The 72,089-nt window shown below is 32.5% G+C and overlaps 1 protein-coding gene across 1 annotated transcript; it reads left to right on the top strand.

Moving 5' to 3' along the window:
* Nucleotides 1–26,310: 26,310 nt before the first annotated feature.
* Nucleotides 26,311–71,766, top strand: zfh1 (Zn finger homeodomain 1). The gene is made up of 9 exons (XM_014349246.2): nucleotides 26,311–27,865; nucleotides 51,515–51,876; nucleotides 57,532–57,672; nucleotides 59,115–59,568; nucleotides 59,908–60,383; nucleotides 60,795–61,217; nucleotides 63,060–63,401; nucleotides 65,232–65,397; nucleotides 68,599–71,766. Exons 1-9 carry the CDS (start codon nucleotides 27,832–27,834, stop codon nucleotides 68,790–68,792), a joined length of 2,592 nt encoding a protein of 863 aa, XP_014204732.2. The 5' UTR covers nucleotides 26,311–27,831; the 3' UTR covers nucleotides 68,793–71,766.
* The last annotated feature ends 323 nt before the right edge of the window (nucleotides 71,767–72,089 follow it).

Raw genomic sequence — 72,089 nt, 5'->3', positions numbered from 1 at the left:
CTGTGCTCTGAATATGGCATTTATGTTTTGGGACACGTTAACGTGAGATTGCAGTATCAATTGTAATTTTGAACTATTGGTTGTTTTTTTTCGTTATATTTGAGTTTTACAAGATCGCTTAACTGCTAAAGAAATCATGTAAAATAAAATCGTTCTGTACCTTTACTCTGACGTGGTGTTAAGGGCAATATTAATTTTTATATTCAGTGTGATGGCCCTGAAAAGGCCGTATAGACACGTTGAAATAATGACAATAGTTATCAATAAGGAATATGTGCACTTCATATTGTCCAATTCATGACAATAATACGCAGTTAGTATGTAGAAGAGCTCTATTTCATTTATTAATAAGGTTTTCAGTGAAATAATATTTAATTTTCATAAAAGCTCATCACTAAAAAAATTTTTTTTTAAAGTAAGAACCACGTAAAAATAGTCCCAACTAGAAAAATCGTATAACAGTACTAGCATCCCCCAGAATATCGCTTTTATAAATACTATATTAATTACTACAATGAGAAAAGTGGTTGGAATAAATATTATAACTATACTAAAAATTATTATATTTTTTAGGGAAACTGAGATATAGTCACCTGATGACACAAATAATTACGTTTATAGTAATTTTTATCATATTTTCAATAATTATTATTTTGTAGCAACCGTACAAAAATTATTACACAGCACAATAAGTATTACTATGTCTAACATAGTATTAATCATGATAGCACAATTTTTCCTGTATAACATCGTAAATTTTATTGTGATCATTTTAAAATGTCCCACATTCAAAAGTGAAATTTACTATGTGACGTAGTAAAAATTTTTACCGCCTTCTAACCTCAAAATAGCATCTTCGCCGCTTGATTTTGGGTTCTCAGGCGGAAAAATAGTATACGAAACTCGTTCGAAAAGGCTTCTTTACGAACCTCGTTACGGCCCTCGCCTTCGGCTCGTGCCGTAAACCTCTCGGTTCGTAAATCGAAGCCTTTGCAAACTCGTACGTAATATACTCTAATTCCACTGCATTGCTATTGGCGGCATACATCAAATTCTGGACGCTCTCACAGCACTGAGGGTCGCAACTGTACTTATAAACTGTGCTGAGGTTCAATTCCTGGTCAGAGCAGAGTTCTTTTAGAGTAACAATATTTTTTAATCTCATCTATATCTTTAATCTTTAGGAAAAAAATATGTATATCTTAATCTTCTGTTACTTAAATATATTTCCTGCGCATAAATAATATGAATATATATTTTTCTTCTCTTTCTTAAATAAAAAAACTATTTCTCAAGTAAGTGAAAATTATTATATTGAATAGCAAACTTTAAAATAATTTGGTATATCATATAGTAATTTTTATAATATGGCCAGTATGTCTCAGCGTTCCTAAAAAATATAGTAATTTTTATTATTGTTATAATACTTTTTCTAACATAACTTTTCTCAGTGTAACTGAATGTGTGGCGATATCAGTTGCTCAGTACAGTACTTAAAAAATAAATATTGATTTACTGGTCATTTTATGAATTTAAAAATTTATGTACAAACACTTTTTTTAAGATGTGTTTTATAGAATGATTATTTTGTCATTATAATCAAGGGATAAGTACATGGATCTCGCAGGTGGATTGCCGGAGTAATGTATGTAGTACACATATAATTACTAAAAAATAGCGTTGATTCTCTCGTGTATAATTAATGTTCATGTATAAAGATTCAAATGAGTTTACATACTTGCATAAGTGTACTAATGATTTATCTTGCACTTTGCGTACTGTAGATAAGTTATTACGCAAGTCTAAAGGTGGTATCTTAAACAGTATGGCATACATTGTGCATCGGATCATTTACCAAGCCTCATACATATATATTGATGCTCTATGAGATAGAATATTTTAAATATTTAAAAGAATGTATACCCTAACTTACTTTGATTTATTATTTAAGGAGGTTTTGGACGTATCATTCATAGAGGCGAGAAATGGGGAGTCCCCCTGCCCGCTTAGATGTGCCCCCTTTCCCACGCACCTCCTCTTGCACTCAGCAAACTTGAATCTGTACGACTGTAACTGCTTATATTTTTGAAAAATGTCTGGCAAGGCTTGATTTTTTTTGTCAAGCATCTTCCTTTTGTATCAAGTTATCTATGAAAACGTCTTTTTTTAATCTAACACATTTATAATGTACCATAATTTTTAATTAAAAAGCAATCTACCCTTGTTGTTATCTCGTAAGAGACCATGTTAAACTGTCAATATTTAATAATTTTTTTTTTTTTGGAAAATTTCCCTGGTAAAAAATTTGAAAAATTCATGTGCAGTGTTAATATGCTCAAATATAACATACATTTTTTTTGGTAAGATTCTACATTGGAACTTTTCTCCCAAACCTCCTTAATGATACGGTTTTTCATTCATCACTCATCCGTTAGAACTGGTTCACACTCAAGAAGCAAAGAAAAATACGAAAAAAGATAAAATTTGAAAGAGAAAAAACAAAATAATTCGATTACCGAGCAAGTCCATGACGAAAAATCATCGTTATCAGTCAGCAATAACGTCATTTAAATTGTGCCAAGGTGCCACTACTACATCTCTTTATCTCTTTTTCTTTCTCGAACGAGTTACTCACGTCGGCAAAGTTGAGATTTTAACTCTTCGTGTATTATTCGGGAAACAGCACTACTAAATGTAAGTAATTTTTCAATACTTACAAGTGTAGTGAAAATTACTATATTTTGGTGACTGTTAATGAATACTTTTTAATAAGTTATAAAATTTACTAAGCTTGATATTCTTTGATGTTACAAACTCATATACTAATAAAACGTATAATTCATAAACTCTAAATGTAAAAAGCTCAAGGCCTTAAACGAGCCACTGTATAGGCTACTCAAACTTTTTGTTTTAGATATAATCAAGAGAAGCTCGAAGATTTTTAAAAAATCTCTATTGGGTCTTCTAAAAAATAGTTCGTGGAAGAATTTTGGTTCAACAAAGCTTTATAAAATTTGAAAAGACAACTGACAATAAAATCAAATTAAATACTTTTATTATTATTCTGTGCTACTATTCTTTTTATTTTGCCTTTTTAAATATGAAGTGGATAATATGAAATTATCAATGAATTTTAAATAAAATGATTTGTGTCGATATTTGCTTTCTTTTGTATGTAATGTTTCAAATACTTAACATAAAAAATATAAGAAATTTAACGATTTCAACTGCATACATTATTTGATAATGTGTTTAATAAATAATATTAAAGTTAGTAATGATTTGATGGAGCAAGAAAAATGAAGCTACTTTGCAGAATTATTCGTAAAATAAAAATTTCATTGGTATAATTATTTTTTGCTTATCTTTTGATCTTTAACCTTCTGATAACGAAAAAAAAAAAAAAAAAAAAAAATTCTGCAAAACTAGACAGTAGAGATACAAAGTTTGAAATACTTATATATTATCACGGAAACAATAGTAGTAAGGAAAAAATATTTTTTACCAAACAAAATATCATAAATTAATGTGAAAAGAATGATTTATTAACTTTGATTATTAAAAAATTTAAATAAAATAGCTATTAAGAAGCTGTTGCATTTTTCTCACCATTGCCACACCACATACTTTTTTAAAACAATTTATTGGAGACCGTTTTCTTAAAGTTTGTTTACACTCATTAACATGCCGATATATTTTCAGGTAACTTTTCAAATTTTTTTTTTGGCTTATGAAAGATTTGTTATTGCATTATTCAGATTTTGTGACGTTAGCACTGCCAGATTTTGCATACGATTTTCGCGTGAAATCTCAGAATGCGGAATTTTGAAACTGTCATTCTATTTCCATGTTCTACAGGATGCTAGTTCTCTATTTCTGATTACCGTGGATAAGTTTAAAACTATTAATCGGAAGTAAACGAATATCAGGAAAACCATTAATGAATAAAAAAAAATTAAAAAATTTAAAAAAGGAAACATGAGTATACATATATGCAGTAAAAATAAACATAGGACTGTTTTTCAGAGAAAAATATTTTTCACCTCTGTCTATTGCAACTATTTTCAAAATGAAAGTTTCCTAATATAATGAATGGTATTTTTTTTTTTTTTTTTTTTTTTGTTAAAGTTGCAACAGATGTTAGATTATAAAACTAGTTTCTTGCGGATGAAATACAAAAAAGTTCTAAATTGGCGTCATGGACTCGTGTCTTAATTCAAAAGTCAGTTTCCCAGAAATAAAAACTCAGGCTCATAATAATTTAAAATCCAGTGTATCTTTGCAAGGTATTTTATTATTGATTTGGACAGTAAAGGGTAAAACGTAGTGGGTAACTTGATGTGAGTGTCAGCATGATGTTTACTTTTTTTGTAGCGAATCAAAATTTCAATTCTTAAACGATTTTCTCACAGCCTTTAATGGTTATATTTTGTTCGAAGCCTATATCGGTGGTAAAAAGTTATCAAAGTGACCAGTGGAGACAACACCACTGCAAGATGCTGCTACTGAGAAAATTTGGTATCGCACCAAACCGGGGCAGAAGAGACTACATTCGTAGTGGTACTTATATTACTATTTAAAAATTCTTTTTAAAACAGTTTCAGTAGGACTCCAAAAATTCTAATTAACTTCGTTCATAAGCAAAAAAAAAAATGTCTGCATAGAAAATTAGAATCCATGTATATTGTTAGCCTTAAAATATTGCAATCTTCGATAAATAACCTATCCATAAAATAGGTCAACTGTATTTTTTAAGTAAATAAGGATCAAATAAGCTATGAAAGCTGGCTTAAAAAGGTGTAACTACACTGAGCGCCAAGTTTGTTAAGAACAAAAAAAATTTTTTTTAATCCAAAGAAAAAATTTATCCAACAAATATTTATTTAAAAGAAAAAAAAAGTAATTTATGCTTATCGAAAAATTTTTTTTTTCGTTCAAAAAAACTGTTTCGTCAAAATACGTCTTGATTCAATAAAAAAAATTATTTAATTTTGATAAAGTCAATTTGTAAGTCTAACCTAATATTTTTTAAGAAATATAACGTTCAATGGAAAAAAAATAGTTTTGAAACAATCAAAAAAATTTTCATTCAGCTGAAATATTTCAATTGTACTCAATTAAAAAAATATTTTTTGTTCGCACACAATATATTTCAACTCAACCAACAAAACTGTCTTATTTTAATTCAATTGATATTTTAGTACCATGAAATGTTTTTAAAGAGATATCACATGAACTATTAAAAACAATTTTTAAATTCGATAAAAAGGTTTGTGATTTTGCAAAAAATTTTGATTAAAATATATGCAAGAATGTTTCTTATTGAAACAAAACACAATTTAATTTTACAGAACAAATTTTATTTCTTTTACAAAACTTCAATTAATGAAAGAGTTACTTAATTTTTAAGAAATGTAATTATTACTGACGGATAATTTTTTTTAATTGAATAGTCTTGGTTTGTTAAAATTGTTTGGATTATTTTAAAAGGAAATATTTCTTATTTTAAGAAATTACACTTTCATTTAATGTAATTAATCAATTTACGTAAAGAGAAAGTATTAGTATAATTAAGTATTCAGGGAAATATTACTGTAATCAAAAGATATATTTTTTGAATACAATTTGTTCCTTGGGTGTCAATAAAATAGAACTATTTAACGAAACAACTTTTTTTTTCTTAAAAAAGTAATTTTCATTTATTGACACAAATAGTTTTATTTTTTGAAGTTTTTGTCTTGAAACAATCAAACAATCTTACAAAAATATTACTTTGATGGCAAAAAATATTTTTTATTAGGTTCTTTCACTTGCGAAAAAAATTGATTTGAATCAACAAAACAAAAAATGTTTATTAAAAAAAATACGTTTTGATTTAGAAACAATCAGTAAAAGTAGTCAAATGAAATAATCAATTAGTTTCAAAGAAATACTACGTTAATAAAAAAAAATTTTTTTAAATTTATTTAACAGGTTGTTTTTGCAACAAAATGGTACTTTTTATTAAACCACATGAAAATTTCTTATTTCAACAAATCATATTACTTATTCTATAGTACAAAACTTTATTAAAACAAATACTGGTTTATGGTGAAAAAGTTTTGAACCACTGACCTAAAGAAATATTCTTTATATAAAACTCATATTTAAGTCTAATACATTTATAATTTTATTGAAGTTAATGTCATTGAAAAATCAGATGATTTCAAAGAAATATTATGTTACTCGAAAAATGTGTTTTTTTTTTGCAAAAACAATTTATTTAATTTATTTTTAAAAAAGATTTATTGTTTAACCAAATTTTTTGTAGTTTAATGAAATGAATTATAATACTTTAAGAAACCTGATGAATTTATATTATGAAATTGTTAAAAGAAATGTTACATGGACCTAAGAAAATTGTTTTTCGATTTAATTAACTTTACTTTAATTAAGTTTTGATAACTATTTAGTAGACCTTTACAATCCATTGAATTTTTCGGAAGAAAATATTTTATTTTTAAAACAAAGTATTTTTTTTTTTATACAAATAAGAAGTTTCTTAAGATCAATTGAATAAAAATAGTTTAGACACAGAAAGAACTTTTTAGGTAAATATGAAAGAATTTTTCTTAGTTTACGTAAAACTTCTTTGAAAACATTTTATCGTTTAAGTGAACTTTTTTTTTTTGTATCAGAGTTTTTTTTTTTTTTTTTTCATTCATGCATGTTTCTAGGTAGGGTTCCGTAGTATGTTATATTATTTGTCTTAAGTGTTCTTTTTATAGTAATAGATTAATGACATGATAGATGTCTACATACGTTAATCAATTAAATACAATTATGTATTTTATGTTCAACAAGTAATAATTTTGTTGTAACCATACGCCATTTTATACGAGTGACAAATTACTTCTTTAGTTGAAAAAATATTCTGAACATGAAATAAGCGTTTTCTTAACATACCAATAAAGTTATTTACTTGATTAATATGAAGATAATTTTTGTTCTTGAAAATATATCATCTTTAAAATAAATAAGACTTTTATGTTTCTAAGATGTTGTAATTTTGCTTGTAAATAATATTTCATTAAATCAAAATTTTATTACTTCAAACACATATATGTCTTAGTCAACAACAATTTATTGGTCATTCAAAGTAATAGATTTTTCTGTTCAAAGAAATTTCATGTAACAGTCAGTAGTGTTTTGATTACTTTAAAGATTTTTTCAATCTTACTAAAGTAATGTTTAGTTCAAATGAAAAAAAAGTTTTTCTTAGATAAACAAAATATTCAATACAATAAGGGTAAAGAAGGATTTTCTGTATGTACATGAATTTTTTTCAATTCAATGAAACTGGTTGCTCAGTGTAGTGTTTTATTAAAAACTTAAATCTTTTATTAGTTTGCTTGTAATTATTCTGTGATGAAAGACAATAGATGCGTAAATGTTGATATTAAGGATATAAATTATGATTGGCATAAAAAAGCATTTCTGGGTATAAATAACCGTCAGGAACTAATGAGATCAAGCATATTTACATTGACCAATAGAAAACAAAGATACTTCACCAAAGTTCTGTAATAAGGAATATAATGAAAACATCCGAGATTGACTTCGCATAAACAAGATACAGACAAAATAAGATATGCTTGAAGTTCTCATACATCCATCTCCATCTTGATAGTAAGTAAAGCAGTAGAAGTGAGATCCTAAATTAAAAACTAACATTATTTTGCGCTCGTGGACATGTCAGTGTGTATATGTCCAGAAGAATTGCAAAAAAAATCTTCTACTGAACTGCGATCCAGGTGTATTAATTTTTCCAAGGTAAGAAGCTGTTAGTCTAGACATTCGTATCAATACCTACACATACGTGCGTGCAAATTCATACGCACATATACATCAGTACGTATACATACCGAAATAGTCTGTACACCCACGAACGTTCTCCCATCATGTTAAAATTATAAGTATACATGCGTGAGTGTGTGCGTATGTACGCACGCGTGAGTAAACTGCATCAATGTATACATATAATATACCATATGAGGTTGAGATTGATTAGTGTTTATTGACTTTTAATACTTCAGTACTATATAGTCATTATAATACATATGGTAAGACTTATGAGGTAAGTATCACAAAGGTTGACATGTCAGTCATGTTACTTTGAGTTAGACATTGTAACAATTTTGGTTCAATATATATATATATATATATATATATATATATATATATATATATATATACATTCAAATACTTAGTTTTTCTTTGGCTCAATAACGCATAGGAATGTACATAGACACATTAGACTTAGACTTGTTATGAGAGGATATTAAACCATATGAGATAAAGAAAAAAAAAAAAACAACAACAAACCAGGGGGGATAAATGGGTCATGGGACCCACGGTAAGAACGAAGTTCTTTGAACATGACGAGTATAAAAACACAATTTCTCAGGTAACAAGGGGGTCGCCAGACCCATTGAAAGAACGAAGCTCTATAAACGTTAATACTGCATTCATGTAGTTCACTAAACAAAAACTTGAAAAACGAATAAAAAAAAAAAATAAAAAAAATAGTTCAGTACTCACGATGGTTGAACTTCGTGAGAACGTCGTGCATAAATACAGTACTCACGAAGTTCAACCATCGTGAGTACTGAACTATTTTTTTTATTTTTTTTTTTTATTCGTTTTTCAAGTTTTTGTTTAGTGAACTACATGAATGCAGTATTAACGTTTATAGAGCTTCGTTCTTTCAATGGGTCTGGCGACCCCCTTGTTACCTGAGAAATTGTGTTTTTATACTCGTCATGTTCAAAGAACTTCGTTCTTACCGTGGGTCCCATGACCCATTTATCCCCCCTGGTTTGTTGTTGTTTTTTTTTTAATTTTTTTATTATTTTTTTTTTTTTTAATTTCTTGTTTTATTTATTTTTTTTTTCATTTCTTGTTTTATTTTTTTTCATGTTTCATTTTATTACATTTTTTTTCATTTTTTTGTATTTCCTTTATTTAATTTCTTTCTTATTTTCATATTTAATCTTTTTTTTTTCATTCCCTTTTTTTTCATACATCATTCTTTTTTTTTCATATTTAATTTCATTACTTTTTTTTCATTCTTTTGTATTTCCTTTATTTCTTTTTTTTATATTTTTCTATTTATATTCATTCTTTTGTTTTTTCTTTTTTTTGATTTTTTTTTTCATATTTCATTTCATTATTTTTTAATATATTATTTTATTTGTTCAAATTTCATTTAATTTCATTATTTCTTTTTTTCATATTTCATTTTTTCATATTTCGTTTCTTTTTTTTTCATATTTAATTTTATTACCTTTTTTTATTTATAACAGTAATTATTAGCATTACTGTAATGCAAAAAAAACCTCAGGTTTAATGAAAATACAAATATTTAATGCGTAATAACGCGCCTTATTATATTTAATCTACATAACCATATTTATGCTAATTAAATTTTTTTTTTTTTTTTTTTTTTTTTTTTTTTTTTTTTTTAGAATTGTAAAAGAAAAAAAAATTCAAAGTGAAAGAAAAATTACTGTGGGGAAATAAAATTAAAATTTGTTAAAAAATTAATTGCTTGGGAGTGTGAGGTGGAATGGTGGGTAAAGGTATGCAGAAGAGTAACACGGCACGGTTGACAAATGTACATATATAGTTAGGAGAGGGGAAGTGTGTAGAGAACACTTGGTGAGGGGGGACGGGGTGAGGGGAAAAACTTGAGAGGAAGAGATTTCTGATTCAAAAAAAAAAAAATCTGTCGGTTTTAAAATTCCAGCCCCCCGAGTAACGCGACATAAAGAACTTCGTTCTAAAAAACGTATAGTTAGGAATCACGCCGTGGCGGCGCCGTATGGGCGGTAACGAAGTGAAGAGTAAGGATGGAAGAGAGCGAGCGAGGGAAGGGAAGGAAGAAAAGACAATGAGGAGAGAAGAGTGGAAGAGTGGAGGGAGGGAATGAGTTGTATAAAAGGTACACACACCTATCTTACGATCCGTTCTCCTTTCTTTTTAACCTTTCACGCAGCCCTCCACTTTTTCCGTGCTCCTCCCCTCCACAAATCTTATCATCCCCCACTTTGGTCCGCAGAGTTACACATAGTGGACTACAATCCATACACTTGTGACTCCCGACTCACCAATCCAGACGTCTACTCGTGCACATAAAGTTACATACAGGGAAAGAAGATAACGAACATCGAACTATCTATCTGTAGACTCGAATTGACTTTACTCAAATGTATTACGATACATTCGTGATATCTGACGAAACAGATATTATCTTTTGGAGTTAATTTCCTCAGTGTCATTACATAAGGATATAAATCATTAATACAATTTTACTGACAAACAAAAGTTTTTTCCAGTAAACGAAAAAATAAAATTTCACAATCCCACCACTTTTGGATAAAAGTTATTAAAATATTTAACAAAAGGTATGTCGACAATGTATAAGTGAAATTTCAAAAAGGATTTTTTTTTAACTTTCTCACCTTGACTCCTCTGAGATAGGGGCTGATATACTGAAAAGCTTAGCTCAAAGTGTGCGAGTAAATTTAAGAGCCTACCATAAAAAAAAAAATCATTAAGATTTCCATGCACATATACTTAATTTCACAGATTTGCATCTTTACGTTCGTTGTAATGTAATATATTATTGTACTAATTGTAACATCTCCATGACTTTTCTTGTGATCTTCATGTCATTCTTTAAGAAATCTCAGTCACTGTATTTCTTACTTTTAACATATATTTTTATATATCTGACATCATTTAAATGTTCATTCATACCTATTGTATTTGTCTGACTAACTTAATAATCTTATTTTGTTTCATTCCTATTTTATCATATTTGCTTTGGTATCAATGCTGATGAATTTCCGTCTTTGTGTGTCTATTTATCCTAATCTACATAACTTTTTTATCATCCTTTATTTGCAAAACTGTTTTATCATTTGTACCTTTTCCCTTACTTTAATTGGTTTGATTATTTTATTTCTACGTCAGTTGAACAATTTACTCTTTGAATTGGAACCACCAAATTTTTTTTCTTGACCTTTTTAAGCGTTTTACTTTATTCATTTTATTTTATCAATGTACCTTTGTACGTAAATATAATAAAAATTTATATGTTTGATTACAAAAAAACTGTAAAGTCTCAGGTATTTTCTCTTCACATTGTAAACAACAATAGAATCTCCTGATTTATACAAAACTGTGTATCAAATTCTCGTAAGAAAGCTATCATTTATTATTAAAAAAGGCATTATTCTTAAAAGAAAAAATAGACCAAGAATGATTGTTAATATTATAATTATTATAATTGTAATAATTATTACTATCATTTTTATTATTAATATTGGTAGCATGACCGTCCATGTAATACTTATTATTCTTATTATAATTATGATTAGTGCGAATATTCCTATTATTGTAAATATTATCATTTTTTTCTCAACCATCATCGTGAATGACTATTATGACTAATATTGTTGTTATTATACATGTATTTACGCTTTTTTATAGCAAAAACAATTTAGTGTATTTTTACCACACTGACGTGTAAAATATGTTTCATTAAACAAACATATATGGCTTGTATCAAAAAGCAACAGATCACCTTGTTGTTTTTCTTGATTTTTTGTTTTGTTCAAAGAATTCGTTCAAAATATTGTTAGATGGCTTCACACGTAATGTAGCACGGTATATCTATACATTGTGGAACGAGGTCACGTAAGGAGACGTAAGGTGGCGTAAGTCTTCTTGTTCTAGTAAGCACATATGAACCGTAAAATCTTCTCACTTATGTAAAATTATTTATTCTAGGTTCTACGATTAGAGTGATTGTTGCTTGATTGTATTTATTTTTTATTTATAGGAAAAATGTCAAAGTTGAGGGTCTGAAAAGCAATTTATCTTTATCTTATCGATAAAGTCGGAGTATACTATTATTCTGAGGTCATCTTTAATGCAACAGAGAAGATACTAACAAGCAACGTCGAGGAATTTATTTAAATAATCACATGTAATATCGTATGTGAAGTAAAGACGTTAAAATATTAAGACTATAGAACTTTATGTGGAACGTATGAAGCATTCGTTCAGTACAAAATATGAGGAATTCTCCTTTCATTTTTCACTTTTCAGGGTACCCAAAAGTGCCAAATTTAAATTTTAAGCTACACCTCTTTAATAATTTTTTTTTATGAGTGGTAACCTAAATAGTGGAAAAAATTTCAAGAACACACAATTCAGGTCCTTGCACGTTTTTTTTTTAGTATTAGATATGAAATATCAATTTTCGTTAAAACAATGGACGTATTTTTATCTTTCAGACTAATAAACGAAGTATAGGTCTAAGAAGTATATTTGGTTCACCCCAGACCCTATTTACGCACTCTACTATAGGGAAATATTATGAGATACTCGAGAAATACTGAAAATCTGGAAAAAAATAGGAAAATAAATGTTTCCTAATTTTATTTTGCAAAAATATGGTAACAAACGGGAAATTAGCAAAATGTAAACTGCACCATTGAAAAGAGCGATCTCGAAAATGGTGAGAAAGATATTTTGTCTATTTTTTTTATTAAGGACATTTTCACGTTTATTAGTCCGAAAGATAAAAATACGTCCATTGTTTTAACGAAAATTGATATTATTTTACATTTAACGCTAAAAAAAATGTGCAAAGACTTGAATTACGTGGTCTTGAAATTTTTTCCACTATTTGGGTTACCACGAAAAAAAAAAAAATTATTAAAGAGGTGTAGCTTAAAATTTAAATTTGGCACTTTTGGGTACCTTGAAAAGTGAAAAATGAAAGGAGAATTCTTCATATACACCATATAATGTTTAAACCATGGGGTAGTGGTGACTAGAAGAATATAACAAAAAAAGGATTTAAATTACATTTAAAACATGGCTTAATTTGTTTTCAGATTGTAAATTTTTAATGTAAATTAAAGTTTTAGTAATTAATTCATTTAAAAAGTACCACTTTGAAAGATAAAAGTTTGTTTCACGACTATTTTGACCCAGTTTTCAGGCTTGGTTATATTAACTTAACAACAATTTACGCTATCAAAATTATTTGGATTTTTTAGTTCATTACAATAATAATAATAACATGGCAAACAATGACCTGAAAAGCAACGCATAAATAATTTTATATTATTAAATAATTTTAACCTTACTGTTAGTTTTTATTAATAACAAAATCCATTACCCTGAGAAGTATTATATTACTATCCTTATGAGTGGAATTTTGGTGCAATAAAAACTACTGTAAGTAATTTACACGTGTCATCTTGAAACTAATACCTACGACACCCCTTGGGTTAAAAATCATTATGTCTCCAAGAAACGATTAACAGCGTCCAACGAGGGCTGACCAGGTCACGTAGTACCTACACATGCTGCCACATGGATGCGGTCCGGCACGTTTTCAGGTTGCATATATATATATATGGACTGCAAGAGAGTAAGTAGGAACTCTAGGCTCTAATAGCGGAATGTTTAAGTAAATGTATACCCAGACGTAATTTATGCCAATATTAAGTGGCCGCACAAAATCTTGGCTCGGTCTATCTCCTCCTCTTTAGCGAGACGCTATGCCTCGATGCATCTCTCACGTACCTAGGTATGTCTATGTGTTGGAATCTCCAAAAAATTAAGAATCTGTGATCACAAAAACATAGAAGTTTTTTGAGCTATTCGTCTTTTTTAAGACTAAATGATTTTTTGCTCCTATTGAATATCCCGAAAAGTTGTAAAATAGTACAACTTGCAGCTTGAAAAATTGAACAAAATTTGTTAAAAAAAAAAAAAAAACTTAAAATCATGTGTATTAAGTGGACAATTACAATTACAGAAATTACAGAAATACAGGAATATTACGTGAGTACGTAAGTCTGCAAGATGGGAGGGGAAAAAGTGTTTCCTGAAATTTAGACTTTCTTCTGTATTCATGGTTTTCCGTAGAACTCGAGATATATTGGGTGCATTCATACACGTGTGTTTTCCATGTGCTGTATCATTTTACTTTTCTACATTTTGCTGGCCAGTGTCAGTTGCTATGAAAACCTTTCAGCGACACCTTCGAATTTTATCATGCGATTTTTTTCATTACTCATATAAGAGATTTTTGCCAATGCTTCGGATAATTTTCTTTGGAATTCTGACATAGTCTGGCAGTTATAATTATTACATGATCCTAATAGCTTACAGCATAAGTATCCCAGGTAATGGTAGTTTTCGTACCTATTAGCGGATATCGCCAGGGCAAAAGCACACCAGGCCCGAGGGGACTCTTTGCGCGTTTGTCCGGGTTGGATACGCACCAAGGCCACCAAGTGCGAATTATATTTTTCTTACTGAGGGTGCAGTAAATGTCCAAATGTTAAGAAAAAACACCGTAGGAAACAAGCTCTTTTTTATGACAACGCATGGCATAAATAGTATGCAGGAAGAATTTGGATTAACAGTATTTTAAGGGGAGGGGGTCCAAAAACTCAAGACAGCATTTGAATTTCGAGCGGTTATACGATTTGTATGTACTAGAATACGCGTTTGTCAGACATATTTTTTCAATTTTTTCAAAGAATTTGAAACGTTATTATACTATTAACAACGAACTTGTTTGAACACTGTTACAAAATGTGTAATGCAACAGTGTAATGCTACGTAATTAATAATAATATAAGCCTTAAGGTATGTACCAAACCTAGTGAGAGAATTAATAGATGCCATTATAGGTATACAATTTTTTCAAAGGAGAAACGTCAATAATCGAATAGGTGTATTTACACGCTATCGTTTGACTCCGTAAAAAATTCACACGTTAATATCATACGACTGTTCAAAATTACGAAAAATGATGCACATAGCTCCTCAAAAGATGATGCTACGTTTCCTCAATCTTCGGCAATAATGGCAATGACGGCAATACTTAGGGAATTCTCGCCGAGAATCCCGGAATCAAGCGAAATCCTTTTAAGGAGGTTCGTGAGTATCATTCAAAGGGACGAGGAAGGGGGAGTCCCGTCTGCCCACGCAGCTTGGCCCTCTTTACCGCGCACCTCCTCTTGCACCACACAAACTTAATATTTTCCTTGCGTTTAACGTTTCCATTGTTTAAAATGCACTATAACATGCCTCTGAATTTTGCTCACCGAATAATTAAATAATAATTAACTCGTAGGTAGATTTTTTTCAATACCATTGCATTTTTCAAAAAGTTTTCTCCGACAAAGAGGTTGTTATTTTCCACAAGAGCCTATGTTAATCACATGATTTCCGTTTGTTTAATTCTTTTAAAAATGACCTATAACAAATATTTCAAAAATTCATATAGGTTCTACGTACTCTAGATATCAAGAAAACTTTATATTATTGTGGTCTTTGCATTTTATTATTACTCCCGAACTTCCGCTATTTCTACAAGTTCAGACCAATCATTTTTCGTATATTTGTGCGTCTACTACTTATGTTCTTACTTTGGTGTAAAGGGTATTCGATATTGTGGTTACAGTCACAAAAATACATTATACTTAATAGATTTTTGGATCTTCGGCCGTTTTAAAATGCAGTTATAAAAATGTATTGTCTACATGTTACCATTCTTAAAAACAAGCCTTCTCCTTTTTTTACCAAAATTAGGAATTTTGAATATTATGTTTAATGACATTCGAAAAAAGTTATTTCGTTCTATTGATATTCTGCTTTTAAGCCACCTTTAATGAAAGTCGACATTATTTTACATTTCTAGGATTCGAATTTATTTAAAAAACTATTCAAAAATTGTATAATCGCTCTAAAGTCAAATGATATTTCAAGTTTTTGGACCCCCCCCATATCTACGGGGGATTTTGTTACAATCATCGTATGCCCTTAATCCAACAACGCGTATCTCACCAGGAAAGTAAAAAAACCGTTTTTGCAAAGATTCACTGCATCATATTCTCATTTCTTTTTTCACTGGTATTACTGCTATTCTCGTATGCTTCAAGGATAAAATCAATGTTAGTGCAAGTAGATGATGTAAACCGAAGTGGTAGCTAAAAATCTTAAAAAGATAGCTTGAATGTATGAACGAAGTTGCCCTGGTGGGGTCTATGGATCTATAGGTAAAGATTCGTGACGTGACTGTTACCATTCGAACTCTAGCCATGCGTATCTCATAAATACACCTCTGTATTTTTCGAAGTTTAAAAATAAAATGAGAAAGAAATCCCTACGAGCACAGCAAGTAAAAAAATAAATATGTAGTGACTATGATACGGCAAACTTGTCAGCACGTAAGGTACTATACCGTCTACTCAACAAGTTAGCTGGCGCGTGCCGGTGTTGCATTATTGTTGCGCTTAAGCGGCTCCAGCGCTTGTATTGGCTTAGCACACCTTTGCGCCATTGTCTAACTGCACCAGAGCCCGTACAATGCTTACACTCCTCCTCTTTCTACCCCCTCTCTTTTTCTGTTCCATTCTCTCCGTCTATTAGCATGCTCTCACGGCTCTCACGGCTGCAAAAAATCTTTACCTATAGGTACCCACCGCCTGTGGCATTCATTCAGCACAGTGCAGTATAGGTATATTTTTCGAGGAAGCCGTGCAGCTGCCGTGAGCGGGCGATTGCTGGACTAAAAATAACGTCAGGACGCCCGATGCTGCCTCCAACAACGAGCTATGAAGCGATACTTGCCACCCCCTGAAATCCCTCTGATTTTTTTTCCGTCTGCACCAGTGCTCTCATAGGTATACACTTACGCGTTCGTACGCTCCATGCAAACGTGCGTTCGTAATCAGCATCTCTTTTGTTCCTTTTGGCTGTTCGATAAACCTCTGTTCCGATGCGTGGCTTATAATGTATCGGTTTTTTTTTTTTTTTTTTTTTTTTTTTTTTTTTTTTTTTTTTTTTTTTTTTTTTCCAGTGCACGCGATCGATTAGAAAGAATACAGATGTTTTTGTTGATACAAGTTTTTCTTCACTAACGATTTTTGCTGGGAAAAAAATCATGACAATAATCTCTGGCTAAGAATCCAATTTTCTTGGGCACACATTTTTGCAACTTTTTCAGTGGTCAAAAAATAGTCTCATTAGAAAATTTTTACTTTACTTTTAATTTTTTTCATAGATTATTTCATATAAAATTTGAGGGTCATCTTACTTCTTATTTCATTAATATCATCGACAAGTAATTTGAAACTTCATCTAAGCAGTAAGCATGTCTTCTGTGTCCTGATTCACCTTGCTGAAGTAAGGAGGTAACGTAATTATGTTAATGTTTTTTTGAATCAACGAAAAAACTTCTAAAATATTGTTGACAAAGGAAAAATAAGAACACAACTCTTCAATAAATAAAGCTAAACTTCCTTCTCGCGAAAAACACACACTTCTTAGACGAATAAATTTGATCTTTATAAAAGGAGATACCATGACGTACTATAGTACTTATACTTTATGTAACATACAAAGATGTTGATGAAACTTATGATAATAATCAAATATTTTTTATGTTGAAAATAACTTTTACATAGAGAACAAACTCCTAATAAGAATTATTTTTTATAGAAGGAAAGTCCTTTCAATTTTAACGTTTACAGTTAACGCATCTTAATGTTAAAGTTTTGACGATGTTGGTTTAAAGGCTTGTACTAAAAAAAAGCTTTAAGTATTTTTCCCATGAAGACTTGTATCAGTTACTAAGGTAAATGTCCCTATTCGTGGAATATGTCCCTATTGATGGAATATGAAAATTCATGTGTTTGTTATACAACTTACTTAATAAAAAAAATGTGGTAGTTGTATATTTTATCTATCTTTATGAATTCACAAGAAAAATTCTATTTTACATACAATAAGTGACCAACTTTAAAGATAATTCCAATAATAGGGAAAAAGTAGTACATAACCTATCTTTTGAACTCTACGTATTATGGAATTTATGTACTTCTAGTAAACAAATAAACGATATAATTATTTTTATTGCATAAAATAGTGTTATGCAAGTGAAAAAACTTTAATTGTCTTAGAATATTATACTAAATTAACGTTTTTTTAAAAAGTTTCATAAATAGGGACATAATATGAAACAATAGTTCATAATTATGTACATTTTGGTGTTGTAATCTTTTTATAAAATTAAGTATTTTAACAATTGAGAACCGTATTTAAAAATTAGAACAATAATGGTAAATTTATAGCGCACCAGCTAATACCAGAATTTCTACTGTTAAAGCTCACAGTTAAGAAAAAAAATCAAAGAGGCAAGTATGATGAAGTTTATTGTCATAATAGGAACATTTATCTTATCTGGACACATGCTTCAAAAGGAAATTTGTTTACCAATTAAGTGTGGAAATACCTGAGTAAAAAAAACATTGTTTGGGAAAAATTGTGGTTACAAAAAACTTTTGAATAAAATTAAAATTTTAATTAGAAAATGAAACCTTGAGACTTAGAAGCAATGCCATACATTATTATCGCATTACTTGTAACTATGATATATTATATTGTAATATTCTAATCTATCATTACACCATAATTTTGTTGAAACAAAATTTTAGAAAGTTTTATATGTAATAAATAATGAAATTAGCCGGTCAAGACAAAATTTTTGTACAACTTTTTTTTTATTAGCTGAACTACGCATTAAAAATATTCATGCAAAAACAATGAAATCTAAAATTTTATTTTTGAAAACTGTATCGTTTAGAAAAATTCCTAAATCTTCTTTGAATGTATTGATGAATAGGTCAATTTTTTATTGTACAATGATGTGCAATTTTCAAGATGCCAAGACGTGTGTTTTATCTCTTCGTTGATTCTTACCCAAGCGGAAGTAATTTAGTCGATAAATTAATAATAACTTTTTCTTTAAATGAGAAGCAAATAAAAAAAGTAATAACAGTTTTTAATGTCTAAATTTAAGACACATAATGAGACTTAATATTATTCACAATCGTCTATTATAAGTTACTACTAAAAATTTTTAATTCTTATTATTAATTATTATTTTTCTTTGTTCACAAGATCAAACAGTACAATAACCGTTTCCATAAAGACTATTATTTTTTAATAATTTCTTACATGTAATATAAAATATGAAACAGCAAAATTGATTTATTATTAATAATTATTAATATCTATTAGTTTTTAACAGATCTCAAAAGTCAAGTATTAGATAGTGATAATTAACCATAAAAGTTTTTTTAGTCACTCCTTTTTTTGATGTTTCTATAGTGACATTTATGACAAAAAAAAATAACTATAAAAAATAATAACCAAAGATAACACTCATTAAATTTTATTATAGTTTTAAGTCTGGATTTTATACAATATTAGTATTGGTATTACTTTTTTTCGTTACTTAACTACAAAAAAAATTTTTGCTTGGGTAAGACCAAACTTTCAGGTATACTACCACTGTTTTCATTGTTTTCTAATTTTTTATGTTTAGAGTTGTTGTAAACATTAATAATTACTTTGTGTTATACGATTGCATGTATTTGTTAAAAAACTTTACATGATTAATTAATAATAATGTTGAACAACAATAAAAAAGTCGAAGGATCTGAGACTTTATACTTTAAAATTTTACACAGATACTCGTTGGGTAATATCAGCAATGTTTAATGACAAAAATTTTATTGACCTCTAAAAATTTCCTATTCTCAATATTCATTGTAACTTCTTGAATTTGTATCTTTATGTATGAATTAAGTTCAAATTCGGTTGATAGGTTTCTTTCTACATGACAACGTGACAGTTTTAAATTTAGCCAATTACGTCGAAAAGAAAAAATTAAACTGCACAATGAAAAACAGTATTCTGCATGTTACTTTTAAAATTTACATTGTAAGTCCATGTTTAGTCGAGACCAAATGTAGATCTTAAGAAAATACAACTATTAACCACTAAAAACGACCCAAAAAAAGTTTTTTTTCAATCTTTTAAAGTGAAAAAGGTTAATCAAGTCAGATTTTGGTTATCGCTTAAATAGTTAAATCTTACACACTTGGCCTCAAAAATAAAAAGTTATAGCTCTCTAAAAAATACAACTGTTCATTATATTTACTTTGCTATGAATCATTTTGGTGTTTCATAAATAGAAGAAAAACTTGAAAAGTATTTTTTAATTACTATTTTTACTGTAACTTTAACACATTACATTTTACACGTAATCGACAAAATTTTTAGATCCAACCAAAATAAAAATTTTTTGTACAAGCAACTTTTTTGCGCAAGAAGTGACTAAGTATTAGGCAAAAATTATCAAAAATAATAATTTAAGAAGTTTTTATAGTTTATAATAATAATTGTGACATCATTGTAATCACTGAATGTTACACTTAGGTATGTATGAAAGTGCGAATACATGTAACTAACAATTCGAAAAAGTTGGCATCCGATTCAGCTCAAAAATAGTTGGTAGCTTCATTTTTATTTCATAACACTGTAATTCTAAAGCCAGACGGGTTCATCCAATAAAAAATCATTTCAGCTTAAAAACTGCAAGATTCTGAAAATGGAAAATCTTTGTTTTTCATGTCTTTCTTCAAACCGACCCTAGAAAAATCAAGGAATTTCTTCGGTACAAACGAAAACTGTAAAGTTTCATGGTTTTTGGCGTAGAAGAAAAAAAACGCATCAGTGCGAATTCACTGAAACTGTATATTATTTAATTACTTATTATTTGACAATAACACACGATACGTCGAGAAGCATCCTCATTTCAGTACGGAACAGTTTTGTTAAAAAAATTTTATTAAAACGTATCTAATACGAGTGAAAGTATATGTTCATCATTTAATATTTATTACTATAAAGAAAATAGTTCTCTGATTCAACGGGACCTCGACTGGAGTTCTTCTGTGAAATCGTTCCTGCAATGGATACGATTATGCTGGAGCTCGTTACCTTTTTGGAAGCGCACAATTATAATGTGACCAAGAACGCACCAGCCCATAACATCTCTCGTGACGAGGATTGTACGTAGGTGTGTATGCAACACTTGGACTCTACAGCTAGTTTTTTTCATCGTTGCTTATGCTCATGCGAGCAGTCACAGAGCGGCTTTGTCTGGGCGATCTTCACGAGCCCTTTTTTCAAGTCGAAATAAGGTATGAAGACTCGAGTTTCTCGACATCTGTCAAAGGTGCAGGAACCATAAAGTGATAAAATGAGCTCATTTTCCTTCCTGGATTCATATTTTTTCTTCATCCCTCGCATCTTGAGCACATTCGTAACAAAAGCTTGCACCGGGTCTTAAGAAACGTTCTATACGTGCATACGTGACACTGTGATGAAATAGTACTCGTAAAGGTTATCTGATTCATACTATCTATTAAAGAAATATAAGTGGCGAAGTACAAATTATTGAATGCATAATAAAATAATATTGTTTCAATGGTAGAAAAACCCGTACTCTTATTACACGTTGTACAAGAGTAAAATCCAAGGCAGGCCGCATTACCCAAAATGAAGCTGCGTGGGTGTCAAGCTGATTAACGTACATTGAAACGAGTGAGTCCATTGAAAAAGAAAAGTTGAACTGACGGAATTACGTACATCGATGAGAGTTTCGAGAAGCGATAAGAAATTTTTCTCATTATCGTCGGGGGTTGGGGCGGGCTATTGAGATATTTTCAGAGCCCACATCCCTTATCGCTCGAAAGTCAAAGCGTAAGCTCGACCGAGCTGTTTGCCGATAAAAAGAATGACTAATGGTCACGTAAAAAAAAAAAAAAAAAAAAATCTCACTCTAAAAAAGAAAACTAATGCGCACGAACATCTTATTCACAGCTCTGTTTTTCTACGGTAAACACGAGTATGGCGTACCTCTTGTTGGTTAGAGATTGGTTTGTACTCGTACATTTACCTTCACGCTGGCAAGCCGATGTCTGTGAAATCGGAGCAGATAAGAGATGACTCGACCTTTGCTCGACACGTGCATTCATATATATGTTTTTCCAGTGTCGTGCATCGCTTTTGCAATACGTTACTTTGAATTTATATCTATTGCGGTTAATACTAGTTCATAGGATAACGTTTCCAATAGCTCGTCAGTTACTTTTTATGATTGGTGCTTTTTAATCAACTAAGAGAGTTATGAATAAACAATGGCATAATAACTAGATATTGAGTTTTTGAAAATTTATAAAGTACGAGTCGTGGTTGTTCGTCTGCTTTAGCTTATATCGTTTTTTAAGAAATGGATGTGTATTACTTTTTTTGAAAGTTGAAGCACCCACGATTTTATCTGTCGTTAATACGCACTAGGTACAATTTTTTTTCTCAAGTAAACTATTTTTCTGGATCCCGTTAGGAAGAAAATCTAATGAAACTGCATTGTGAATAACAAGCGGTTGATGCTTATGCACTAGTGGAATAATTATACAAAGTGTTTATCGGAGACACGAGAGCTCCTTTGCATATATCAGTGGACACTTCCGACGACGTGTGTCACTTGCTGATAATTCTTTTGTTGATTTTTTTTTTTTATATTTATTATTTTTAATGTAAAATATGGTAGATTTATATAGTTTAGAGCCTCGAATCCCTCTTAGGTTGCTCAATTAAAAAGTTAATTCAATTGATTACTTTAGTAAACATTTTAACCATTGAAATTAAACACTTGAAAATCAGAAAAGATTTTTATTACAAAATTGATGGAAAGTATTAGAAAATTTTAACAAATTAAGAAAAAATTAAAACAAAAAAAATTTTCATTCACAATATATTTGATAAATTTTTCTTATGCTGTATCATACATTATTAATGCGTTGTTCTTGTAAGTAGCTGTCATTAAAGTTTTGCAGTTATTAAAAAACAAATGTTTCCAAATCATTTGCTTTGAAGAAGCAATGCTGAAAAATACGAATGGTATTTAAAAATAGCACATAGTTCAAGGTAGCATTTGTTGATGCTGTTACGATTTGATTGCTAGACCCAGCTTTGCCGTTCTCAAATGGTCAAAAAGTTATCTTCTATCGCACAGATTTACTCAAATTGACTCAAATCATTAGAAGATTTATAATATATTAGGAAAAGTGAGCCAGTCAGTGAAAATAATGCAAGTCCAAAGGGTATTTAGCAGAACCTTTTAGGAGTGCCTGCCTTACCAATAACCTTCCTTACGTGAATCATCGTTAAAATATGCGTTTATAACTACTTTTAATGAGAAATAATCATAATAATAGAGACAAAACTGATGCTTTTAAATCAAGTCAAAATTAATTGTGATTAATTGAAAATTGGAAAAACAAAATTACACCACCGCAAAAATAAATTCAATTTATTTTATACTCTCTACGATTATACACGAGTCTGAAAAAGTTAACATTCAAAGTATCTAACGGCTTAACTAATTGTATTTTTTAAGCATACAATAAAACCAATTGTAATCAGATATTCCAATGAGTTTTAATGAAGATCTAATGTTTTTAGTTCACTTAAGCCGTATTACTTTACCTTGTTCTTTTTATCACGCAACCCAATAAACCAAATGATTTTATGTCTAAACCTTAGTAATTCTTCGACTATCAAATGTGTAGTATATTTTTTGGCTAGGTACATTATATTTTCTTGTATATAACTGAGAACTCTCAAGTAAGAGTTTGACAGCCATATTACATATTGAAAATGCCAAAGTCCTACCAATAAATTTTGATTGCCATCGATTTATTCGTTCTGTGATTGGTCGAGGCCAGCCTTGGGCGCGCAAATTTGCGAATAAGATTAAATAACCAGTAGCTTAAATTTTTGTATTAAGTCTAATTAAAACCATATATTTTGTAGTAGCAAATTATTCTATTCTTCAAACAAAATCAGGAAATTAAACATTTGTTATTAACTGTGATGGGGTTGGCGTCTGAAGCGTGCAGGTGCAAAGCTCCCACGTATGAATAAAATACGAGTTCATTAACTATTCGCACAGAATAGAAGGCATTCGGCAAACTCATACAAGCACTGCGAGTTTTCTCTGCTGATTCGTTTTATTTTTCGCTACCTTTTTTTCCTCTGCTTTTTTATTTTTGCACATACGTAAACGCAATCTTGACTGTTTTATACTTGTATACTTTTGCGCACATAACGTTGTAGAAAGGGTAGGGGAGAAGAACGAGCAATCATATCTCTTTTTCTCTGATTGCATTTATCACCTCTTCCCCTGGCTTTCGCGTTTTGTTTGCCTTTAGTTACGATATTTCGAGTAATACTGTGACTATATTTTGTTTGATCTCAATTTTGAATATTCTATTCGCTTTCACTTTTTGTCTGTGCTTCTTACTGTACATGCCATACAGATACTTCTTGATGGGCTTAAATTTACTTTTAAACTGTGTAAAAGTGATCTTATTAAAGCTGAAAAAAAAAATATCACTTATAGTTAGAATATTTTCCAATCATTGAAAAAACAAAAAAAAGTAGTGTTTTGAATCAGAAAAAAAATCATACATTTTTCAAAATTAAAATTTTTCACACTCTAGGAGTTAAACAGACTTCTTGTCGCAGAATTTAACTCCTGGGCAGTTGGGACTAGGCTTGGATACCCATGTGAAATGTATGAAAGTTTAATTACTGAGAAATGAAAAAGCACAGACAATGGATAGGTAATTTTAGATGCCAACTTCCCGTATGTATAGGACAAATCAAGTACACTGTATTCTACAAAATATGTACGTTTGTATTTCCATCTTAGTAGATAATAATATTAACAATATTAACAATCAGTAGTAGTCATAACTTAAACTACCGACGTATATTTTAGTTTTCTTTGAAAAATACCTACGATTTGAGATGATATAAATAAATTTACTTGTCACTTTGAATGAAATGTCATATTTTTGTTGTTGGTATTACTCTCTTCCTGTCCATTGATCCCAAATTTGCTTGCGTCCCAAAATAAGGTTCTTTACCATATATGCTCTACGTGCACATCTTCACACTCTTTCTTTTTTCCGTTCTTTCTATTAGGCTTCTATTTAACTTCTACTTCGGTTAAGACCGGATCCACTTACATGTGGTCATGGCTGATCTACGCTCACAGATCCAAACCTTTCATTCTATGTATTTGAACCCCGTGAGCATAATGAGTGAGAATGGATCAATTAAATCGCTCCTAAACAATTATTATTAATAAATTATGATAAGAAATAAAAAAAATGAAGTTTTGGTTCAAAAAAATGTTGTAACTCTCTGTGGCACCACACGCTTCCATTGGTGCTTTATAAAGAAATTTGAATACATTCGTCTGCAAGAAGTGTGCTCAAAAAATGTATCCAAGCTTCTAATCAAGAATAATACCTTATGATGCCTATGCTGTTACGATTATAAATACTTGTACTGGTTATTAAGAAATCTCAGAGGCTGTAGCGAAGTAAAAGAACAACGTCATCTTTAAGTTTCCATAGCTCATGGTCTGGTCGGCTCTCGACAACAGTGAGTCCAGTTAACTATGCGTGTACGTATACGTTTTCACGTGCAGGCAAGCGGATGTTGAAAAGAAAGCACGAGCAGCTCCGTTTTGCCCTCACCTTCCTTTCCATCTTGTTTTTACACGCGAACAAAGTATATATACTTACTTTAAGGTTGGCAGACTTTTAAACTCAGTCTCTCTTTCTCGTATGACTCGTGACCCAACACTCATAAACACATAAAATGCAGGACGCCGCTTGAGCTTGGTTTTGTTTCTCGTGATGGGATGTGGTGCATAAAGTCAAGAGAAGCACGACAAAAAAGCAAAAAGTGTACCCACATTTACACACGGGGTCCAAAGGGAGTGGTAAGAGAAGGAAAGAGCGCGTAGAGAGCGCCACGTCAATTCTCTCACCCGAGAGCACGGAATATATAGATGTACGTGCAGATATGTATATACGTGCGCAGGAGATGAAGAGAAAGAGAAGAGTAGCATGGGAGCGATGGGCGGGGGCGACGTGCGGGAGGATGGAGGGGGAGATAGCACACCTATACCTATACACCTTGGACACACGAGCGCACGCATGGATCTGCTCAGGGGGGCGGTGGCTGACACCGCTCTCCGCCATGAGAGCGCCTAGCTGCAAGGCTCCCTCGTTGTTCTGACCCCTCGCCGCCCTACAGTGTATACGGTGCGGGTGCGCGGTCGTGGAGCGCGCAGCCCGAGAAAAAAAGAGAGAGAGAGCAGCCCACAGCCTCCTCACGGTGACGAGTGACGAGGCAGTCAGTTGCTCGTGCCGCCACGACTGTGTGTGGACAGACCGGAGATCAACTGAGAGAGAGAGAGAGAGAGAGAGTCTGTCAGCGTGCTGGACGTAGCATAACTACTTAGCACGGAATAATCGGTACAGTTAGCGCCTTTGTTCCACTGCAGTGACATGTATTGACCAGTGCCATGGCCTAGCTCTCTCACCTTCCGATCGTCGAACGATCTTTCTCTTCCTCTCCTTTATCTCTCGTATTCCTCTCCACATCGTCTGTCCCTCCTAGCTCCATCGGGCAAAGGTGTGCGCGCCTTGTACACGTCGCGAATGTGCATAACTACCCAGTTGGGCTGCTCTGAGTCGTGATTTTTTTCTCCTTTGGGCCTTCCAACCCAAGTTTCTTGTGCAGTGCAGTTGAAAAGGATCTCAGAGCCAGCGAGTAACGATCGAGACCAGTTCTCCAGCCTAATGTCCACCTTGGCTCCAGAGAGGCAGCCAGTGTGGTACGAGCCAGCAAGCATCACCAGTGAAAGAGAACGAGAGTAGAGAGCGCGTGTGTTTGTGTGTTTGCGTCCGCAGAGATGAAGGATACCTACACATATGCAGAAACGGAGCTTGCATGGACCAAATGATCTCACCCATATGTGAAGCGTGGGTGCGGGTCGTGAGTTTCGAGCTTAGCGTATCCCAAAGAGATCAGCAGCTGCAGTTAGTGATACGGGCGTCGAGCGGAAGGAATATGTAAAAGTGGCTTTGTGCTGCAACTGTCCTTTGTTTTTGCTTATTTATACGAGTTATACGCACGCGCGCAGTTTCTCTGGACATTCTGGAGGCACGTATCTATTGTAGTAGTTAGCAGGCGGTCCCAAGATTGAATTCGGTCCGATCGGGTGGTGATTGGCACGCAAGCTGTTCAACAAAGGCAAATAAGAAAAATTCAAGGCGGTCGGCCGAATGCTGCTTGTGAGTCGGGGAAGCACCTGTGCGCTACCTGCCACCAATCACAGCAAGCTATATAGGCGCAGTGGAGAGAGGGAGGAGGAAGAGGAGGAGGAGCCGAGCCTCCGAGTTGGATGTCGCTGGAGGACGCTGGTCAGCTGCGGGGCACTGCTGGACAACCGGTGGCCATGAGAGCAGTAGCCGCAGCCGTCGCCGTTACTAGAGCTGACGCTGCAGCAGCCGAGCAACAGGGAGGTGCCCTGGAGACGACGACGACAACAACGACGAACCTGCTGTTCTCCTGAAAGCGCGCCACACCTGTGCCCTCCTCTTCCTCTTTCCCTCCCCCAACTCCCACTTTGTGCTCCCCTCTCTCTCTCTTCCTCCTTACCCCACTCCGTTTTTCTTTTGCAGTGGGCCTTACACTTTCCCCCTCTCCCCGTCTTGTCTGTTGATGTTTTATCTCGATCTGCACCTGTTCGTACCTCACAAAAAAGAGAGGGAGCCGTCCCCTTTATCTCTTCCTAGCACTGCACACTACTATCCGTTTCCTCTTGATTGCCTTTTCCGTTGGGATGTATGGCTGAAAAGTAAAGCAACTCGCCCCAGGAGGCAACAACGCTAAGATATACACCACCCACGCTCACTGCACAACACTTGCTGGCACTGTTGCCAGCAACGATAGTGAGGCGCACACGTGAATATGAGCATGACGCTCGTACGAAACTCATTTAAAGGTGAGTTTGAATCCAGTTAACACTTCTTTTTTGTACTTTCTATAATTATTACTGAAAAGTATCTATTTATAATGTGTTCTTTTGACTTTTAATTAATGTTGCACTAGTAACCTATACAAAAGTACCAGTAGGGTCGCTTGCAATCGACATACTTCAAAATATTAACATTATTTTGGTCTAACAATGTCTTTTTCGATAAACTGTTTAACAATCTTCTCCAAGAAATTTTAAGCGAACCTACTATACATTGCATATGACCTTCTTTTCATATTCTAATTTTATAATCATTTTTGTTTAATTAGATCATTGAGCATTATTCGAACGTACGTTTGAAGAATGTTTATGTTTCAAACTAAACTACTATACTTACAATTATTTATAAGATACGCTAGCAACTGCACGGACAGCTTAGAGTAGATAAATATTGAAAAGTTTTATCCATCCTACATTGGTATGATATAATGTAGCGTTGAGAAGAAATTTTTCGAAGGTCATTTTCTGTTTTTTTAAGAGGGTTATGTTACTGTGATTGTTAAAAAATAAATTTTTTTGTGAATTATACCTTAAAGCTTTTTTCGTGGTAAAAGAGAAAAATTTTACTGTGTCTTTTCTTGTTTATGTCGAACAATTGATAAATTTTGAACTTCAATCGGCTTAAATTTACATAATAAACTTACGTTGCCATTGTAAGATTTACTGTTAAAGAGTGATGACTATTATCTCTTAAAGATAACTTACTTTATTTAAAGTAGTTTGAATCAACGCTTATATTATTATTGTTAGGATAGTTAAAACTACCAATTTATCATTATATTTACACTCACAGTAAACTTACACTGAGAAAAGTGATGTTAGAAAAAGCATTATAACTATCATAAAAATTACAATGTTCTTAGGAAAGTTGAGGCATACTCACTTGATGACGCAAATTATTACACAGCATGATAAAAAGTTACATTGTCTAATATAGTAAAAACCGTTATAGTGTAATTTTTACTATACAACACGGTAAATTTTATTGTAATTATTTTAAAATGTCCCACATTCTGAAGTACAATTTATTATGTGATATAGTAAAATTTCTAGTTCTACTGCATTGCTATTCAATATAGTAAAAACGACTACGTTCAAAAGTAATTTTAAACGACATTTTTATCGATTGAGTGAGAAGGTAGAACACGTGTAGGTGTATATGCCTATTGAGCTTCAAATTTGAGGTTATACTAATGTCATCACTGTGGTAAACATATTTTTTAATTTATAAGGGTTAAAAATTAATACGTTCACATGTTTTTGAATCGACTAATTATCTATGTTCAACACCGCGGTCGACAAGACACCTTTTGATTTTTAACTTTATTGTGTGTATCACAAATAGTACACGTTCCGACAAAAAGCATGTCGTGGTTTAGTCAGTTTTTGGACAGACATTCGATTTCCTATCAGACCGGATTTTTTAAGATAAAAAAATTCTAAAAATGCATCTATATATATCCGTACTCTTAAGAGAAAAAAATCTGTATTTTATATAAAATCTATATTGAACCTTCTGTGAGTACATATTCCCTGCGCATGAGTAGTATGACTATATATTTTTCTCTTTTTGAAATATAAAAACTATTTCTGAAAGTAGTAAAAATTACCATGTTAAATAGCAAATTTTCATATAATCTGGTGCAGCATAGTAATTTTTCTAATATGGCGAGTATTTCATAGCTTTCCTACAAAATACAGTAATTTTTAGGATGGTTATAAAATTTTCCTAACAACCCTTAATACAAGTAAGAAGTCACTTGAAACTAAAGATCAAAGTGATCGTTTTCAGTAATATTTGAAAATAGAAATAAAGTTTTAAGATATTATTATTTATGTCAATGACAGATATACATTAATGTTACTAGACAAATATAACTGAGAATTTGTTTATACTACTGCATTTGACAGAAATTTTTTCGTCTACAATATTTACTTTAATTTACTAGTGCAGAATTATAAGATGGTTTTGTAACCTGACAATTATATTCTAGTCAGCTATTCTTCATAACTCTGCATGAAAAAATTATTTTTCAATAATGAAGTTTGTTCTAGAATAATAATTTGACATTGAGAAGAAGAAAAACTGGAGCATTACTATACTCTGATATAGCCAAGCTTTGATTTTCTGTTTTTGCTTTTACCATGTAACTTAATATAGCTACCAAATACTACCCACTTAATCATCAAGTATAAAATGTATCTTTGTGTACCCCCAAAACTACTTTATCTAACCCGATAATTTAAGAGAGTTCTATCGGTTACAGAATTAACAATGAGAATTGGATGAAAATTTGTTTATAAATGAATAAAGTCATATTCAGCCAATTTTTACATGTAGGCTTATGGGCTGTCACCCTTTTGAGCGCTTCTGTTGCATTTACCTTGCTTATTAACAATGAACTTTTTATGAAAATTTTATCAATGATAAAAAAAGATCTCAAAAACTATTTAATTCCACTTTTATAAATTTATAAACTCATGAATATCAATTTAAAAAGAGGTTTGAAAGCTCAGTTGTCAATGCTGGTATTATTGCGGGCCTATATGTATTATTGTGCACGTATTATTGTGGTCAATTTCAATGTTAAATCAATCGGGTATCCGCAACAATACCATCATAGTGAAAGAAGTTATGTGTGCACCAGTTATTGTGGACGTAATTTTTTGCCTATACAAATGTAAAGTTTTTATGACTATTTAGGAATTGAAGTTCAATGAATTAGTTACTCTATAACTTGATTTAATAATTTTAAGTGCTTTTAGCATAACCCTAAATTTTTTGTAGTGAGTGGATTAAATGGTAAAAGTGAATTTGATCCCAAGTCTAACATCATAGTTTAATGATAAAGATTGAGAATAACGTTTCTTTAAGTTTTCCGTTGAATTGAGAATCGTTGATCATTTTCCTTACACTTCTTGCTGTGACTGTACCTATATTTCATTTTTTAAGTTAACAAAAGTTCAAGAGATTCAGTAACTTGGGAAACCTATCATTATAAATAAATATTCTAAAAAGTTGAAAAATCAACTTACAAGTATTTTGCATTAGTTCTAAATCAAGTTTTCAAGCCGGACAATTAATTGACTTTACTTTTTTTCATCCCCACTAACTATTTACAGATGAAACAGAGTAAAAAGAGACTGGATAATTTCTGTTTATGTGCAACACACTTTTTTACATGTGTTTTTACATGAACTGTAAGTGGTGATTGCAAATGAAAATATCGAGTTCATTTAGAGTGAATGAACATATGTCGTAATGGCACCATGTTATCAATTACCGAGTTACCCAGTTACAGTTTATCTACTTTTGTTATTATTTTTAGAGTTTTTAGGTTATAATTGACGTATAATGAGATTTTTTAAAGCAGTTTTTTAAAGATAAATCTAAAACTTAGTTTTTCAAACGCTTTCTCCATCCACTTGTTGCATTGACTAATTTACAGTTTCTAGTTACAAAAAATAATAATTGACTGTCAAACAAATTATTCATTAATTGCATTGTCCTTACACAAAATTACGTATGAGCAAACAACACCTTAAATTAGTTAACTAAAGTAAACTTCAGTATCATGATTTTGTGCCTTGTTAAGCACGTGAAAGTTCTAGATAAGTTCATTTATTCTCGTTTACCCTCATAATATGAAAGAAGTGCGGAGCCTTTATTTTGTGAGCTCAAAAGATGTGAGTAGAGAATGCGTTGACCTCTGTGGAAGTGGAGGAGGAACGGAAGAAAGAGGAGGTGAGACATCTACGTAGACGACATACTGCGTACTTGCGTGTCTCGTGACTGTAAGTGCGAGAATGTGTGAGCGCGTGGTGTGCAACCGTGTGCAGCAACAACGGAAAGGCACACGCCGACAAGGTTATTTAAATCCTAGCCGTGTACGTGTACAAAAAGCGAGACAAGATAGTGTATGTGTGCACGCGCGTTATGTGGTTATATCTCTGTCGGTGAGCATAATATAGATAGCCAAAGCTTTTGCAGGGTGAACTTTGCAACTAGCAAATTGACTTACCCGTTCGCATCCTCTTGGCAAATGAAAGTGGGTACGCGTGGGCTTTCCCTGTATTTCTGTAACATATTTATTGCACACTTGTACATTTATACTAACATACATTTGCATGCACAGGCTTTCACGACATGGCTATAATCGATCATATTTATCTGATAATCTGGCAGGCGAGCAACCACTACTTTCAGAGATGGCAACAGCATGGCGTTATTAGTACGTTTCTCGTCTGATGTGCTGGATACATCGACGCCATGTAGATTGTACACGTATATAGAACAGGGTAAGCAAGATGATAGATTCGAGCGATGATGAGCACACCTGTGTACATGCACATGCATTACTGCTATGCATCTACAAAATATGACCGCTAATCGGTGCCCCCGTGGTCAAGTTTTTTTTTCACTCAAGCTTATCTGTTAGAGTCGCTGAATTCGTGACTTCATTAATCTTGTGCGGCTGTGTGGTTGTCGCACGGTATTTAAAGATTTTGGCACATGCAACGGGAAATCGTGGGCCTGTACTTAATCATTCTGGAGTAATATTACACCACTATCTCGTTTTATTTATTGAACGTTAATTACTGTTTGATGTTTTTACTGTTTTACTTTATGGGTACAAAGGTGTGCTGACTGTAAGCTGATTTTCAATTGATACATTCTTACAGCTGTGCTCTAGAAAAAAAAAAAAAAAGAATCAAAGACAAGTAGGTAAAGCAAAAAAAGAAAGGAACAGAATGGAGAATAGTTATAAGCAAAGAGTTCAGTGTTGGGTAGCGTTAGAAAAGTAAAGAAACGGGTACGTTTAATTACTTGATAAATGCTGTGCCAAACGTGTTAAAAGGTGTAATTGAGGTATACTGACATGAAGACGTTAAATTTATCGATTCTCGGATACGTTTAAGTGTACATGACCTATAGTACAGTAATTAATCCAAATCTAATTTTATTTGTTTGTAGTTGTAACAATAGTAACCTTGTGTTAAAAGGTTAGTAAAAAATTTTTTTGGATGATCTTAGTAAAATATCATCAATGGTAGTCATCTTTTATTGATGGTTTTTAAAATTTATTTTTCTCCTAAATTTAAGATCTTCTGATATTTAGCTAATGTCTCACATTAAACGCCGTTAAAAATTGTTTGAAAACACACGAAATCTTTAATTTCAATTGGAAAACAGCATCATTGTTAATAGATGAAAGCTTAATAGGGATTAATACATACATAAAATGTATTAAGTCTAAATTTTTGTAAAATTTAGCTTATACTGGACCGATTTTTATTGTCATATAAACTCAATTAAATCTTAAATATGCAAAGTTTTTAAAAACAAAATAACTAGTCAATTTATAACAAGTAGCTAAAATTTATATACAAAATAAGTCAAATACGGTTTTCCATGAATTACTATAAAATATAATAACCTTAACATCACGAAGCATTTTATACAATTTTTTCAAAATCTTTTATGCGCTAAGATAAGAGTTATAGCAAGTTGAAAGATATTTGTAACTGTAGTTGTGTCTTTTACTTTTGAGTAAGTATTGAATTACTCCAGAGAACCACTTTACCATAAACATACGATACACCTCGTATAACATCAAAGTCCAGTTTATACCCCCTATAAAGCCTATGCCTGACATTTGATACACAAAATTGTAATATCATGTTTATTACCTGTAAGCTCCATGGCTGAAAGACTATATTTCTATTTCCGTCAAAACTTTTTTAAGTATAGTTTTTGGGCTCTCTTGGATTGAGCACGTATTTTAAAAATATACTAAGTGATTATGAATTTTTTTGGAAAACGTCGTAAGCATCAGAAGTTCTCTTTAGGGGAAAGGAATCTCTGAATTAGTTATATTGGACAGATTAGCTAAGCAGTTTTTAAAGATTTTTAGGATCAGGTTAGGTGTGCAATGAAAGAGTTCTTATGAGCCTTAAGCCACCAGGGTTTGCTTGTGACAATCAAGGTACCTGAAATTGTCCTTCAGTATAGACTGAATGTCATCTACCAACAAATTGGACACCTGAAGATAAAACGATGAAAATTATATGAGGTATAAAATGAGATGTAAGATCAGAACCATGATTGTGGAGAGTACCCAAAAAAGACAAGGTGGTATATGCGAAAAAAAAGAGATAAGATAAGTTGATATAGTTATACAGTAATAATAATTGATGAGCGGAAATAACATACATCCTTGTTAATTCTAGTAAAATACTCCTTTTTTTAGAATTAATAACAGTCAATTATATGTTTACGAGCATTTTTGATAACTTACTCACCGCATTCGTACGTAATCAGAAATAACATGAGAAATAAAAATCAGTAAGTTTATAACCAGTTCTAACTGACAGAATTAGGTATACAACAGAATATGTTGAAATGTTAGTTTATATACGCTCTTTAAAGTAAATATAAATTAAAACATAGAGTTTTACATCAAGTCTAAATATATAGAGTAAAGTAAAATGCTATGTTATTCAACAAAGGTGAGTTCTTTGGGAGAGAATTTCCTAGAAAAAGTTTTACCTCGTCGGAGAGTATGTTTTCACTATGAAAGAGTCGCATTTATATACCTTTCTGCAACATCCCGCTCGTTGATTACCGTCAACACACATATACATATGAGAAGGTACAGGTATACACATAATCAGCCCCAACTCGATGACGACTGTTTTCTGCGATGGTGAAATATAATACCCACAAGGCTCGCAGTATTATGTTTGCCATATGTGCAGTGCGTTAAAAACCGATACTCTTATACCTGAGTGTATTTTCTGTGGAGCCGAGAGCCGCCTGGCGTCGCATTCGTCGTGCCCCAACGACTGTGAATTGTACAGACTTTGTTGCAGAATGTTGCAGGCGTTGCATAGTATAACATATGCGTGTTCGCCGTATTCACCGACCACCAACGCTGCCATGTGTTTGAAACTGAAACCCAAACTTGTATTTTTTAGGCCCATCAAATCAAAATACTGCTAAGCTGAGAACTTACTTTACGTGATTGGATCTACATTATAAAAAAATGTATATTTTATACATCACTATATGACCTCTCTTTCTCTCTCTCACTCTCTACTAACCACTGGACCCCGTCAAGTCTTTCTGTGGCTTTTGTAGGCTCAAATATGCAAAAATCTGAAGATTGTCAATTGTAATAATTTTAGTTTACAGCGCTTCTGTGCTTGCGCAAATTTTTCTTTTTTTAGGGTTATGTTTTTGTAATTTATATTCATATCAAGTTTTAGTCTTATTTGAAAAAAAAAGTAAATACTGATTTTTTTTGTTACTACCGCCGTAAAAATACATTACACTCTTTCTAATCACGATTTATGTTTAGCTGAGCTATTGGTTTCCCTTTCTTTCATCATCGTTAAAAAATCATGGTGATTGATGCATTCCAGTGGCTCTCAACCAAAATGTTTATGTACAACTTGTGGTAGGTGAAATCTTTTCGTTTATTTACTTAATGTATATCCGTTCGTTGCTTATACAAATGACTAGAAACCACTTGAAAGGTGGGGTATATATATAGAGAAAGAGCGGAAATATTGTGAAGGATAAATACAGCACAAAAACCATAAAAAACGGCTATTTACCGATTGATACGGTGTAACTGTGTGCCGTCATATAATTGGTATATATGCACGGTACATGTTTGCATGTGTACGGATGTTTGATCCAACCTGATTCAATGAAATTTACGCTGAGTCAGCAATCCGTCTTTATCGTGGTATCACCATGTCGTCATTACAAACACCTACAGCAAGAGCATGACTGTTGTACAGGTACGGTGTTCTATGGCCATCGCAATGATGTACCCGGAGATGCTCTGTAAGGATAATGTTGCAAGGGGTATCCTCCGTCTACCATTTTGTATGTAGACGTGTACGCCTACAAACGTAACTGGAATCCTAGAATGTTATTTTTTATTCTCACTTGATTCTACTCAATCCATATTTATATGGCAGTGGACCGTCATTTTATAGGATCGTTGTCAATAATACTTCCTAACAATCCCATTTGTGACTGCAATTGTTATTTTGTTTTATGGAGTATGCACGTGAAATGCTTATGGTAAGGTTGCTCTCGTACTTCTCGAGTCAACTCGCTAATAGTCCGCTTACTTCCATTTGCTGTACATCTTTTTGTCATCAAACATAATTTACGAGAGACAGTGGTCAGTGTCAATGAGCTTATTTAAAGCTAAGGACTGATATAATAGTTGGTACCAGTTGAGATATAGTATTTACCCATGTAGTGAAATGTGAAGTACGCTGAAAAGCATGATGGTTAGCTGTATGTTTAGTTTGTATTGAAAACATTCTTTGGCACAATGAAGTTAAGAGGAAACGTCAAAAACAGGTAAGTATACGTGGCACATGTTTCTTGAACTACTTGAGATAGTCAAGGCAAGCTGGTAGTAATTTTATTGCAAAAGTATTAATGTTTGTGTATTGGTCATACGAAAACTTTCAAAAATTGCTGCAGAGTGTAATACAAATTTTTCAGAATAACAGTAAGTTTTTTTATAATGACAAAGGAGTCAAAATTGTTGTATAGATTTTATCGAAAAATTCTTCTAGCTTTTCATGTTGTGCATGTCAAAAACACTGATTTTTCATCTATAGAATACTTGTCAAAACTGTACGGAATTGAAAAGAAATTTTTTTTTAATTCACTATTTGTGAAACAGAAATCATAAGCTTTACATAAAAATTATTAATAAACTTTGAATTGACATGAGAGATTTTTTTGACCAAAAAAAGTAAAGCACACGTGCAGGTATACTTTTTAAGATGCATATATTTTCGAAGATCCCTAAAGATCCGTCCAGATGCAGTGCATCTCGTGCACATGGACAACACGTTTTCTCATCCTTTCTTATACCTATATTCCCAGGCTCGACCTCTTGTTCTCTTTCACTTAAGCTCGGTTTTCATCTCTCATCTGCTTCTAGATGACTATGTGGCATATGCGTTGGTCATGACGCTGCTCAGCCGCCCACTCTTAAGTTGCAAAGACAAAAGGAACTGTACTAGAGAGATGGCGAAACAATATTGTTGGTCACTGAAAAATGTTGTGCTTTCGTGACAGTTGACTTTGCTCTCTCACTGTTGTTGTGATTAATTTAAGACATTTTCTTTTCAAACATACTAAATTAAAAAAAATTTCTTACAGAAATATCGCTCTTTCATGGAATCAAAGTCCATAATCTTGAAATCTCGAGTGTGTGAAAGACCATATGAATAATTTCTTAAAACTTTTTCTTTTATGACACAAGATAAAAAAAACTATGAAGATCAACCCTTAGTTTATGAAACTCAATTTGACATTAATTAAAGAGTAAGACTGAAAAGAGGAAGAAAAAAAGAGTAGATAATTAAGAGAAAAATAAGGTTCCCTTTAAGCAAAACCAAAGTTTTAGAGTGAGCAACATGGTACATTGTCCATTAGTCGAGTGGATAATGTTCGGACATGCCAGCCTCCACTGACGCTACTGAGAGAGAGAGAGAGAGAGAGAGTCAACTACCGGCGCGTGAGCGCAACGACCTCTCCTTGGAGATTTATTCCCTCTTTTTCTCTCCCACTCTGTTCCTCCACCATAGTTCTCTCTGTTTCTCTTCTCTCGCTTTTTCGCTCAGTTACTGTCCCCTACATTATATCCGCCTTGCGAAAGAGAATACACTCAAAGTTAGCTCATACACAACGCATGTATCTACGTAAATAATATGTTCGCACACTTGCTACGCGAGGACGATCCACCATCTTGGACAATAAACTTTTTATATTCATTCTCCATTGGAATATCTAGCCACATGCAACTCTGGGCAAATGCATAAACGCGCCTCAGACAGATCATGCCTGCCTGCCTGCCCGACACGGCTTAAGGCCAGAGATTTTAAAATTGATCACTAGACGCTGGTTAGCTTTATGATCCCGAGTCACTTTGTTCTCATCAAGGTTAATTGCTTTCTTATATGTCCGAGATGCTGCTTCTTTATTCACTTTCATGGGCGATTCTTTTCCTTCCTTTGTTTTCTTCCTCTAATCCTTGCCCCTTTGCTCTTGTGTTGGCTCGTTCTTTGTCCCTGTACGATTGGTAAATTTTAAAATTGGGATTTATATATGCAATGCTCATTAGGGATCTTTGAATAATATTTATAAAAAACATGTCAAGAAGAATACAATAAAGGACGTACCCCTGATTTAAGTCACAGCATAGTATTATCTTATACTATTAATTGTTTAAATTTTTCTTATCAATTAAAAAAATACGACTCAAATGAGTAAACGAGACTTGCACTAACAGAAGAAAGGGGATACAATTAAAATGTTTCTTTATATTAGTCAATAGTTCACATGACAACGGTCGCTCTAATGCACCAAAACAGAAAATAGCCAAAGTTTCTGAAATTCATCAACTGTTGTAAAAATAATACGTCAAATCCTCGTGGATTAGTTTGTGTAGTTTCATGAATTTAAAAAATTTTTTTTAGTTTCAAAAATGAGTTGAAAATTGATATTGTCCAGATAATGTTGTTAATGACAAATGAAAATTTATCATTTTGAGAGTAGTTTTTTAAAGTTTTTATTTTAGTTACAAATATTCCATTTGATCGAAATTAGTGGGAACTTATTCTGATTAAATATCGATCTAAACTTAGTTTTCTTAGAAATACTACGGAAAATTTTGTAACTTGCAGCATGCAATATTTTTACTTCTCCAAAAAATTTGTAGAGCGTACATTACTTGTCTATTAATACTATTAAAATTTAATTGAAACTTGATACTTGACACTTTTAAAATATCTAATGATAACAAAAACAAAAGAAGGTGATCATCAGTAGAGTCTCATATTTTAGAAAAATATTTATATCAGCCTAGGACAATTTCGTTCCAACTGTAATGCTAGTAAATGTAAACTTCAAAGTACATTTTATTTTCTCTTTTTTCGTTTAATTCTAATTCCCTTCGATACCATTAATTTGTGGAGTTGTACGCAGTGCTCATAGGTGCATATTCCCTTCCTTTGTGGATAGTTGTGAAGCTGCTGGCACTTTACCTATTCTGCATCTTCCCTCAATCATCTTTGGTATACGAGAATATCTTTGTTACGCGAATAAGCCGAATGAATTGAAGAAAGAGTAAATAATGGGTCAGCGACGGCATCGGTTGAGTTGTAGCAGTAATACAATAGTCGCAGACGTAACACACGTATGTATTCTCGTTGCCCGCGCGATTGTCACGTAGATTCTTGAACTCTGCCTTAAGGAAACTTGCAGCAACAACAGCTTACAAACATTTGGTTGAAAGAAAAAGAGGGAGGGAGGTTCATGTCGTATGCAGTGTAGTTTACGCGGGAAGCTGAGCGCACGCATCTCTGGAAACTAAGCAAGCTCCAGATCCAGCCTCGTGCCGAGCCGGCCAATTGCATTTATTATTCGCAATTCTCTTTCTCTCTCCGCACTTCCATGCACATTCCACCAGCACTGACGTCATTCTCGCTCGCTCGTCTGTTTAGTTGCACGCTTGGAACCGTCCAACCACGCGTACCCCTTGACAGCAACAGAGTGCACGCCCCATTAGATGCTCATTTATCAGAAAGTTGTCCGCCAGATTCACGCCAAGAGATGCTGAAGCTTTCTTGCGATACTCCTCAGCTATATTCAAGCCGGATACGCACGTGGACGCTTGTGCAGGGATTATCGTGTCAATTTCTCGCCACAATTTGTTGGTGGCACAAGTTGTTGTACATGAAAGAACATAATGTATGATGCGCATGTTTATTTTACGTTTTGAGGCGTGCAGCTCATGCAACGTTAACATGATTTCGTCAGTAGTCGCAACAGCCCCAAGATGGCTTTTTCCGGGAAAATCAGATTTTTGGTTTGAGATTACTTATATTGGGAACATTGTCTCTGGAGCAGAACGGATCAGTTACTTCGCAAGAGATGGTTTCTTATTGCATCATTTGAAAAAATATTTTTTACATCTAAAGACTCTCTCTCTCTCTCTCTCTCATATACATATACCCTTATGCTTTTCCTCTGATGCTTGTATATCCACGTGATAAAGTTCATCAACTTTACCATACATAATATTAACCTTGTGTCTGTTACAAGGAGTACTGGAAAACCCTACGTATGAATTTTTTTTAGATTTGTCATGTAAGAGTAAATAAACTCTCACACTGGTAAGAAAGAAGTATTAAAACTTTAAGTTTTCTAGCTCAAAATGTTTATGATACAATAATACAATTACGTAGTAAACATTTGCAATTCAAGAACCTTGTGCGTATTTTTAAATGTATGTAAAAGAAAAAAATAACTGTATACTGTTCAGTTAAGTAAAGAAAATTTTTTGTTTAAAACTTTTTTTTTACTTTCATTTGGTTATTCATTTATTTATTTATTAATTTATACTAATCTTTAGACTCTCACAACTTTTTATATGTAAAACTCAAAGTAGTACTAACACGAAGAGAAACACAGTACAGTAGATAGTTCCCCAATTGATGGCGGACGCCATATTGGATTTACGATGTAGTCACTTAGTCAAATTATACTCGTCAAATTATTTTGATTTTTACTTGTGTAAAACGGGTTGATAATATTTATTTTGTCTTTTATTGCCGTATTTTGTTAAATTTAGTTTGACGTCAGGCATGAGTTTAATGGTTATTGCATTGTCATGCTCACATTGGTAAATTTGTAAAGTAAAACGGTTAACCATTTAGTCAGCTAGAGTATATAGTATATTTTTATTCATTCGAAACCCGTACCATAGGGGTTATAACGTAATAAGTAATAGAATATTTGTGTCTACCACTAAACAGGATTTAAAATGATGTCACGCAGCTTATTAAACGCTCATCGTCATGTTGATTGGATATCTATGTAAGAGAGCCGTTATTAAAAAGACATGAGTTAAAATTTCGAGCTGACTCTGACATTAAATTTGTTGTAAATTAAGAAAACTATTGTTGTATTCTTACTAAAACTATAGCAGAGTAATAGATTTTAATATGATCTCATGATTCAAAGTATTTAAAAATTAGATAGCTAGATTTGTCTAAAACAGATGAATTTTTTTTCTCACCAATTAATGTATTGAAAAATCGAATGAAGATACCGACATCTAAAGTCTAAAAATGCGCAGCTCAAAGAAAGCCATGCAAATTATTGATACTTCGTTTTACTTGGTAGATCCTCAAAAATCCAAGTGTAATGAAAGCTAATAAGAGTAAAAAATTATACTTTCGCATCTTTAAAGGCTATCTACATTAACAATAGATTCGTATACACTAAGCCAAGGCTTTAATAATTAAATTTCAAGTAAATGTTTTCAAGTTTGTGTTTGTCTTAAGTTTACTTTTCCTAATTCGTCAAAAATTTGACATGGATTTCTACTGATTCTACTATTTAAAGATTTTGTGCGAGGTGTAATCTCTGCCTTGTACATTATATCAGTTCTTACGCAAAGTGACCACCATTTGTATAAGGTTTGGTTCCTTTTAATACCATAAAACAATGATGCAGTACATAAATAGAAGAAATGGTTTTTGATAAATCAATAAAATGTTACTTATGTAGGTAAGTAAAATCAGGCATGTGCAGGAAATACAAATAGTTATTTAAATTAAAAAAGACCAATCGTATAAGTATATGAGACCAAACATACTGTCCATAACAAAAGCTGTATTATCAAGAATAAGAGGGTGACCAGGAAATTACGGAAATTGCTTCTATTTATTGCATGCATAAGGATAAAAATTATTCCATGTTCAAAATAAGCAAAGTAGTGTTAAGATAAGTAACACAACTCATTTGTTTGAAATAAGGTAAATTAGAAACTTAATTATTTTCGTTTTAATCGTATGAGTTATGTACCAATTACAATCACTACTTATTCACATTTATTTTTGATGAAGCTAGATGATAACATTATCTACCAACAATACCCAAGACGTAATACATTGTGACTATATATTCTTATTGGTTTTGCGGGCTGTGTTGTTGTGTATCAAGGGGTACTCAACTTACCTTAGTAAGATGCTATCTAACTACCACATTTTTCCATGATTGTACCCTGCAAGTAAGACCTTGGTTAGTGACTTGAATGGCTTATTAATGACATTACTCAGTCATTTTTTTTCATGAACAAGCAAAGGAAACGAGATTCACCTCAACCTCAGAATTTATAAGTTAGGAAGTTGAACTCGGAATAATCTTTGTTATAACAACTTTTTTATTTACGAATTAAGCCACTGTGCACTTCATACGAATAGTTTCTATAAGGTTAACGGCTTGGGAACAATGAGTAATACGATTTTGCAAGACCATGCCATTAAACTGTTGAGAATTCCTTTCCCTATCTTGGATGCTGGAATACAAGTCAAGTAGAAAGTGCCTTGCATAACTAGTAAATATGATAGAAAGGGATGGAGAGACGTAGATTAAAGCTGTGAAAAAGGGATACGTTTGCATGCCAAGCTCAATGACTTTGTCCACCGCATTGTTTGCTTCTGATGTCGCTGCTGCTCGCGTACGACTTGGTGATCCGTATATTAATGGCGCTAACCATTTTTACTCGCCTTAAACTTTAGTGCGTCGCCTACTGTCAATTGACTCCAATCAACGCTCTTCTTTCTTATCCTTGGTATTCACTATAGGTCGAGTATTTCTGAGTTAAAGATAACTTCTTTGAAAACAAAGTGATGTCAAAAAAAAACTTTTTTGTACTTTCTGCGAAAATTTTTTAAGAATACCTCCTGTATGTACAGGGAGAGAACACAAAGAATACAGAGAGTAAGTCTAATAAGTACACAGACTTTCCCTTTACAATTTATGGAAGAATAAAACTTTACCAATTAGTTTTTCACTGTTGTCTCGGCTTCTATAGCTCATATAAAGCTGTAAACGACGAGATTTGTTTTCACAATATCATGTGTAAAGTAAATTTTAATAGAATTTGGGGGTGTTCTATAGATTATCTTTATTCTGGAATTAAGCACTTACAAGGATCCATGTAAAAGTCAAGCAACCTAAGGTTCAACCAAAACACGTTTGAATAATTCTTTTTACATCTGCTTCAAGTTATGCTCTATTACATAACTCCCAAACATGTAGTCAATACAACATTTTCCATAAATGACACACTCATTGTCTTCTAAACTAAAGGTAAGAGAAACAGATGATTAACTTTAGCATTCTCTGTTTCGTCCCGTGGTGCATTCTGTTACATTTTATTCTTCAGAGTGATATACAAAATTTTAAAATTTTACTTCACTTTTAATGTAGAACATAGCCATTAAAAAAAAATTCCAAGTTTAGTCCAATTTCGTTTATTAATGTTTGTTGATAAAATGTACGTACTGATTTGAAAAGTTTGTATTTGTGATGCATCATACAAATCATAATTTGAGATCTAGTTCTATATAGTATCAAAATTTACTATTTCAATCTTTATACAACCCTTAGAAGCAGTTAAGTAAAATTATACATTTTTAGTTTTCTTCGGAGTTAAATGCTTTCAATAATAATCTTCTATAAAAAGCTACTTTAAAGATATTTCATAGCAAAATTTAGATTTATAAGTTTGATACAGCTTCTCACAGCTATTGCTACTCCAAATATTATCATATTCGTAAGTACGCCGTTCAATCACAAGAATACTTCTGTACTAGTGAAAAAATTTTATTATAACAATGTCCATATTATTAGAGTAGAAAAATGAGAGTGACAGAAAAAAGATGTAAACTCGTTATTTTGATTAAGGGGGCTCCAGCGGGAGGAGTTAGGAGGTCACAGGTAGCTTAATTGATAGATAAAAACACGCTGATTCCAACGGTGTCCTGATTTACCCCTCTAACCCTGGAAAGTTTTGAGATATTTGCTCTCAAAGTTCGTACATTATACATAGCCTCTCATAGAGCAACGTGAAAACATCGGTATTTTCTAACAATAATTGAGGAGTTACATGTCAGGGCTGTAACTGTTTTATAGAAAAACATCTCAGCTTTCAGATGGTACCTTCAAAAATATAGGTAACCCTGGAAATATTTGAGATATTTTGTAAAGTATTGATCAAGTCATTGAATTAGCAGGGTCATGACGGGATGCCATCTTGTTGTTTGTAAGGCGCGCGCTTTTGAATAGTTCAGAATTACACTCCAAGTACTTACATAAGTTTCATGTCATTTGTAACTCTTTTTTAATCGTGTTCTCCTATGGATTACTTACACATATTTTTTTTTTTAAATAAAATAGAACATTGAAAAATTTTAACTGCAATTATTTTTTATTTTATCAAAAATTGCGTCAATAATTTTTTTATTTGAAATAACTCTTACTTAATTATTTACACTCATAGATAATAATGAGGTGATGCCATTTGTAGGATCTTTTTTATATGCATCTACTAATACTTCTACTGATATCGATTCTTTGGCCATTTTATAAATTATCTTATCATTAATAATACATTTTAATACAATTAATTTTTGTTTGTTATCATCAATTACTTTTTTATTTCTTTTTTGCTGTTGCAAAATCATTTCAGCATCCTGAAAGTCTTGATGACTCTTACAGTGATGTGTGATTTCTTTCATTTTTTATAACACAAAAAAACTAATTCTAAATAAAACGCTCTGTACGTGACAGAAGCTGCTGTTTGTTTACCATAGGTACGGACACATCATATATATAGATGATGGTGCTCGCTTATGTATACACGTATATATAGATATATACTCACAGAAGTGATACCAACTAACCGAATAGTTTTCGGGTTGGTACCAGTGCTCGCTGGAGCCCCCTTAACGTGGAGAGAATAGCTATACGCAGAAAAATAAGAAAACAGTGGAAACAGGGAGGGAGAGCAAAAAAAAAGTGGTGGCTTTGACCTGTTTCGGGACGATTCCTCTATCGAGCGCGAACGTGGAAACGCTTCTTGGCAAGAGCCAGCAGCGCCATGCCAGCTTGGGGTGTTACCTATACAAGTATAAGCTCACCCTGCGTGCGCTGCTGGAGGTAGTCGGAATGGGTGTGGAAAAGTGGCAGAGGAGGAGGACAGCACGCTGCTAAACAGAGAGATATCTCACGCGCGCACAGCTTTCGTCAGCCTCAAGCGAGACGCACTGTGTAGGTAACGCTGGTGAGCGACATTGGAGAAATGCATAGGATGAGTATCGCGAACTCAAGGGAATTTGGCCATACGTGACTGCTTTATTCATTTTCTTGCTCTATTTATGTCGATATATTGCGTGCGGGAGGTGCACAGAAAAAACGCGCGATAACGAAATAGAAAATACGCGGCTATGCGCGTTGCGACAAACACCAACCCTATAAGTTTTTATTTTTTTCTAGCTGTAGATTGCACTATCGCTTTTTCTCTCACTAATGAGAGACTGTAGAGTAAAAAAAATTCTTATAATCACGACCGAGCTCGAGGCTCTTGCTCAACGCTCTGTTTTTCTTTTCTATAATCGCTGTCTTCGTATTTAGTCTAGGAGTACAAAGTTATACCTATTTTTCTTTTGCGTCACGATTAAACTACTGGTTTATCACTGTTATCGCTTTTAGTATACCATTTTTGAAGTGAGATTAGGAAGCTTCGTGATTTTTATCGAATGTTCATCGTTTTCTTCCTCGATCGCTACACAATTTGCTCCTCACGACTTAAACCATTTGGAGCCCAAAATCAAAATAAGAGTTTGGAAAAGAGTCCAAAATATGTTTGGGAGTGCAATCAGTTCTTCGCAAAATTTCCTTCAATTCCAGAGAAATAGAATCTTATTGATTTCTCGATTTCAACGAACGATAAATAACCTGCTGGGTCTTCCTGGTATGTCGAATATTTCACTCTCTTGCGCGTAACGTGAATGAAAACATTTGCATTCATTTCAAATCGAGCGAGAGGCACGTGCCACCCTGTCGACGTTGTATGATGTCAATGCGATCCCGAGCGTTGGTGGCGCGCGTTCAGGTAATAAATGCAGTCACACGGTGACGACGACGTTGCCGTAGAGTCGAAACGATCATAAGCTACACATGCTGGGACTTCGTGTACACGTCAGGGATGAAGACTATAATGAGATAAGTTGGAATATCGGATAATAGCTGGCTGACAATGGGGGCTGCGTGCGAATAGGGTACACGCGTGCCAGGTCGGGGTGAGGTGTTCGATTGAGTGATACCTTTATGTTACATCACAGTAGGTATGAGGTAGGTGCCCACGCCGTAGTCACGAAAATTTAGGTGTGCAGTCTGCTCCCCTAATCCTCCCCCCCCCCAAAAAAAAAAAAAAAAACAGGAATGGCCCTGTGAAAAGCCGGCAGCTCCTGATGACCTCACGTATATGGCCTAGCTCGTATTAGATAACCTTCATTCCGTTCCGCGCGTCCCCTTTGTTCGAAATTTGTTTTATTCTCTCCCTCTACTTTTCTCCGCGAATCGCTTTTCCCGCTTAGTCGCCTGCGCTGAATTGCTCGGGTATTTAAATCCCCTACGGTGCGGGCGACGGCTCGGTACCCCTGTCGTTTTTGCTCCAGGGGGGCTGCTCCCCTCGCGCGCATGTGTAAACGTGTGCCCCCCTCTGCTTCTTTTATTTTACCCTCCTCCCCTTTACCCGTGTATTCACACACCTTATGCGATTCTGCGTTTGGCAGCTCCGCGTTGGTAGATATGTATAAGAGTGCCTCGGTACCCACGTAGGGGTGCCCTTTGGACCGCGTGGCTGATACATTTAATGCACGTGCATTTATTTCTCGGTGACTTTGGTATATATTCTTATCGTACCCATAAGTCTTGGGTGTATTAATATTAATTTTTTTAAAGATCAGGTGCATAATTTTTATGGCTTGTTGCTCTTTTGCGGGAATATATTTCATATCTCCTGTATCCACGCAAATTTGCCATGTAATAATTTTCGATCACGAAAGTTTTATGGTCTGAATATATAGAGCAATGTCTCAATTAATATAAGCTTTCAGTTTTGTACGTGTCAACGGCGATAAGTTAAATAAATTTCGTAAGCTTGTATGGCGTTAACAACACGCGTTAAAGTTTCTGACTGCAACTTTGGGGATACGTGAAAAAACTTTGTCTACTTTTATATTTAAATGATGATTTAACTTTAGATTATAAGCTGATGAATTCAGCCCCATAGATGATTTCGCTGTTTGAACATCTGTGGACTTTAAAATTTATAGTCTACAAAGTTGGCATTGATGACGAGAGGGGTTTGTACGTCTCATACATTTGAATTCAATGTAACATTCAATGTATATTCAATCTTTGGTTTTTTTGTTTTATTTTTTAACATTCATCTCCAAATTAACTTTATTTATTAGCTCTTCCTTGCTATGAAAGGTAACGTGTTCCAAGTTTGTTTTTATACTTTTCCATTACAATACCATTAAGTACCAATTTCTGAAATTTTAATCCTGTAATATTGAAGACACTTTTTGTTTTTTAGACTTGCTGTTCACATATCACGTGTCAAAGTTGATTCTTTAATCCTTTCAATTGTTCTATTCAAAGCTATTTCAAAACCCTCAGAGTTTTCATATTTCTTCCATTTTCATCTCACCTCTCAAACTACGAATGTTTCTCTGTATCACGTTCTGTTTCTTTTATGCAATACATATTACATACTAATTATTTATCCGTTATAGATGCTTATCTTGACATAAAAGATTTTTTTATATTACTGGTTATACTCGGTTATACGACAGTTTGTCTGTACTATTACTAAAACACAGTTATTAGGAAAAAATTTAAATAAATCTAATTATCAAAATCTCGTATGAGGAAAAAAATAATCATATATTATCGGAGATCACGTAGATGATAGATGTTTTCTGTTTCCTCACGTGATTTTTTTAACCACCAATCGTACCCCTTCTAAACCACTTTTTTGGTGTAAAACTAGAATGTCCCACCCCCAGAATCTTATAGTTCAACAATCATTTTATATTCTAGCCAAAATCCTACTGAGTTGCCAATAAGTTAAAAAACATTCTGCACTGAGTACTGTACCCGGTTGCTCTATACGTACAAGTAAAGAAACACCTCTAGTTTTTTTGGACGGCGATAAAAAAAAAAAATTCATGTTTTTTTAGCTTCAGCATGTATACTATTCAAAATATTGATGTATGGTACATTTAAAATCAACATGCACAAAAACTTGTGCTCATTTTTCTACCCAATAAGAAAAATGGAAGGGAAGCTACCGTATATACTCTTGAAAAAAAGAAAAAGTAAAAAATGGCTCATGCGTGTGTACCTAGAGCACAATAGAATAATGAAAGAGGAGAGAGAGGAAAGACTGGCGTCCGTATAGTGGACAAGAAGACAAGGCTCTTTCGTAACACGCGTCCTTGTGCCTTCCTCCCCCATCGTACGCTCTCTCTCTCTCTCTCTCTCTCTTCCTCATTTTTCCCTTTCAGCATCACCGAGTCATGTGAGTGAAAATCTGAAGACTTCCTCGATCCATCTCTTTGCAAACACGCACATGTAGATACATATACGTACTAACCCTCGACTCGCTCGACTCTCTTTTTCAACCCCTCTACTGTAGGTCTAGCTGCCGCGTGGCACGTGATGCTGGAAAGCATCGTCATCGTTCCGAGGAGGGGGTGAATCACTCCTGCTCTGTACTCTTTCCCCTTCTAATGAAAGTTATGGGGATATTGGGCCAACGGCAGAGGGGAGAGATTATACACTGTATAGAATACATATATATATATACGTCAGTACATTTTGCGATCAGTCACCCGTGCATGTACGTGAAACGAGGGCGTAGGATTGCATCTCTAGCGTTTGATTTGGGGTCTTGAACGAGCCTTTAGTGATTTTATAATTATTGAATGAAAATGTGCTTATGCATGCCATACCTGAAGGTAGAAGCCAATTTACAAGTAGCCATCTGTTATTATCATCTGCAAAAATTTAAATAAATCTTTTTGCATGCTATCAAGATAAACCGCTTTATTCCGCTATTTACAGTACATGATCAGAAAAAAGTCTTAGCCACTTTAACATTTTCTGAAAGAATCGCAGTTATTTTAATGGGTACGAAAGTGTGAAACATGATTTTTTTTTTTTTTTTTTTTTTTTTATGCAAAGTTCGAAAAATTATTTTATCAGACACTGGTCAGAAATTAGTTACGTATTGAACTAATGACGTGAAAAAGCTTTTAGATTTTTGTGGGTGACAAAATAATATTTAGATAAAAAATGACAGTGCTACAAAAAAGTGTTTGCCCCAAAACTTTCCCACAAAAAATACTTGCGTCAATAAGGTACAATCGTTTATATAAATATAACCATAGCGTGTGATGATAGTAACGTTGATGACTGTCACACCCAATCGTTGCAAACATTTATTCTAGTGATATAACCATTTGGGACGAATATTCAATCTTAGTAATTTTTTATTTTACCTGTTATCGATTTTTAACCATGAGTCAGTGTAGAAACCCATAGAAAGAACACGTTTTTTTTCAAACATAAGAAAAAAGCTTGGTTTGAAAATCTTGCACGTTTATGTATTATTTTTTTAAAAATTGTACATATGCAAGCCTTACGATATTTTTTATAACGTTTTATAATATATCAGTAGACTTTGTATCCCTTCCGAAAAAGATTTTTAATTACATTTATCCTAGATTAAATAGCAAAAAAAAAAAAAAGATGGTCAATACCTAATACTAAAAAAATTTAGTTTGAACAATGTCTGATTTAGTACGTTATCAACATTAAAATACTTTATATTCCAAAGTAAAGTTCTAAATCTCTGTAAATCAAATATGCTTTCATAATTATTTTCCTGCCAACTTTATTAGGGTCATAAAAATAATATATTGACGACTTGGACTTTTTGAAGATTGATAAATAAACCATTTGTCATCTTCTATTCATCAAAAAATTATGAATACAGCCAAATATGACAAAATGAAACATTACAAAGATGTGGTTTAATCAAAATATTAAACCCATCTCCTAACACCGAAAACGACTTTTTTCTGTGGAATTCTTCATATACTATTTATAAACGTTTTTACTCACTTACCTTATCTGCGGTCTCTTTCTCTTCCACCTTCTACTACACACCTTTCCTCGCTGTTGTACTTTATATTGCGTAGCAGGTACGGGAGAGCGACAGTCATACTTTAATTGAATGAAATTTTTAGGGGCAGGGCTTTTTTAACGAGGCGTGCGCTATTGCTGCATTCGGTATGTGCGTGGGCGGCAAAATAGGGATAGGAGATGTTCAGCCCTCCAAAGGACGGAGCAGTGCTAACTCGTTGAGACCTCCCTTCTCTTCTTATATAGGCTTTCTCTATCTTCTCATTCGTTCGTTAAAACAGTGCAGGACTGATGTGTGATAACCCAAGCAATATGGATGATGAGGTGAAAAAGTTGTTATTTTCCAGATTATCAACTACTTATACATTATGTTATTTAGTAAACTTGACACTTTCATGACAATTTTATTGACCATAATTCTTTTCTTTTAAATAAATTAATTTGTTAGATTAAGAGGGATTATACATCTCAATAAACTATGTAGAATAGTGTACTGAGTTTAATAAACTGTATTCTTGAGTGTGGTGTTTTATACGTTTTCCTGCATCATACATATTTCTCATACTACAAGATTCACTTAGCTTATTATTAAAAATACCATTCTATGTTCATGTTTGCTATACATTTTAATATATTTATCTACAAAATTTTTTTGAATTTAATAACGTTTGTAAAGAAAGTATATTGTGACATTGACACATATCATAAGACCTTGTATGAAAGTATTTTTTATCTACTTAACATTTGTCCATATACTGTTGACTAATTGATTAAATTTTTAATACCATTTCAAGTGTGTTGTTCTCTATTTCCAAAAAAAAAAGTATTTCACAGTAAAATTGTTGAATGAAACTCTTTCTAAACTTTCTTGGCAGACGTATCATTAAAAATTTAATTTTTAATACTTGTTACTGTATAAATTTATCGCACGTTTTTATATTCGTAAGTTTTACTTGTAGAAAATAAAAAACAAAATATCCAGTCTTCTTCAGCTGGAATGATTAGATAAGTGTTTGCCATATGAACGAGCTGTTAAAACAGTATACGTTAATGTTTCTAACTCTAATAGATGATTACAATATTTGTAATAACTGTGATAAACTTATACATTTGTTTCTATAAAGTTATCATTGAAGCGAATTTCTGGTTAGTTTCATGTCTGTTACAACTTTCGTCATTAAAAAAATAAAATGAAAAATAAGTTAATAGAAAAAAATGGTAATATTTAACAAAATATGATAATTGAAAAATAAAAAAAAAAGCAAAACAACTATCATTTTCAGATAAGATTTTACAAGTTTCTTGAAATTTAGTTTGTTATTTTTTAATCCTCTTTTGTTGGTAGTAGTTATGGAAAAAAAAAAAAAAAAAATTAGCAGCTTAGGAAGCGTGTTGTAATAGTTGTTCCTCCGAAAAATATTGTACACTCATAATATTACAACATTTTTAAAAGTACACACAAAATCTAAATGTAGTAATGTACATGTATTACTTTTCAGGGTGCAGCGAGGATGAAGCAGGTGCCGACGCAGAGGTGGGTGGTTGCGCAGACAGTGTTGGCACTGGCGAAAGAGGCAGGGCCAGTAGCGAATCCATTACCACCACCAATACTACAACTACCGCCACTACAGCCTCAACCACTGCCGTCACCGCGACGGCAGCGGACATCAATGACGACGCTCCGGCCAACGGCACTTCCAAGCTTTTATCAGCCGCGGCGGCATGCGAGCGCTGCCCACATTGCGGCATTGTTTGCAGAAACTTACGCATACTTCAGCTCCATCTGGAGGATCAGCACAAATCTGACTCAGCAGCCTATCCCGTTGACAAAAACGAACTTCAGGCTCAATTCTCTCAAGTCGTGAGTACTTTTATTTTACATTCTCGCGTTTCTTATGTTTTTCTTTTATTTTTTAACCATCTCCCACATTATTTTTTTTTGTTATGTTAGCTTCGTAGTGAACAAACAATTTTTCGAATGACATAATTATAATGGATATATTTCCTTTTGCATAACAATAAAAGTTTACTGCTCCAACAGAAGTTGTCATCTGCATGTGTATGTTTTTTTTTTTTTTTTTGGGATGTGTAATATAATTTAGACTGCAAGATTTTCTTTAAAAATCTAGATGAAACAATGATTTTGTTTTATAACAATTAATTCCACCAGTTAAAGAATTATATTACGGGAATATTAATGGAAATAAGACAGGCTTTTAGCCAGTGTTAACTTTCCAGAAGTTCTCTTGTTATGTAAGAGGTGAGTTGATATTCAGCATAGTTTTCTGAATTGCTTGAGAAGCAGCGATGTCAAGCTTAATTGATTAGTTTCAATTCAGAAAAAAGACACAATTAAAATCACAAAAATAGTAGACGAACAAACGAATGATAAAGAATAAAAAAAAGTAGTTTTCATACCTGACCGTATATGTCACCAGGACAAGCACCGTGCCTTCCTTGGTCAGATGTGAACCGAGTGCGAACTTTTTTTTCTTACAGAGGGCGCAGTAAACGTCCAAATATCACAAAAAACAGCCTGCAAGGTAGGAATAACTTTTTGTCTACTTTAGGCAGCTTGCTTTACTCGGTAGAAAAAATAGTGTTGATCACACAAGTACCATCTAAACAGGACTGCCCTACTTGGACTCTGCTTCGCAGAATCCTTGTGCCGAAAAATGGCTCTATTGGTGATGGCGCTTTATTTTTCACGCTACTTCAGAAAAATATAACTAAGAACTCACGTCATTACAATTTACCTAAGCCACATCGTTTCGGGTTTTATGTCTCATAGTAAAAAGGAAATTTTTATAAAATACTTCTAGTGTGAAAGAACGCAAGGAGTTTTATAATTTGTGATAAGAAAAAAGGATCTATAAATAATTTTTGTGGACGTTTACAAAATTATAGGCTGTGAACTCAGAAATATAGATGTACAGGAGTTTTAGGACACTGAGATGATATAACAACAAAATGAAAGAATGGAATGATTTCAGACATAATGTAAAAAAAAAACAGATAAAAAGTTATTAACAAATTAAAAAAAAGGGTTTTAAGAAAGGAGGCAACAATGGATTTATCTATGGAGTTTTTCATTAGCGAATCACCATTAGTAGAGTAAATCAAAAATTTATTTATGTCACCATAACTCATTGTGCTAACAGAGAGAAAATCAGATAGGATAGTAAGTTAGAATTTTTTCAAAAAAGAAGATGCAACAAAACCAAACCTTTGTTTAAAAATCAATACTAGTAAAAACTTCTCAAACTGTAGGTATAAGTTGTTTAATAGAGAACTTGCATGCAGCAGGATTCAGTCAACTAATACTTTATATCGCTAGCGTAATGTCAATTGAATATGTTTAAGTTATAATATCACCAATAAATAGTGCATAGATCAAGAAATTAAATAATTTCTGAGCACGCTATTCAAGCTCTCATTCAAATCGATATTACGTGACAGTGATTTAAGAACTTCTGAATTTTTAAGGTTTACTCGACTTGCCATTAATGACAGCAGGTTTTGCTTTGAGACGTCATTGTTCTTCATTAGAATACGCTTCATTCGAAGCAGACATCAGACTATTTTTGTTTACTGAGAGAGTTGTTGACACTTGGCGTATCAGTACTAAAGTTACTATGAATCCAGGATTTATTAAAGGAACATCCGAAAATCTACCTAAAGTAGATTTAGATATGATGTTAAATTTTATTTATTCCAAAGACTGCTATGGAAGCATGGAAATGCGTTGCGTAAAAACTCAAAGGTTTTGTCGTATTTTAGCATATTGGATTAATTCAAGTTTATACAAATTTACTATAACATGAAGTATTGTAAATCATTTTGCAACCAAGTTTTTAGAAAAGGTTAAATTTACTGTAGCTATACATCAAAGTGGTCCTCAAAACTAATTTTTCTCAATTTTTTTTCTGGATAACTTACAGCATCGCACCAAAGTTTTATTTTTAACGAGTTGGTTGGGACGACTAAAAAAATCTTGGATTAATTCTTTGCTGTAGTATTTCTACATATTTGCACAAAACAGTACTTGTACGAGTTAGAATTAGAAATAACTTCTTTTTCATTCATTTTCCAATCATTTGTTGGTTGACAGTTGTACGTGTAACCTTATTCATACCTTGTATCAAATCATCCAGATAAACAAGCAGACAACACAGCTAGTGTCTGCTTTCTATATATATAGCAGTTTATTCAATTTCAAAGATCGTCATTACATAACCAACGAACCCATATAATTCAGAAGTTCCTACGTTATGGTCACGTGAAATCGATTTAAATTAGGTAAGAAATTTCAATAAATTATTGTATATATTTTAAATCCTACAAAAACTGACTGGCTAGTTTACTCGGGGCATTTTCAGCTGTTATGAAAAAAAAAATTAAATCGGAGAAGATGCAAGTTCTCTATTGTCGAAACTGCTACAAAGTAAATTGTTTAGCGAGAGTATACTGAAAATTTGAAAAAAAATTTTTTGAATCAAAATTCTTAAAGCAGATTTCCGTTGAAATGATGATGGTTTTAATCGTAGAATTTTTACAGTAGTGCAAAAATTCTATGAGAGGAAATTTTTGATGCAAAGCTAAACACAGAAAAAGTATTATGATGATAGAGAAAAAATGATATTCATGAGATAAGGAACGTTATACATGAAATGAAAAGCCTAATTGCAGACTAATTAAAGAAATATAAAAATATTGATGGGTTGAGAGAAGAAATCAATTTTAAGTTAAAACAAGAAGCACTTCTAAGGAAAAACAAATTCTTTTGGATGTAACATGAGAGCTTACCTAACTTTTTTCAGAAAATAAGAGGTTAAACGTCCTAGTGTGAGATTCAAGATGTACTCAAGTTATAAAAGCATAGTATTGCTTTAGCTATAATGAATTAAGTTTTTAAATTTAAAGAGCTTAGAAAGCTTAGAGCTTTTTCTCACGGTAATCGTTTAAAAAAAGTCATAATTCAAGTATAATACCTTAAATCATTAAAATGCAGATAAACTTAAATGAACTAGTTAAAGTATTGATTCCGTAGTATGAGGAGGAGAACATTAAAGAAAACCTTTCAGTAATAAAAAGAAACAGGCAATGTCTAAATACAACTATATTAATGTTTAGACGAATATTACAAAGGCCTGTTTAATTCAATAATTTAAGATGGATTAAGGTAAGAAAAAAGCAGTTACCTAAAAATTTATAATAAAAGGAATATTACTAAAAAAATCAAAATATAGATTAGAGAAGTATAAGTTCATAACCAGCAAAAAAAACTACAAATGCAGACAATATTAAAAAAAGAGAAAAAAATTAAAAATAGAAAAAACTTCTGAAAGCAAGAAATAAAAAATTGAAAAAAGCGTGATCCATAAATAAGAAACTATAATCCAACAGCAAGATTTCACAAGTCTGGAGACTACAAAATTTTATTATAAGAAATGTAGAAACACAATATAAATAGCTTTAAGAGTCAAAAATAAAAATATTAAATTCCATAGTTTCAAGGAAATATAGGCATATTAAAATATGGAGCCATAGGTTAAATCAGTATGCTTGAAAATTGACATAAAGAGATGCCTAAAAAGGAAAATACGTGAAAAAAATATTGGTATCACATACAGAAACAATTAAAAAGTAGATTATTTTATATTATACTAAGATAAAGATAAAATCATCGAAACTTAGTTTTAAGGACCTGAGAACTTTATAGAATGTACTTGAGAAGAATTATAAACTCATATGAAAAAATCAAACATACCAAAAAACTAAACCATTCAATGAAAGAAAGAAAAAATAGTACAGTAAAGTTTATGTAAAAAATTGGAGCATGCAATTTTATGATATGAAAAGAGAAACTAAAATGTATATCTGTATGGAATGATGATAAAGGAAGAAATGACAAAGTTATAATAAAAAATTCGAAAAGTACCTAGTGCTTGTGAATTTTCATAGTAATTTGTATACATTAGACATGAAAAAAGAAATAATTATAATATTAAAGGAAGGACTAAAAATGCAAACATCAAGTTGCAAAGCATAGTCTTCAGTAACTTAAATTGCAGAACTGAGCCACTAAAGTATAGAGAATTTTGAAATAAATGTAAGAAAATTTGAATGAAAAAAGAGAAATTGAGAAAGAGATAAGGATGTGTAATCTAGGATAAAGACACAGATATAACAAGTACAGAAGAGGTAGCTGAGTCAGTTCACAAAACAGAGTCAATAGAAGTACGCAATTTTTATTTCAGTTATAAAATTCCTCTAAATGCTTCAGTTTCATTTTAATATAGATAATGCTATACATTATTGTTAACTTTAACTGAAACTGAAGATAAATATAATTTAGTAATACAGTTTAGTCGTCTCAGTCAATATTTACATGTGTCCTTACCTTTTATATTTTTGCTAACCATAACGAGACTTCTGCTAAAAAACGTAGGTTTTTACCTTTTCAGACTAATTTTGAGTATCGCATTTGATTGAAAACTAACTTTATCATTAACAGAAAATGTAAACTAGCTAGGCAACACTTCTTGTTGAAAAATATTTTAAAATGTATTGACGTTAATTATTAGGGCTTGTTTAAAACTGACAACGCTGTAAAAAAAATCAAAACCTCAAATAAAGTTCCAAAAATTAAGTAAGTAACAAATTATCAAGCCAAGTGATATTGCCACGATATGATTTCATAAATATTTTTACAAAATAATAATACTTGCAAAGGTTAAGATAGAACCAGGATTATTAAGACATCTTCAATTCTATTTGACAGGATTCTTTAGTTTAAAATAAACAGTCAGTAAATTAGGCCGGGAAATTATTACTTTTTTTTAAGTGCTGGAATATGTAAATAATAGTTATTTATTTCAATTTACTCCCTTAACTTTAGACCATTACCTAGCCTTAAATTGTATTTTCTTGTTAGCTGTAGATTAATACTTAAACCAAAAAAACCTCTATGTGCTTAGCTGTCTTAGCTCTGATTTTTTTTCTATCTAATGATATTTCCAATAATATAGGTTTATCTATGTTCCTCCAATTTTTGAGTTCTATACTTATTATTTTGCATAAGACAATCATATCACGGCATTTTAATCCTAGCTTGTACATTTATTTTCCTTTGTTCTTTATTCCGATCCCCAAACCATTTGAGCTTGCTTAGATTAAATTGAATATTTCCGCAAAACAGTAAATTTTTTCAGTGTGCTTCTGACTTAACTTAGAACCGTTAACAACATACTCATTTTACCCTTCACTCATCTGTAATGTCTTTATTAATTTTTACTTTGTATACATTGCATACACATATTGTGATGTACATGATGTTTATTATACCTAATAGTAAATCATCATTTTTTAGTCTTTTTATTGTACATCATAGATATTTTTCTTCTGTTTGTCCAGAATATAAAAAATTTTCTTGTACAAACACATAAAAATCGTGATTTTTATGATTGTTCCTATTAATATGTGGATTACCACGAATGTATAATTTTTGTTTCAGTCATGCAAAATATGCAGCAAATCTTTTGCAAATGTGTACAGACTACAAAGGCATATGATCAGCCATGACGAAAGTGCAATACTTCGCAAATTCAAATGCCCCCATTGCGAAAAGGCCTTCAAATTTAAACACCATCTTAAGGTATTTAAACTAATTTATTAATACTTATACATTGCTTTATGTAACTTTTGCTTGTAATTTTTATAAATTTTTGTTAAATTATTATTTACATCTCACATAGATTCGTATTAATTATTAACTACAGAAAAATATTTCATATACTTTAAAATTGTTGAGATCATTTAATATTGTGATAAGCTCTTTAACTTATGAAATGTACTTTTTATTGTATTAAAAAATGAACTATGAGATAGGATTATTAAACAAAAATATACTTTTTTGTTTACTCCTCACTATGTTCATATATTTATTTGTTTAATACGAGGGTCATTCATTCTTTTAGAATGCACATTAACTCTGTATAAGGAAATGCATTGAAGTCTCCTATGCATGTTTTGCCTTTAAACATATTTTCATTCATTCGGGACGGTCATAAAGATCCTTCGAGTGTTGGTTTACAAGCACCCTCGGGCTTCGTGATTGGCTTGGAAAGTGTGCACACCAAGGGTCTGTCGATAATTCCTAAACTGCGCATGCGCATTATCGTTATTTTTGGTTATTTTATGGGAATTATCGAAAAAAATGCTTACTTTTGCGAGATATCGAATGCCCCGATCACACCCTTGTAATGAAATCGACTATTTTCAGACTTTTCAATTCATTTCAAGAATAAACTGACTTTTTTCACGAATTATTATGTGAAAGAAAATGGCCATAGATCCAAGAATAACTTATTGATGTAATCTTAGCATTCATAAAGACATTAAGTCACTTTTCTCCAAATAAACCAAAAAATAATTGACCACAAAAAGCTACTACATTTTGTACTTTTCAATATCACTTACTTGCTGATTATACGTGCAGATTATTATTTTGTTATTGTATCCTTAAAATTTCAATTCGAAGGTTTAACGTATAACTTCAAAAATGCTTGTATACATTACAGACTCTCTTTCAACTAATCATTGTGAACGTGTGAGAAATATTCTAAGGTTTATGTGAAGTATGATTTGAGCTCTATACTTTTTGCTGAGTCATTCACAAAGCTTTTTCTTTATAAAAATAGTTAATAACTTTACGAACGAGTGATAGGAAAAAAAGGTAAAGAAAAAAAAAAAATAAATAAAATGAACAGCTAAAACAGGCACTAAAATGTTGCTTCCATTAACTTTAACCCATGTGCTGGTAGTTTACACGAAATAGTTGTGCTCGTTTGTATCCCGCATGTAGTGAGCAATTAAGAAGGTTTCTTGGTAAGGCACGGCGAACTAATTGAAAAGAAGAGGCGGGAAAAGAAAGAGCCCCGAGAGTCACAGATGAGGGGGATGGCATCAGAAAGAGAGAAATAGGAGAAGCAATGAAATGAGGGGAAACGATGTAGTGGGAAAGGGGGGAGGTAGATGAAGTCAGCACGAGTTGCGACATTACATTACAGGCAACGCGTTGTTCAATTAACGTTGCAGGAGCACTTGAGAATACACAGCGGGGAAAAGCCCTTTCAGTGCAACAACTGCGGCAAGCGCTTCTCACATTCAGGCTCGTACTCGTCACACATGACATCGAAGAAATGTCTTGTCAATAATCTAAAAAAATCGCGCCAGGCCGTACTTGGCACTGGAACCAATGGAGAGCGACCATCCTCTGGTAAAAAGTCTCAGCAGCAACCACAACCACAACCTCCACCTGCACCACCACCACTTCCATCACCTGTACAGCAACAACAGCAACAGCAGCAGCAGGAGCATCTAAATCTTCAGCAACAGCAGACTCCACAAGTCCAACAAAAGTCCACCCAACAGCAGTCTAATCAGTTGCAGCCCAGGCACGATGCTGAGCTGCTGACCACCAACAACAACACCTTTCGGCCGATTTTACCCAAGCTATCACCCTCTGAGGACCCTCAGCGTGATTCGACTGGTACGCTCAAACTTTTGTTTTGCATATCAACCTGGTGCGCCATTAAAAAATGTGATAGTGAAACTTATAGTATCAAAACCTTTTCGTATTAGAATAATTGTTTTGACCACTATGCCATGCGTTGAAACAGTTGAAAATTTTCATACGAAATTTAAGTCTTCAGCACCTTTATTGTTTAACATCATTAGATAAATAGATTTGTTACAACTCATTGATTATAACGTATGAGAAAGTTAATATAGTTACTCGAATCAAAATAAAATTTAATTCCTATCTAACTGTGCCCCTAAAAATAAAACTGACTGTAAATTGATTTTCGATGTCATTGTTGTGACACAGGTTTTTATGACATGCCTGCACTACTACCGCAAATGATGGGTTTTGGCAGCTACTTTTTACACTCGTCTCTTGGAAAGATCCTAAGCCAGCTGCACTTGAAACAGGGATACCAGCAGTCACAGCCAAATCATTCACCTGGCATCTATGCTAATCATCATGCCAACAATCGTGGGGATGAGACGAGCATCGAGCACTACGACGTGCTAAGCCAACAAAGCGAGACTGCTCTCAGCCTCTCAACAACGGCTCCAGACTCCGAGGGCACTGAAGGTGGTCGAGAGTCACCAGTACTGATACCACCAACGACACCCCTACACCTTCGTCATCCGGAACAGTTTCAAGAACTTGACACTGTTAGACGATTGTTGGAAACCGTCAACACCTCTGTTACAAAGCAGCTGCTTGAGGCTAACGTGAGAAAGCTTGCCTCTTCACCATTGATGCACATCAAGCGAGAGGTCGATGAAGACTTTCACGTGAGTTCTTTATGCTCCATGTTATTTTTGTTAAGATTATGGTAAGTCCGCCATTAAGAGACAATGTTTCAAATTAAGATGAAAATCCAACGTGTGGGTAAAAAATGTCTGAAAATCTAGATTAGTACAATATGTCCACATTAGGGGTAATATGGGGATTAAATATATTACTGTAATGTTTGAAAAGTTAGCATTCTGTGAAAATAATTAAAATGTAAACATTCCTAATGTTTCAAAACACCCTAGCAGTATACTTTTACAAGTTGAAAGCTAATTGCGCATGTTTTTAAAACTTGTTTAAAGCGTGTTCTACCATTATCATGATACACAATTCAAACGTCAAATTTAAATTGTACTGAATGATTTTAAACTAAATTTTGAATGAAATGTTCTGGTAACGTTTAATTCTAGGATCAGGATAGTGAAGTGTCAAGTGAGATGACGCATTATCCTGTAGAATGGTCGGCCACAGAACAGTGCGACTCTCCAAGTGAGGGTCTAGTTGCTAAGCTCGAAAACGTCAACCACAAGATAAATTCACCATCAGTAATATCATCGACAACGGTGCACCGAGCACTTAAACGTAAAGCCGAAAATCGTTTATCAACGCATACCTCGGAGGCTGATACTGAGGATGAGGAGTCAACGCTACCACAACATCACCAGCCAGACAACACTGCTAACGGAATTACGCGTCGAGTGAGGTCAAGATCACTTATTGACGATGAGCAGCTGGCCGTACTCAAAAGTTACTACGCTATCAATCCACGACCAAAGAAAGAGGAGATTATAATGATAGCTAACTACATTAATTTCCCTACAAGAGTTGTTCAGGTTTGTCGATCAATTTTATGTTTAGTCTATTCGTATTTTGTTTCCTAACTGCAAAAGTTTTGTAATGGACGAAAAATCATGTATCTAGGTAACATACGACAGTTGAGATTTCTGAATTATAGATTCAAAGTAAAGTACTCTGATAAAATAAATATACTGTGCTGACATCGGTTCGTCACGTGGTTAATTTAAACGATGGATTTGTATTGGCTAGTAAGGTGAAATAACCTCTCATGTTAGCGCGATGAGCTCTCAGTGGCTTAGTGATAGAGCGCTTGCTTTCCACCTGGAGGGCTCGGGTTCGAGACCCTGCTCCACCACTTCATCGCGGGTACCTCTGTGGTTTTTTCCACATGTCAAGTCCTAATCACTGTGATAGCTCCTAGTCAGCTGGTGTAATGATTAGTGTGCCATGCTGATAGTAAAGAACAACGGTGCCTGGGTCCGAGGTGTAATGCATACCGTGCCGTCGGAACAGAAAGAATCAACGGTGCCTCGAGGCGGGAGGTCGGGCGACCCTCTTGTAGTAAAATCGCCTCGTAAATTATCATTATAAAAAGCATGAATTGTGGCGTTTCGGACTTTGGAATCTAATTTGCACCCATAGCCATTAAATATAACAAACAAACAAAAATTTTAGCGCGATGTACACGTGTTTATGTGTGTGTGTGTGCGTGTGTGGTACACTTAAACGCGTGTGTGTGTTCAATTAGGAATATTTCGGAATACCCTGTCACTTCCCTCCAGTGTGACGCAGTTTATTTCTCGTTTGTTTTAAGATTCTTATTACCGTTGAAATAAACAATTTGAATTTTTATGTCTTGCACTTTGTTTGTTGTCAATGAGCCAGAGAATTTCGTTATGTTGTTGCATAAAATTTACCAAAATGTTGGAAAGCTATGTATAATTGCCCGTACCTTGCAATATTTCGAAAATAGAGCATTTTTTCGAAAAATGTTAAATTGAATCGAAAATTCTTCAACTGATGATCTTACGTATATGTATAGGTTTTTTTTACATGGTGAAAATTGTTTTTTCCTAGCGAAAAAATGAGGGAAGCAATCGTTTTTTATTGTTAATATTAAATCATTACATATGTATTAGTATTGTTAACAAAATGCACCAGGTATTCTATTGTTAAGCCGATTTTTAAAATTTATCAACAATTTTTTGTTGTTATTAACAAAAAACAACCTTTTGTTGTTCGTAATTTCGTCAATTTTTTGTCAATAGTAAGTTGAAGTGATTTTTTGTTTTTTGTTACCAATACAATTATTTAGGTGGGAAATAAAGAAAGTCATCGTATAGATTTGAAGCAAATACGCGAAATAAGAAAAAAGTAATTTATTCTGCTATTAAAAATGTAAGTGTCGCTCGGCAGGTAAAATCGGAGGGTGATGTCGGTACACAGCAGTGTGGTCCCAGACCTTATCGACGTAGCAGAACGACCGCGTGCTAAAGTCGCTGTCTGCACTGTTTTTAATGGATGATTTCTCAACAAATATTTCGATAATTAATGTCTAATTAATTTTTTCATGCATCGAAAATATGCCAAGGTTCATTAAAATCGATCGAGGGGATCCTCAGACTCCAATAACTGATCCCACGTATACATACGCCCATACTCGCACATGTTTTTGCCAGAGTACTCTACTATAATTTCTCTACGGGAAAGAAAAAAACTACTATGAAATAGTAACAAAGCTTTGTATTAATTAGTTGACAGTAGTTCTTTTTACTTGTAAGACCTTTTCTTCTTTTAAATGTACTATTCAATTTCAAAAACATGTACGTTCTCAAGTTTTTCATCACATAATTATTCGGAATATGATACATTTGTAGGTATGGTTCCAAAATTCAAGAGCAAGAGATCGACGAGAAGCTAAGATGCCAGGTTTGGTACCACTGTCAAACCTTAACAGTCACATGTATAATGATCAACCACTTGACCTGTCAAAAAAAGAAATCGTCAGAATAGTCTCAACACCACAGGGTAGTAGTGACGCTTCAAGTAGACATACGGCTTCGCCTTATTGCCCAAAAGAGGATGTAGTAGTGCCGAAAGTATTAGTCAACAATAACGTTGAGTTGGAAGATGCGGAAGAATCAGCTCTTGTAATAGACGAAGAAACTAATGATTCCGTAGATACAAAGTCAATGACTCCTGTAGAAGTTGTTATTAAGGTATTGGCTATTTTTTTTTATTCTTACATTTAAGTTAAAATAATTCTTGAGGTGGCTCCCTACTACTATAGAGTACAAAACTTTTAATTATTAATATAGCTGTCTGTCGTAGTACAATAATAAATAAATACTTTAGTACGAGAAATGGCTATTTTATGACTTAGAAAAAAATTCTTTGATAAAATTTACTATTTGGAATTTATGTATAGTTCTAAATTTTACAATTGCACTTCAAAAAAAAGAATACTTTTGATTTTTTGTCTAATTTTAATTTTTCAAAGCTTTTACTCTTTGGACAATTAAATAATATTATAATGTCACCGTGGAAAATTTTCAAAAATATTTAATGCGTTATGAGATAAATGCAGTTCTTTACTGCATGGATTCTTGAATTTGCAGAAAATTTGATTCTTGCGGAAAGCCTATATTTTCTTATAAACTATTAAACTAATTTATTACACATTGAATATTTTTTTTAATTGCTCACGGTGATCTAATGTTAAATTGCGTGGAGTAGAACAAGCTTTACAATGTTAAAATTGGATAAGAAACGAAAAAGATTCCTGTCTTTTGAAAATTAATATGGACATTTACGAAATCTTCGAAAAATTTTTGTTACTACATAACATATAAACTGAGAGGGGTTGGACTATGCACAAACATAACCTCAATATCGTTTTTTGACTGTATCTAAAAAAGAATAAGTCGAAAAAAAAATTTTTTTTAGTATAGCATGTTTAGAACATTCGTACGAATGTTGACAAAATCGTCGAAAAACTTTTGTTACAACATAACCTCTCAAAATTAGAAAAAAACAATCGTATTTTGATAGGCCAAAAATAATTCCACGTGTACAAAATAAGTATTGAGGTGCAAAAAAATATATCACACGGATTCATACAAATAATCGTAATAATTCTGAAAATAATAAAAATCATATCTGAATGGCAAAGCTACATCCTTCGTATCCTACCTATGAATTGGTTCATTTTTTATTCTCTATGATGTATTATAAGAAAAATTATCACATGACCGAAACCTATACTCTCATTCCTAATTTTGAGATTAGTAGAAACTAGTAAAACACGGATAAGTTTAAATATTAAATTATAAATGATAATTGAAAACGAATTGAATAAAAATTAAAACTTTGCAATAGAAAGTATATTATTTTACTTTTATAGTAGCCAGAACTAAAAAAAAAGTTTTATTTGTTGGATTAAAAGATTCCAACAAGAATTCATTCTACATATATGATGTCATATTAAATGCACGAATAGTAATTTTAAATAAAATAAATTTTTGTCCCGCGTAATGGGTCAAAAGTACCCTCTTTCGGCACGGTATGGTGAAAACTTTTTTTTTGTTCTGCATTATATGACCAACAATACGTACATGTATTACATTTATCATAACAAACGTAGGTACTTAGAATGCGCTAATCACGTGTAACATAAGTAGTATATTAAAGTATATGTATTCTACGCACGCGCGTGCTCGAATACGTAATAATATTAAAATTCTTTAAGACCTATTAAAATTAGGTGTACTTTAATTTTTTCAGTTTCAGTTATACCAAGTTTAAAAACATTTAAGTTAGAAGTTTCACTTTAGGCGGAGGTTCCAAGACCCACACCTGAGTTTTTTTATCTTAACGAGTACTCATTTTCTATATTACACTATTTCTTTATTGTTATACTTAATCAGGGAACTTCATAAATCGACATAAATCGTTTGCTCTGCGGTGGTAGGGAGCTACCTTGAATGAACCAAAATGTACCCACTGCTTGCATTTGTTTCTTGCCTCTAAAACGTATTAACTTTCAACAGGCTGAAACCCCAGTTGTACAAACTAAAAATCACGTTGAAGTAAGAATCACTACCGACCTACCTACACAAACAGAAACTGAACAAGAGGGTCAGTATTTTTGCAATCAATGTGACAAAACTTTTTCCAAGCACAGCTCTCTCACAAGACATAAATATGAACACTCTGGTAAGTTTGTTTTTTAAAACTGATTACATTTCTTAGTTTTACGATCACTAAGGCACACAGTAACCCTAAAGTTCACTTAGAAATTGAATATTACTTATGTTTATTAGCCTAAATCAAAATTTTGAGATTAGTGGACCCAAAACCCAATCGACTTTCTTTTACTATTCACGATTTTTTACGTGTAGAGCAAAATATGCTATTCATTTTTAGTAAAGTTATATACATAACATTTTTGAAGTGGCTTAATTCAAAGTTCACGCTACTATGGCCTAACATTTAGACAAATTTTAAAGTTTGAACTTATTTTTAGCTAAAACTCTTGATTTTTTGAAAAATTTAGCACTAGCATGCAGCACAACTTAGCCAACTAACAATTTCAATTGTCATGGGGTTCTAATAAAAGTTTATTGGAATTATAGTTAATCTTATGGGGCAAAATAGTTGAAGCAGCCGTTTTTTTTTGCATAGTGTATAATAAAAGGTGGCAATCTATATAGGCACAGTACTTAATATGCTTATTATTAAAATTTATTATTACTTCTGATGTATCAATTAAAATAAAAATGTTTCAATGTATGTGATGCGTTGATTAAGTTGGAGAGGAGGGCTGGCGGCACTAGACACGTTATCATTGTGGTTTATGAGTTGTTATGGTCAATTTATCAGTGACGGCCACTTGAATTATTTTTTTTCCACAAGATTTAACATCTATCATGCACCTGGCTTATAGGAGATTTTATCAGTTAGACTGAAATTCACTGACTAATATTGTGGAACACAACCCTGTCAGTCAATTCTAACTAAGACAAATGGACAAAATCCTTACATCTTGTTATGAATATATTGCAATGCAATGAACTTAACTAAACTCACACTAATTGGTACAGTCAAAAACTTAACTAAGTAAAAGCCACCTGTGTTACTTGGCATCATGATCAACCGACACTTGGGACCTAGCGTAAAAAGTTGTTGAATGAAGCTACGAAACAGGAAATAAGCTTAATACTTGATAAGCATCGATCATTTTGCTATAACAGATTAAAATGAATGTAACAAAGCATTTAAATGTTCGAGAATATTTGTCAAACCCTATCAATAAATACAGATGTCAAATGGGTGTAAGATTAAAACTGACGCGCTATTTTGTATCAGGTACCGTATTGCGATTATAGTTGTTCTACAGTATATATATGAAATTCGAATTAATGACCCAGTAAAATCTGGTATTGCATGGGGAAAGTTCTTTCTTATAATTTTTTTATGTTGCACGCTGTTCTAAGATGCTTTTTAAGATTAAAGTGAGTATTGATGTCTGGTTAAGTAGTCAGATATGAAATCGTTTAATTATATTTTTTATGAATAAATGAGGCATAGACATATGGATCAAACTAATTTTATGTATAACTTAGATCAAAAGGAAGAAAAAATGTTTCTAAATCTTTTTCTGGAAACCGTTAAGTTTTTGGACCGCAATTGTACGTTGATGTAGTGTTGTATAATTGTTCCTTTATTCAATTGTGTTTTTATATATTTCGTTTCTTGTCGTCTTTCTTTTTATTATTCAACGTTACTTTTATTCATTTTTCTCTGTTACACTTTTTTGTCTTTGGATTCATGTTTTGAAATCTACTCGATCGGTCCTATACTTCTTTATTTTAAAAGATATATTTCGAAACTACTGTACAAACGATTATTGCTTTTACATGTTGATACCGAAATAATTGATACTTTTTTTTATAAATTTTCTACACATACTAGTTCTTAAAATTGCACTATTGATATTAAACTCATAAATTATTTATAAAATTTTAATCTTGTGTTCTTAAACTTCAAAACCGTTACTGAAATTTGCTTCCGATATATAGTTATTAAAATTAATACACATTTTTTTAACAGTGATGTGTTGCAACAGATAAAAGAATCTACTGTTAGTTTGAAAATTGTATAAAATTTAAATGTTTAGGACATGAGCGTGAACTTACTTTTGTAAGCATCTTTTTGTTATAAGGGGGTACTAGCGTTATATCGTACGTATTATACCAATTCTGGACACTTATGGCCAAGTTTCGTTTAGCTCGCCAGTACTTGAATAATACTGAACAAATCAGGCATAAAAAATTCTCAGACATTTCTCAGATTGTCTAGTTTATCACAGTTTTTATCAAAAGTTTTTAGGTTATGCAATTTTTTTTAAAAAATTCTAATCTGTAATGCAAAATTTCAAAGGAAAAAAATGTTTGATGAGCTTTCAAAAATCAAAAATTTTAAAGTTCAACATTAGGCATTTATTTTTTTTAAATATATGCACGCAATTTCTGATCGAAAAGAAACAATTTGGGAATCAATTGACTTAAAAAGTACTGTGCCACGCTTCGTACTATTTCTCACGTCACTTACAATAAACTGATTATTTTAAACAAAAAGAAGACAGTAATCTTCTCCATGTTAATATCCATGAGCAGTAGATTTGTTCATAACTTTTCCAATATCGCTCTTTCTTTGAATGAATCCTTAGTAACTTTAGGCTTTATAATTGTACAACTCAGGATAAATTAAATCCAGAATCTCTTAAAGTGATCATTAAAAAATAATTTACAAGGTACATCAAAATTGAAAAAAAAATGACTGATGAAATACTTTTTACATGTATTAAATGTTTGTTCGTTGAATTTTGTTCTACAGAGTAAAATATAAGTTTTACGGCCACACATTGACAAATATGTCAATGAGCGTGTGAAATTTCATAAAGAATTCAGATCACATAACATTTTTTACATACTCTAAATAAAGTATGTCAGTATATTTTATCTTCAAGCGATCATTGATCCATGGTTTTAAATTAAAAGTGAGAAAGTATGCTTAATTTATAACTGCATTGAAATAAGTTTAAAAAAAAAATTTGGTCAGATTTGTATTAATTAAAAAAAATTAATTTTTACAATATCATATCCTCAACTTAGCAACATAAGCTTCCATATTTAAAAGAACCTTGTTACAAGGACCCCGATGAATAATTTTGTAGAAAAAAACTCTCAAACTCGTGTGGCTACGACCATGATAAAAACTGTGTTCAGAAACTATGTAGAATACATAACCTTAAGCTGAAAGTTAGTTTGATAAAAAATAAATATACGGTATTATTTTACATCCAAACAGCAATAAAGGCTAACAAGACTTGACTTTCAACAAATATTTTTTCAGGGCAAAGGCCATACAAGTGTCTGGAGTGTCCGAAAGCATTTAAACACAAGCATCACCTTACGGAACACAAGCGGCTGCACAGTGGTGAAAAACCTTTCCAGTGCTCCAAGTGCCTCAAGCGCTTCTCCCACTCTGGCTCCTACAGCCAACACATGAACCATCGATACTCGTACTGCAAGCCTTACAGAGAATAGGCCACCAGAGGTAGTCCTAAACTTCTTCTTCTTTATTTTCGCACTGGAATAACCTAGCATGCTGTTGTGAGAAAGAACAAGACAGGGTGAAAAGAAGCCAGCTTAGGAAAAAAAAAAAAAAAAAAAAAAAAAAAAAACATTAAAAACTTGAGGACGTCTCAGGCAGGCATGCAGCTTCATGTTAGAGTTGAGCGACGAAAAAACGCTAACTAATTATTGTTTTCAAACGTTATGTAGATTCGAACAAAAGCTTGTAGAAGGTGGCGGAGACAACTATATACGTTTATTAAAAAATCGAGAGAAAAAGAAGTGGCTTGCTATAAGCAGCCTTTCACCGTTATATGATTTTTTTTTCTTTTTACTATGAGATATTACTAAGCGTCCAAAGTTGCAAGAACCCCTAAAAAAAGGCGAAACAAAAGGTAACGCAGAGTAACCAAATGACGTAACGGTACCAAAAAAGCATAATGCAATAATCTATTACATAATACGATGATACAGCATTCATCATATTTTATTATTTTTATTGACGAGATATTATACCATGACAATAATAAGACACTAATTAATGTACAAATTCGTTAGAAAAAAAAAAAATTAAAAAAAAACGATTGCTCTATGTGAGGGTTTTCAGGGTGGGGGCTCGAATATCCTCGCGCTTTCGCGCTGTTTTACTAGTGCGGGGAAACTAATTTAGGAAGATGTTTACGGCTGCGTGTACATTGTACATATAAAATTGTAATGTGCAGAAATATAATGTTGAAAAAAATGATATTTGCACTGCAGATGCTAAGGTGCAAAAAAATATCAAACTTTTAGTTGAAAATGTGTAGTTAGATTCTTTTTGTTTTTATCGGTTCGTTTTTTCCATTCTTATAATGTTTTTTATGATATTTTGCATGCATTGAAGTATTTGTTATAGTTATTTTCTCTATTCATGCTTGTCCGATGTAACATAATAAAAAATTTGTTTCTTTTCGGTGCATAGTCATTACAATTTTATACAGTGATGTTTTTCTTCAGGATAGTAGACCAAAGCCAAGATGAATTACACCTCTATACAATGATTTTAGGCTTTTGTATTTCATTATTTAAATTTCAGTCGTAATCAGAAAAAAGTCATTAGACTTACACTCATTCCATTAGAAGTGAAACGCTTGAGACGGGCTCTAAATTACCAATAAGTTTATCGTTGAATGATTTTGCTGTACGAGATTTCTTAATGACAATACTAAACAATAAAGTCACTTGTTACATAGGTGCACGGTAATGCTTCATTTTATTGATTTTCATTATTTTTATTAGATGCTCGATTAAATCTGAGTATTGCTGATTCGATAATGTTTTTGCTATGAGCAAATGATTCGTTTTCCTACAGTAACATTCAAAGAGAGTGAAGTTGAATACGTAAACTATTTTTTTATTTTTCCCAAAATTTTTTAACAATTTTAATCGTTTTTATTATTTCCGAACTTTTTTAGAATCGCGAGTACTTAAAAGATACATGTATATATAATATTGTTTCTACGTTTATAACGATAACAGACACTTTGTTTCTGAAAATTTAAAACTCGAGAGAACAATAAATTCTTAATAATGAACAACAAACAAAACAGCTTTAAATAACAGAACCTGTTATAATTTGAACTCTTCGATCTAATTGATTTTTTTTTCCAAGCTCAGATTTTGTTTTTGATTAAATTTTACTTCAACCACAGTAATATTGGACTTTGTTCGATTGATCAATGCTGTAAACTTTATCACCAATCACAAAATAGACAAAGCTTATTATCCATATTGGATTGTCTTCAATTAATTTTTATTCAGTGAGCTTATATAAGCTAAAGCCTTTTTTTACTTAAATTTAAAAAATGATTCGTATATAATTGTATATCAGTGCCGTATATTAAAAAAAGAAAGAAAAAAAAAAGTTCTTTAATAAGTGACAAACACGCAAGGTATAATTGATTTGAAAAGCGTGCCATACATGACTATAATTAATAATAAGTTCGAACAAGAGAGGTGTACTAATAAGCATAAAAAATGCAAAGGGCCTTGCAGATCGGTGAAAGATGCCATGCGTGAGCACTAAAGTTAAAGACATCTTGACAGAGTTGCATTTGAAATTTAGAATAATAATAAAAATAATATAGACTTTTACAAGTGAATCGTCAAGAGTACTTACTTATTAACCTTATGTAGTGTTTGACCACGTGTGGAACATCAGTTTTACTCAGTTCTTGCATAAATTTTGCGCTTTTTCATACGAAACGTAAGATACGATTAATCTCCGATCACATTCCGTTGTTTTCAGTAAAATAATGCGAAAACATATATACCGTACTCATCAAAGTGCAAAGAACACTATTGTGTACTTGCATTCATGATTGTCTAGCTTTCACTTATCAAAGTATCTGGTTTGATTCTATTTTTATACTTGCTTTGTCTTTAATTCTTTTCAAGCCGTTGACAACGTATGGACAATAAATAAAATAACGACAAAGGAAACCGTCAACTGACTTATTTAATGTTATTTATCAAAAAAAAAAAAAAAAACAAATCGTGTCTTGAGACAAAAATAATATTTATATACACTTATGTGAGGAATGAAACAGAGCCCGGTGAAACGCGATTATTTTACGTATGACACTCGCCATTGGGGCTTCTTCACCGTACTCTTCGAGGCCCACTATTTTTTTTAGAAAATGTTCATATGTATGATGTTAAAATGCTTCCACGTGACGTAATATTGTAAAAAATCTCGGAAAACTTTTTATATTATTTAGTTCGTTCAGATCCATGCGCTAGATATGCCAAAATTAATAAGAAGCACAATGTTTACGAGATGATGAATAATACTCAAGATGTATTTTATAAGAGTTTATTCGTCTCTTTATTTACGCGTACAATGAGTGATAAGTGATATTGTTATTAATATACAACTATAAGTTAAGTATATATTATGAGAAAGCAAAGCGCATTATTATGTACAATAGATATATATATATATATATATATATCTCGATAAATGAAATTTAATATTAAGAAGCGAAAAAAAGCCTAAGAAAATTAATAATGATAATAATATTTATAACAATAATGATAATAATAATTACAATAATGGCATTTATCGAGAAAGATTGTATAAAAAAAAAAAGTTAAGGATAGAATATAAAATCCGGAACAGGATAGGTAATATTCAAATAAATGTTGTGTGGTTACTTGAAAACAGCTTTGTTTAGTGTGCCATAGAATATTTTTATATTAAAAAATGTACAAATCTTGTGAAATTGCAAT

Source organism: Copidosoma floridanum, unplaced genomic scaffold (genome assembly GCF_036245765.1).
Source record: "Copidosoma floridanum isolate Cflo_tuat_1 unplaced genomic scaffold, Cflo_Japanese_pri ptg000001l, whole genome shotgun sequence".
NCBI classification, from domain to species: Eukaryota; Metazoa; Arthropoda; class Insecta; order Hymenoptera; family Encyrtidae; genus Copidosoma; species Copidosoma floridanum.
This window is presented reverse-complemented; position numbering and strand designations above follow the sequence as displayed.

Coding starts and splice junctions, on each gene's coding strand:
- zfh1 (XM_014349246.2), top strand. CDS start 27,832: ATGAGCATGACGCTCGTACGAAACTCATTTAAAG. Junction 51,877..57,531: donor AGGCTCAATTCTCTCAAGTC/GTGAGTACTTTT, acceptor TTTTTGTTTCAG/TCATGCAAAATATGCAGCAA. Junction 61,218..63,059: donor TCCCTACAAGAGTTGTTCAG/GTTTGTCGATCA, acceptor ATACATTTGTAG/GTATGGTTCCAAAATTCAAG.